The sequence below is a fragment of the Strigops habroptila genome, chromosome 3, assembly GCF_004027225.2.
Source record: "Strigops habroptila isolate Jane chromosome 3, bStrHab1.2.pri, whole genome shotgun sequence".
Lineage (NCBI taxonomy): Eukaryota > Metazoa > Chordata > Aves > Psittaciformes > Psittacidae > Strigops > Strigops habroptila.
In genome coordinates this window covers 88,389,230-88,461,318 of record NC_044279.2, presented here as the reverse complement: position 1 = coordinate 88,461,318, position 72,089 = coordinate 88,389,230, and the positions used below count along the sequence as shown (strand labels likewise).

At 37.0% G+C, this 72,089-nt stretch overlaps 3 long non-coding RNA genes across 3 annotated transcripts; all 3 read left to right on the top strand.

Annotated features, from left to right (window-relative positions):
• The first annotated feature begins 23,563 nt into the window (after positions 1 to 23,563).
• LOC115605778 lies at positions 23,564 to 34,733 on the top strand. Its single transcript, XR_003990719.1, has 3 exons — positions 23,564 to 23,690; positions 31,838 to 31,911; positions 34,613 to 34,733. It is a non-coding gene; the product is annotated as an uncharacterized LOC115605778 (long non-coding RNA).
• Positions 34,734 to 34,884: 151 nt separating this feature from the next.
• Positions 34,885 to 54,048, top strand: LOC115605777. Its single transcript, XR_003990718.1, has 3 exons — positions 34,885 to 34,971; positions 35,151 to 35,264; positions 53,908 to 54,048. It is a non-coding gene; the product is annotated as an uncharacterized LOC115605777 (long non-coding RNA).
• A 1,262-nt stretch (positions 54,049 to 55,310) lies between these two features.
• LOC115605776 lies at positions 55,311 to 60,751 on the top strand. Its single transcript, XR_003990717.1, has 3 exons — positions 55,311 to 56,185; positions 58,090 to 58,158; positions 59,213 to 60,751. It is a non-coding gene; the product is annotated as an uncharacterized LOC115605776 (long non-coding RNA).
• The last annotated feature ends 11,338 nt before the right edge of the window (positions 60,752 to 72,089 follow it).

Here is a 72,089-nt window from a genome sequence, read left to right as displayed (position 1 = left end):
GTACTTTAGCATTTACTTTCTTTTCAGTTGTTGCATACCTTCAAAGTTTAGTGACTAATGGCTGCTCATATAGGCTAGTCCCAAACTGGAGCAGACAAAAACCACATCAGGGTATTCGTGCTATTTTTTCCCATTTAACTTTAAAGATGGAGTTCTCTTAGGCAGCTGCTCTTTAGAAGAGTACGTATTGACAAATGACACTCTCTTAATGCTTTCTGACAATAACAGTGCTTTTTGCCAATTTCTGCTGCCAATAATAATGACTGTCTGTTCAAGCAAACAATTAATGAGTGTTTCCAAGTGACCTTTTAGCAACTACTGTCAGCATTAACTACTCTACAGCGTTTTCACCTTCCCATGGAATTGCCAGTGCTTAATTTTGAGTGTATAAAGGTAACTGACATAAGCGGCAACTATATATATGGTAATTTGAATGACATTGCTACTACAACAGCTCTAGTTCTGCAACTTGTGACAAACACTTAGGGTTATATTGATAGAGGACTTCCAGGGACAGGGAAAGTGCTTGCCTTTGTGCAAATTTCTCACATAAAAGGCAACTGAAAAGCACAGAAGTATTGTTCTTCGTGGCTTCATATTAGTAGAAATGCTCCTGCAGTGCCTGGTGGCATCATTAGTTTCTAAGGAAGACAAAGAACAAGTGTGAGCAGTTATGGCTGCTCTGAGCTTCATTCAAGATTTAATCAGTCTGCATCTCATTCTTGAATTAAAAATTTCTTTTAAAATCCTTTAGACTTTATCCAGCGTTTCTTAAGATGAAAAAGGGCAAGTCAGAGTCAGTGCTGTTTCTTAACATGAATAGGAGAGAAAAAGAAATTTCTTGTCGTGTCCTAAATTCCTAACTGACCAATCAATGTTAACTGTGTTTGAGCATTAGGGAATGAACTTTATAGACTATGGGATCACGTGATAATCATGTTGTTCAGGATTCATTGAAACAATATACATTGAATATATACCACAAGTATACACCTTCCTAGAAAATACAAGGGAAAAATAAGCTAAAGGGACTAAAGCAAGAATCGGGAAGTTACAGACTTTCTGTAGGGCCGGTTAACCCTTTGTAAAACACCACTCTGTAACATAACTGCTACTTCTTTATCACATTAGTTTTCTGTCCTGTGTACAGTGTGACCCTGCTTTACTCCCAAGCACTTATATATAGCTTCCAGTGCAAAATGAAAATGCGGTATGAACATTGGAAGTAAAACAGTAAGTTCCCTCAGATTTGAAGGAAAGCAGACATCTCGTCCTATTGTTTAGAGATCCTGCTCTCTTGAGGCTGTTGTCAGAAGCCCACCCTTCTTACTACTCTCCATGTTAATTAAGACTTCATAGATTTCAAAAAGGGTGGTTAGATAATGAAAACTTAGTGAACAAATGAAATGCAGGTAACGGAGATGTTGCAAAATAGGATGCTCTATATGAAAATATGGCATTGAGAATTTGAAAATATATTTCATTGCTGGAGTATAAATATTTGCATACAAATAATTCTTATAAACTAATTTTTCTTAAGTATTTTAATTATAAACAGGTGCTTCTTGTTAAATATTTCAAACTATAGGTTCTTTTTACATGGCAAATTAAGTAATGATGTGTAAGTCTTCTTTAAATATTCTGTCATTTGAAATGTATTCTCTACTACTAATATATAACCTTGATTTGGTTTCAGCAGACAGTGTCACAACTGTCTCTGGTGCATTTGATTAGCAGTGTTTCAATAATATTTAAAATCAAAACTTGAGACAAAAAGAAGCCACAAGAAAAGTGTGTTAATTTTATGGTTACTTGAAAATACTTGTCTTCCTGTACCAAGGAAGACACCTTATCCTTTACCACAAGCACAAATGACCATGTAATTTGGAAGACTTGCTACAGCTGTAACTCTGGTTCCATGGTATGGAAATAGACCTGGAAAGGTCTATCAGCTCAAATGCAGTTTTACATGACTGTACAGAACAGATGTGGCATGACTGTTGAGAGTTTGAGTAGAATTTGAAAAAGCGTTTTGTGTCTTTGTAAATTTTGTAGCACAGGCTGCTCTGGACATCAGCTCTAGAAAGGTAATTTTCTCACAAAGCCAAGAAGTTATGGCAGTTTTTTGACAGGAAGAGGAAAATATAGCAGTGCCAGTGGACAGAGAAGGTTGAGTCTGCAGTGACAGAAGCAAAATTCAGGGAGCACAGGTTAATATCTTGGCTTTTTATGCTAGCCTCATAACATGTCGGCACTGGATCCTTCAAATCCACAGCACAGGTCTTCACTAATTCCCAAACATATAATAGACCCAATTTGTTATCCTATGTAGGGAACAGATAGTATAATTGAATCCTTAGAAGTACTGCTTGGTTTGTGGAAATTGTTCAAACACTTTTGCTGTAGTAATGTAAGGCAGCTGTTGGGCATGGAAATTAAACTACGGTATTTTCAATGGTAAATTTCAGGTTAGTCTTATTACTGGACTAATATAAACTAAAAAATTGTCCCCTCCCTTTACCCCCAGGCCCCTAATGGGGAACTGAAAACCTTTGATATAATTTCTCTCCATAACATAAAAAGAAAATTCCCGAGTAAAATGGCTTTTAGTGTTATGGTGCACAATATAAGAAAGCACAATGTAAAGGAATTATTCTCTGCAGACTATAGTATTATGAGACATGGATAAACTTTGACCTTCAGTACATCCATTTGCATAATACAGCACAGAGTACCGTCCCATTGTGTATTTTTTCATCATCAACATGTAGTTCTACTGATACTAACACGTGTTCTCTTAAAATACTTCATTGTGTGAGTTTTAATTGCAAACATATTCCTTATTTATTTGTTGAACTAAAGTAGTACTGACTACAATCTGTCTTTTAATACCCACTGGGTTTTGACACTTGAAAGACAATTAAGAGTAGAGTCAGATATTGAGCACTAGATGTTGGTAATAAAAAGTCCATTATGTTAAACTGTCACAGAGTTTACAGAGGCCAAAATTAATCACTAGAAGTAATGTATGCAAAACCTCTCCAAAATCTGAATATTACCTGTTAGGTTGACTATGCAATACATATTCAGTCATAATTTTCAAAAGATCGGGAAATTCCAAATGGTGGCTAGTGTCTATAGGGTATTTTATTTAGTCTCAAAAATATTTCTTTAGATAATCCTTTCCTTTTTCTGCCTGTGTATTTAAAAGTCTAGTTCATCAAACGCTTAAATAGAGGAATTCCTGCAGAATAAAAAGGTAACATTAATTTTCAATTTAAAGTGCTCTTTCTTCTCCAAATCCATGAGAGAAACAGTTATACTTGCAGGTTCTAATCTGCTTGTTATCTACATGATTGACCGAAGCAGAGGTGAGGTACTCCATGAAGTTTTTATTTGGTATGTGCAAACGGAATATAAACCGTTAAGAAATATTGTTTATTAATAGGATATTTTAAATACAGATAGTAAAATGGTATGCTAGACCAGCTTCTTGGCAAATTACATGAAATGGACAGGTGGTTTTTCATTATCTGTTGTACAGAAATATAAGGCTTGCAACAGTGTGTTTTGTATTGATGCTTATTCATCTCTGAGAGAGTAATTTTCAGGCTGCTTGTCCAGAAAACATTCTGAATCTTTGCATCTGCAGAACATCTGCTTAAACTAGGATTGTCAATGTCAATATTTTATGGCTAGTAAGCTAGAGGCTTTCCTAATGTCCTACCAAACCACAGAAATGAGTATATAATAGGATTTCAGGGCCGGGATCCAGGATTTAGTGTTTAGATGCATTCTTCACCTTGTATGCAGTATAAAATGTTACTGAATATCCATTCTACTCCTGGTAACATATTGTCTCAACAATCAGCACAGAAAAAAGCAATTTCTCCTTGCAACAGTTTACAAATGGTGGGGAAAAGATACATTTAGTTTAGATATTTATGTAACCAATGTGTTTGATGGCAAGAGAAACAATCAAACAATAAACAGTAGAAGGCCACATTATAAACATCTTAGTAGCATGCATGCCTCAGTTAATTATTCTAAAGAGAGAGGCAGAGGATTTCACATCTAGAAGATGATTGAAAATTTTTGAAGCTATAAATTACTAACTATGGAAATTGCAGTAGGCAACAAGGGGCATTTTTCAGCTCCTTTAGGTACTCAATATTTCATTAATTCTTTATATGCCAATATTCTTGTTGTTTTCCTCCAATTATCCTATCTGTTGTTGTTGACTTCAACTCTGTCTGATGGCTAGTGGAAGAGTAAGCCAATATAATAAGTTTTGAGGGCAGATACAAAACAGCAGATGAGCACTGTCTGTAACATAGCAGGTTTCAATGAACTGAGAGTACTGGATGGGTTTTGTAGTTTTTTTCTCATGCCTCGTTGAGTCTATTGCTGCTGGACATATTCCTGCTGGCTTGTTGAGATCTGAAAACTTACTACCAGAGAGCAGTCATTCTCATTCACAGGCAGTACCAAACACATTTTGGCATAAAATGTCATCCATCTTGCTTTCATTTAGGTAAATTACAGAGCATTCAAACAGGGGCAGTGTATGTGAAGTCTCAAAACAGTTTTGTACAGCATGTGCAATGTATGTGTCATGGTTTAAGCCCAGCCAGTAACTCAAACCACACAGCCGCTTGCTCACTCTTCCCCACTGCCTTCCCCGCCTTCTTTCCCCCCGCTCCCGCAGGAATGGGGAGGAGAATTGCAAGGATGTAAATCCCACAGGTTGAGATAAAAACAGTCCAGTAACTAAGGTATAATACAAAACTATTACTGCTACCACCAATAATAATAATGGTAAGGGAAATAACTAGGGGAGAGAATATAAAAAAAAAGGGGGGAAAAGAAAAAAAAACAAACACAAGTGATGCACAATACAATTGCTCACCACCTGCCCACCAATAACCAGCCCAACCCGAGCAGTGATCTGGACCTTCTGGGTAACTTCCCCCAGTTTATATACTGGGCATGACGTGCTGTGGTATGGAATACCCCTTTGGCTAGTTTGGGTCAGGTGTCCTGTCTCTGCTTCCTCCTGGCTTCCCGTGCCCCTCCTCCCTGGCAGAGCATGAGACTGAAAAGTCCTTGATTGGTGTAAACATTACTAAGCAACAACTAAAAACATCGGTGTGTTATCAGCACTGTTCTTAGACTGAAGTCGAAAACACAGCACTGCACGAGCTACTAAGAAGGAGAAGAATAACTGTTAACAGCTGATCCCAGGACAGTGTGCACAAAGCTTACACTTAAGTACACAGTGTTTTGATAGGACTCTCATTAGATTTTGGTAAAATGCAAATTTGGTGTCTCACAAAGCTTTTGGAATGGAAAAATGTTCCAATTCTCTAAATTCTGATAAAGGAAGATGCTGAATAAATGCCTGGAGTTATTGACATGTAAATGTAGTGCTCAAGTGCTCAAATGTAAATGTAGTGCTTCAGATTCACTCTCTGAAGGACACTATTCTGTTTTACTTACCCAAATCTGGGAAATGAATTCAGCTCTTTTAAACCCTAAATGAGAATCCTAGCCATCAGATATGGGATCAGTATTTGAGGCCAGTAGCCATAGCCAGATTTGATACCAAAGTTTTTAAAATTACTGAAGAGGCAAGTTTGTGAGAGCTTCGCCAGTGGTTGCCTAATGTTTATAGTATTTACAGTGGCTGTAGAAAACTCAGGGTAAGTCTCTAAATTAGACACAGGTATCCCATACGTATGTGAGGATACCAGTTATTACACAGTATTTTTAACTTCGGTCATTTCATCCTGTCATTTCTACTGTGAGAGATACTGAAGATTATTGGAAATGTTAACTGTACCATGCTGTAATGTGAATGTAGTTTGTCCATATGTTTTAGCATGTCACTGAATATAGCTGTATTCTATTTCCTATAAAAAGGGAAATACTTCTGCAGCATGATTACTTCACCTACTCAGTTCTTTTGGATTTGAATCATTTCAGTGAGAGGTTAATCTTGATCTAAAAGTTGCTCTAATATAGTGTTTTTTCAGATGCAAGTGTGTAAATCACAAAGCCACTATAATAATTTCTACCCTAGATTAGATTCAAAACTGATGTGAAACCTTTCCCTGTGCTCTTGAGCCATCCGGGTCCCAAAATAATTTCCATTAATGTAGTTCTTTGAGTGTGTCCGGTTCTTTTATCTACACTGAAACGTTTCCTCCAATGTTCTAGACCTGAGTAAACTTCATTGCCTTTATTTTAAAGTTTAAGATAAAACATCCAGAAAGTGCTTTTTATTTCTTTCTATAAATTTTACACACTTGTCTTCTGTTCTTTTTTTTTCTCATTTTGGTGCATAGGTTAAGTATAAATTTATTTCCTGACATGTATTACTGAGACATACCTGATTACATTGCTTGCCTTTGATACTCCTTATTTTGTGTAAGCATTGGCATTCAGGTCTAATGTGAGGAAATGTATTATAGGTATTGATTGCAGTTGTGAAGCTGTTCTGATTGAGTGATGGATTCCCTAATGCGGTTTTCACTGTTCACTTCGCTACTTGGAGATGGAAAAGCAGATGAGTACAAAAATAGCTGGTTTAGTCAGTGGTTCTTTCAGGTGAATACAGTATTCTAGCTCACACATGCAAGTGCAAGGCCACAAATACAAAAGATGTGTTTCTGGATTTGTGTTTTAACATCCTGAAGAAAGGTCTGAATATACTTTCAGGATATATTTCAGAGGTACTCTGTGTTTCATTACTCTGGCCTTGATCCACTTAAAAAGAATCTATTTCAAGAATATATTTCTTGGATTCCTTTTCAAAGGAAAACATTTTCACCAGTGATATTTCCTAAGAATGTAAACTGAGAATTCTGCAAATGCTTGACGCTGTGACTGCCATAGCTGGTGAAAGCTTCTTGAACCCACTTCACCTTGAGCCCAGCATTGCTCTGTGGTTACATAGAAAGGTGACTTTTCATTTAGGAGACACAAAAAAGATGACTTCCCTTTTTTGGTTGCAGACACTGTGTACATTTTTGAAACTGATGCACAATTACTGTCTTTACTCTTAAAGAACAAGGAAAGGTTCATCACCTGTCCATGAAAATTTGAGGATCATCATACAGACAGGTATATTAAATGTCGAGAATAGCAGTAGGTATAGTTGGATAATTTGAAAAGAATCTGTATTGTACTTTATCTTTTATGTGTGTTAATTTAAATGAGATATTTTATCTCTTTGAGTTAAGATAGAACATACTGTGAAGAAAAGGGGAAAAGAAACCAACCCTTCATTTTGTTCTTCTCTACTTTCCATTTTGTAAATCTGTAGTTATTCTGTCTAAAATGAGATGAAAAATAAGAGGAAATCATTAGAACAAGAGAGTCAGTCAATCTGCACTAAGTCTAGGATTCATAACTTTGGATACTATTTTCAAAATAATAAATGATAACTGTAGATGATTATGTAATCTAGATCACATAAGGGTTTTTGAATATTGAGGCAGCTTGACCTCACACAGTGTGTTTCAGTGGATATTGCTGTTGAGAAATGGTCAGTATTCTGATCTGAGCTTTTCTATCTCCTGATTAAAATTATCTGTTCTACCTGTCTGAGCTCAGTGTGGATTTCTAATTTCTCCGTGATATTTTCTCCTTTGATAAGGGTTTAGTTATTTAGGTCTTTCCTCTACAAACAACATTCCTTCTACATCTTAATTTTATTAAGCATGCAAGCATGTGGAATGTAACCATTCAACCACCACAGTTTGCATTTTAGCACAAACCAACCTTTTTCTAGGGTGTATTTTCAAAATGCTAGGGAATGTTTTTTCACAATTTCTAGTAGAAGAAAGAGCCAGTAGCACAAAGTAGATTAATGAATGAGTGTGCTACTATATTACTTCACTGAAAACAAACATTAGCTTTCTTTAATAATACTAAATTCTGTGAAAATAGGTCTTTCCTTTTACACACAAAATTATATTAATTTATAGTAGCTGAAATAATTTAATCTGTTATGCACAGTATGTACCTCTGGTTTCATTAATCTTTAGAAAAACAAGTATTGAAAAGGACAGAAATGAACATTTCATGCTATTTGCAAAAAATACACCATTATTCTAGTATTTTGCTCATTCACTTAACTGCAGTAGGGGTATAGACTTTGAGCATTTAAACAGAATTTTCATAGAGGAAATTTTACTTATGAGCTATTTGAGCATATACACAAGGTTTTTTTTGTTTGTAGTCAACAATATGTAAATATTTTCTGGTATTAATGCAGTACTAGTGGGATGATTAACAAGTTATGTTAAGATTATTGGTAAAGTGAATACACTACCTAGTATTTTACCAACCAGTTTTTGAAAGCCTTCAGAAATCTATGTATTTCTTGAATCATACTGAATCAGCCATGCTTTGGGGACAAGCCTGTTGTCCTGGGTTCAGCTGTGACAGTTATTTTTCTCCTTCTTAGTAGCTCGTGCAGTGCTGCGTTTTCGACTTCAGCCTAAAACAACAGTGCTGATAACACACCGATGTTTACAGTTGTTGCTTAGTAATGTTTACACCAATCAAGGACTTTTCAGTCTCATGCTCTGCCGGGGAGGAGGGGCACGGGAAGCCAGGAGGAAGCAGAGACAGGACACCTCACCCAGACTGGCCAAAGGGGTATTCCATACCACAGCACGTCATGCCCAGTATGTAAACTGGGGAGAGTTACCCGGAAGGCGCAGATCGCTGCTGCTGGTTATTGGTCGGCAGGTGGTGAGCAATTGTATTGTGCATCACTTGTGTTTATTAGGATTTTTTTTCCTTTTCCCTTTTAGTTTTATATTCTCGCCCCTTGTTATTTCCCTTTTCATTATTATTATTGGTGGTAGCAGTAGTAGTTTTGTATTTTACCTTAGTTACTGGACTGTTCTTATCTCAACCTGTGGGATTTACATTCTTGCGATTCTCCTCCCCACCCCTCCGGGGGTGGGGGGGAGTAAGCAAGCGGCTGTGTGGTTCTGAGTTACCAGCTAGGCTTAAACCATGACACCTGTCAACTGTACGTCACTGAAGTGTTCCTAAACCCTTTACTTACCACTTCTTCATGCAAAACAGAAATTGACTGTTACAGCTTGATAGCTCAGAGGCAATGCTGAAATCGTTTTACTTTATCTCAGATTTAGTGTAACTATATTTAAACTTCAAGGAGCAACATGTCATCCATCCCCACTGCGCTTCCAGCGATCCTTTCCAGCCTTCCTTCTTACTGCCTAGTAGTAGCATGGATCTGATTCATACCAACATCCTTGCAACTTCATTTCTGTGTGGCACTGTTAGCAGTGGGATTTTGATGCTAATTTGTGCAGTCCATAGGAATTGTACTAGTACTTTGTAATCTGTTCTGGGTAGTTATGAACAAATAGAGTTGAGGAGCAGAGCAGAAATGATACTGCAGCTAACAACTGTATTTTAATCCTTGTTTCTAGATGCATTTTATTCCTCTTTATCTTGTTGCAATAAGGGTTACATTCTGTGCACAGATCCATAAAGCATTTTGATCAGTCTCGTGATCAAACATAAAATGCTACATAGACAAATATGTAACTGTGTTTCTACAAAGGTTAAGTTTTATAGCCTAAAATCAGCATCTGTTTCTAAAGAGAGTTTAATGTTTTTTTAAGGTCTGAGTCTGGAGCTCAGCAGTGAATTCTGCAGAAGGGTAGCAGATTTGAATTCCAGTAGCTAACAGGATGAACTGACAATTTTCTTTTATCACCTAAAGAATAACAACAAAAAAAAACCTAAACCCAAACATCAAAGAATGGCAACCTTTTGTAAAATGAATATTTAACTTACGCTCTGCCCAGAGGCAGTATTGAGTATTATATTTTCTCCATTGGATTTGTGAAAGTTGCATAGAAAGCTATTTCTATCTATGGATTACAGCATGAGGAGGTCAAATTTGTAGTTGCTGTGTGTGATTTAATATTACTTTAAAATGTCGTGATCCTCAAAAAAGTACGTTGCAGAACTTATCATAAGCTGAACATTAGAGAGACTTTGTAAAAGTGAAGGTGATAGTTACCCAGTGATTTCCTTCTGTGTTAATTGGAATAAACAGCTCATCAAGCCAACCTGAAATTTAAAGGTAATGACATTGCTCCTTATAGATGTTTTCTCAGCATGATGTGTATAGCCTTGTGGTTATTAGTACAGCTGAGGTTTTTTGACACTTATTCCAGCCATTTGCTCTGCTGGAATTTTGCAGATCTGTAATACTGCTGAGCAATATACCACCATGAGAATGTCCTTGACAAACTAGCCCCCTGAGTCTGCATATAAAAGGAAGTCTATCAACTTATTTCATCTTAGTTCTGTAATCTTAAATTTCATGTTACTTGCACCAGATTGTTCTGAACATATAAGGATCTTAAGGCAGTGTTAGATTAAGTGAAAATTAATGAGGGTTTGGGTTTTTTTTTAATATGTATCATGTATTTTTATATCTCCCTGTTGTGATGTCTCTGCTTAAATTCAGTTGTGAATATCATGGTCCAGTTTTTGTGAGTTATTTTTTTTTTCCCCCCTCTCGTCTCCTCAGCCCCCTTAAGCTAGCATAAGTTTTGCTTTTTCAAAACGAATTGTGTTGGCTATGGAAAAACTAGTTCAGTGAGATTGCTCGTTTTTTGAAGACCGTATTGTTGAGCTCAATATTCTGTAACTTTTTTCTTACTATGGCACCTTTTGGCTTAAAAACTGTTACATTAAAATTTCACCCATCTTCATTTTTCCTTTAGAAAGTATGGTTCTGCAAGTTTTATGTTTACCAAAAGAGATTCATGAGCCTTTCCAAATAATTTATGAAACATGGAACCACAATATTCTTTACTAAGTAAAAAAACCTTAGTAAACTTCATCGAGTTTGTCCTGTAGGAACCAAAGTCTGTTTACGTATGTTTCTGTCTATGGTGTTTATCCTAACTGGTTTCAATATGTTAGTTGGAAACATTAGACCTGCATTAAGCAGAATTCTGCAACCTTCCCCCAAAAGCTGTCTTTGTAGGCATAGGAGAGATGTTCTGTTGACTGAATGAGTTGCTTCAAGAAGTTGGGTTGTGGACTCCCAAAACCAGCATAAGAGATATTGTTGATTTAAGAAGCTAAACCCAATAGTAATATGGTCTTAAGACATTTTTAAATTATTAGATCTATTTTTCTGCATGTAGCTGCTTTGTAGAATTGTCCACAATGTACATCACAAGCCAGAAATGTACAGGATAATGATGAGGTGATTTTTGTAGTTGTAAATATGTTTTTTGGTTGGTTGGTTTGCACCTGAATCCACTCTCCTGACTAGTTCTATAGCAAGTTTGGTAGATCTGTCCTCGTGTCAAAAATGCTGAATGAAAACAGTAAAATAATAATTTTCAAAAGACAGTGGATTAGATTCTGAAAGCAATTTGTAGATTTCATGAGTCTGCTCTTGAAATTCAAAAAATCTGTTGCAGTATACTGACACAAAACAAAACCCCTCTGAGTTAGAGACAGAGCGTTGAAGGTACTGCTTTATGTGTCCTCCTTACCTACATTTTTGATAGAAGCTGCATTTCTGCCCATCTAACCTTTCTTTAGTCCAGTTCAAGCAAGGTACAAACAGGTTACTGTGGGTCATTAAGGTGAATGGGACTGGCAAATGATGAAGTGCCTTCCTGAATCTGAATCTTTGGTTTCATTGTGCGGTACGTGGAGCTAGCTTCATAACTGTTTAGTGAAAACATGTTTCAAGAAAAACATATGTTTTGCATATTGAAAGGAGACAAGTAATTTCTTCTGTTGAGAACCACTCTTTCTGGTGAAAAATGGACAAAATTGCTCCACTGAACATAGTGTTAGTCATAGTTTTGCCTAGTTGCGAAAGTGGCAATGTTTTAAAATGGACACGTTTAGCTTTACTTGCACAACTTTTTTGACAGTGTAGTGTACATTATGTTTATGCAAGGAAAAATGGTGAACTAGAGAATGTAGAGAAGGAAAAAAAGTGCTCAGTTTCAGAAAGCGTTTTTTTAAACAGCCAGAATCAGGATGTAGGCAATGTTGTATTGTTTGCTGTCCTGCAGGGAAATGCTGCTGTCTTAAATGCACAATGAATTTAATGCAGAATTGTTGTGAATTTGTTGATCTTCACAATGCTTAATTCTTCTTATGATTATCATTAATTATTTATTGTTGGTGGTTATAGTTTACTGTTAATGGTCATGACTTTTTACCTGTCTATAGGAAAACAGCCACAGTTATTTACACTACTGCGTTGGTCTGTTCTACATCTGTAGTCAGTGGAAATAAAAATCGAAATTAACCATTAAACTTCACTTACATATGGGAAAAAATTTACACTTGCTCTTTTACAGCAGTAGTTCTTAGATATGAATTATTACAATTTGGTTTTAAATGTAAATGTGCTTGAGTTTTCTTAATACTAAGTGATAAAACATTGGTTTACATCAGTAGGGTTTTTTTCTAAAAAATGTTGATTTAGAGAAAAAAGAAAGTAAGACAATAGGCACTGTTAGAGCATTTATGTTCTATAATGCTTCTTTAGCAAAGCTTAAGTGTTAATGGAGAGTCTTGAAAAATATTTAGGTTAGTTCTCACATAAGAAATACACAGAGAAAGAAGACAGCTTTTAGTTTAGTAAGTTTTCTGCAACATAACTTTCCATCTATCAGGAGATTATGTTAGTACTGACAAAGCATTTTTGGTGAAAAAGAATACATATGTATTCTGGATGATACGTACAACTGCAAAGAGACCATAAAAGAGGAGGGCCATAGCCTTAAGGACAGTCTTCTGATTGACTGACCATTGTAGTTCAAGTATGGGAATAAGATTCAGACTCACTCTTTGTCACTGAGTTTGATTTTAAAGGAAGCTCTGTTGTAAATGATATTTGTGATATTCTTCTTACTAATTTTTTACAAGGAAGCCAGAAACCCACCAAGGCAGAGTTTTACTAATTGATTCATGACACTTCAGCAAAAACATGGATATAAATGAAATTCCTATCTAGGTATTCACTGCCACTGTATCTGTAAAATCAGTTATCTTTCAGTAAACTAAAATTACTCAAATCTATTTATGAGTTTATTAAACTCTTTCAGTCTTCCCCAAAGCATTGCCTTTTACTTTTTAAAAATGCAAAATCACTGATTTTTTTTATTTTACAATTTTTATTTATTTAATTTTTTAATCTGAAAGCCTAAACTTGTCTTAAAATGCTTTTTGAAAGAACAAACAATGAGGATGTTTATTATTTAACCCAAAATGAAGTTAATGAGGTTCTAAAAGCAGAAAGGGGAAAAAAAAAGCTTAATCAGCATTTTTCTCAAACGTTTCAGGGAGCAAATTTGTTATTCTGACACTATGAGAGTGTTTTCTTGAGACTTTCTGATAAATATAATGACCTTATGAGGTTGGGTACTAAGACAGTTTGAAGTTACTTATTCCTATATCTTATTTGCTGATCTTTTTTACCTGGATAAAATTTGCATAACTCATCAGAGAGAAGTTCACTGCATTTTACAAATGCTTTAAAATACATTTAAAAGTTTCTTCAACAGAAAAAGAATCAAGTCTTGATAGAGCTGATTTTGTATTGTTTTTTCTAGTTATTTTCTTAATGGTTATCGTTCTGTTTGTTTATTTATGTATAAACTGGTACTAAATATTTAAATGTATAAACTAGGATTAAATGTATAAACTGGGACTAAACAACCTCTGCAAGGTACTGGAAAAAATTGAAGACATATTTTGTTTCGAGAACTAACAGTTTCTACAGGGAAAAATAATTTTTTTTTGACAGAGATGTGTAGAAAATAGTGAATGTCTCAAATTTCTTTCCTCCGGTCTGTAGCTTTAACAGCAAAATCTGACTCCCATGTCAAACAATGCTAAAATGTAGGGTTTTCAGTCTACAAACAACAGTTCAGAGCAGGAGTTTTAATCTCGGTGCTTTATGATACGTTGCTTGATACAGAATCCATTTCAGTTAAAAGTAAAATCATATAGTATATTTAAAAGTATAATAAAGTAAAAAATAAGGTTTATTGTTCTCAATATATAAGAATAAATATAGTCATAATGTTAGGAAAGGAGCAAGCCTGAGGCAGAATTTATTCTGAAGTAGTTTTTCTGACTCTGCGTATCTTATTAATTCAGCTGCTATTCCTAGAAAAAGAATTGGAAGAGATTTTAAAGGACCACATGTCTCGTAAGAGCTTTCTGAAGTCTCAGTTTTAATCACCACCTGTTTCTTTTAGTGAGCTTCGTTGTGAAGAGGAGCATCTCAATGTCCTCACACACTCATTGGCTTACAAATTAAGAGTTGCTCTGCAGAAGCAAAAACCACAGGTCAGACACTGTGAGGTATTTGTTTTGTTTTCATATAGGAGCCTGTGCTTATAGTGTCTGTGTTTCTGACTCTGAGAAGTAACTTTTTATGCAGCTCCACATGTCAAAGCAGGGAGTATAACAGAGTTTGTTTTTGGTTTTGTTTGGCCATTTAAAAAGAATGATTAAAAATGGATGATCCCAAAGACAGATTTTATAGCCTTTCCTTTTGCAATTTTAATGTTAATTGACCAGTTTCACTCTGAATGAAAAGTTACTCCTAAAAAAATATGAGATCACATTTTCTGCAAGGAAAACTTTCCCCATCTAGTCTTTCCTGCCTCTGTGGGGATGGGGTAAGCCAAGCTTTCCACACGCTTATCCTCCCCAGTCAGTATCAGGGGTCATAGCCTCCTTCTCCATTTCCTCTCTGCTTCTCTGTTAGTGATGATATTTAATCACATGTTCTCCTCTATGCTCTCCTAAACTAGCTCCTTCTTGGTATCATGTATCAGACAGATCTTGTTTGCTCTTCCTGAGGACTTTTGTGGCTTAGCTCTATTATTAATATGATTCTGTCTCCAGCAGACCTATCATACCACTCTTCATCATCCATTTATTAAAAGAAAAAAAAAAAAAATCATGCTGTTTCTGCCATGATCTTTCTAAATATCTGCAAACTAATGTAATTGCCTTCTTTCAGATCCTTTCCTGCAACTCTTCTCTGGTGTTATATTCAAAAGAAGCCATGCCAGTGCTCCGGGGGCATGTATTTTCAGGCTGCATCCCATCACTGTGATCACTGTTATCCTACTGTTTCCTTGTGGTTTGTAATGCCTGTTGATTTTTTGGGTTTAATTTCAGATTGAAACTGCAGTGGGGACAATTAAAGGGCTCTGAAAGGTCTTCCTCATCATTGTGCTGTTGCTCTGTGTTTGTACTGCTGCATATTTCTTCTTGTTTCCAAACTCATGGATTGCGACTTAATGCTTAAGATGTTTCTGATTGTTGTGCTTTGAGTTTGATGACTGAAGGTAGTAACTGTAGCACTTGGTATGTTAGATCAGAGTTAGAAAACAAAACTGAAGCATGTTATTAGGATATAATTCCTTCCATGTAAGTTCTGGATGAGATTACTGTGATGTAAGCTCCACTGTTACTCTTTCAAAGTCACGAGCTGTGCAGTAAAGAGCATAAAAAAAGCTTCACTTGATCCTGGCTTTGGGTCTTTGGGGAGAGCAAATAACAGGGAATAAAGGAAAGAGTGTGCTGTAAGGATTTGGCAGGCAAATATGTAACAAAATGATTAAGTAACTGTCTCTCATGAAAGAGAAGCAACTGAATGTGTCTTTTTGATTAAAAGACAGAAGAGGTTTTAATGTAATTTTACTGATTGAGACCTAAAAGGTCAGTTCAGTATTCAAGTTTAATGTAAAATGTAGTGTGACTGGAAAGTGATAGTACTTGGGTAAAAAGAATAGGTAAAAATGCTGTTGCATTGGGTCTATTTCTTGTCCCATTACTGCTTACTTTTAGCTTGGTAATTGCTAAAATAGGACTTTATCGTCTTCATCTCAGGCTAAATGCAGTGTAGGCAACCAAGCTTCCCAGTTTTCTGAAGTATTGGAGCTTTTCTGTATGTCTGTGTTTGGAATCCTCTGTTGCCTGCAGAGAGAGATTTCTTAAAGCTCTGAGAAAGACAACATAAAACCCCTGTATACTGCAAAACAGTAAATGCTTCTAAACTGAAAGAACGGCTGTGAATAGACAGTGAGGCAGGAACCTGCACATGAAAGTATTCAGACTAGTTTAAAATATTTGCTATTCCAACATGTTGATAATACAGCATGAAACTGAGCTGTATTTCAGCTGACAAAGCGTCTGGCTGCACTGTCAGGTGGAACAATCATCAAGGGGCTTACTCAGCTGTTATCCTGTGATCTTCAAATAATCTCCTACATTAAAAATACTTGGAATATGCTGATAACTGCTTTGTATTTTAAACACTTCTGATTTTTTACTGTCAATTAATGATGACTTTGAAGTCACTGGAGGTTATGGCAGAACTAGTTATTTTATTGGGCTGTGAAAGTGCAACACAGGAAATGGTTGTCAAAATTATTTATTTTTATTGTTTATTTTTCTCCATCCACCTTCAAGTATGCATCACAGAAGTGCATCACAGCCCCTGTAAGCTATAATGCAAGGGATTCCTCGATATGCTTCTGACAACTGCTGCATTCTAAATTTACCCTTGCCAGTGGATGTACAGCTTAGCGTATATTGCAGTTTAGTAACTATGTATCTTTTAATGAATGACAGTGTTGTCACTGCAGTGTAGTGCAACGAAGTTACTGTGGGTACTCCTTCAAGTTTGTAAATGAATATTCTTAGTCTGAGTTTATATGCTTATTATCTTTAAATAACAATCTGATAGGTATTACATACAGTTTTGAAGCAAGCTACTAAACCCCTGATTCTATGAGCTTCACTTATTTAATCAAGAAACAGATTTTACCCTGTAATCTATGTGTCCTTTTAACATTAAAGAAATTCAGTTTTGGAATATGAGACATTCAAAACAAGTCACTTCTGTGCAACATGCAGAAGAAAATGAGTTAGGAATTTTTGCCACAGGATTTGTGGCAGCTAATTCTGAAAGCTGTTTTGATGTTGTGAGCTGTTTATAAGCAGTCCACAGTCTTGAAAGTGTCACAGGGCTCATGTATCCATCATAATATCTTCATCTGTGTATAACTGCTGTAAACTTTGTGTCTACATCTGTGTAAAATCGATACCTGAGAATCACTCAGATCCTCAAGGAGATTCCCCCATCCCACCCCTCTGCTGGGATGCTCTGTGGGCATCCACAGTGCAACTCATCAGTATGTCTGTAGACCACCAAGGATGGTAAACGCTAATTTCATTATGTACTGTAAAAGATGTCTTTGAGCCCTGTTCCACAGATCCTTCCTCTCTGGTATGTTGTTCTGCCCGCTCTTTTCTCTCCATTATCTCTCTGCTGAGAAATTCTCTCTCTACTGATTCTGCAAGCTCAGCCCAGAGCTGGAAAAACTCACCAGACGACAAAACATGGTCTATTCAAGGAGGATTTTTTGGTTTTATTTTATTTTATTTTTTTCCCCTCAGATTTTAATGAATATAAATACAATTAATATATTTCTCCAGACTAGAATGTTGAGAGGCCACAGAGATGTGGCACAGACTTTGCTTTCCACTTTGCTCTGGCAGAAACCCACTTTCCTCTTATTTCACACTGTTGTGGACAAAGACAAGCCCTTCATGAGTGGTAGGTACAGGGCAGTGAATCTTTAATCAGCCAAGGCCTATGAAAGTCAAATTACTTGTCAAGAAGTTTAACAGCCTGTCTTTCGTTCCATACTGATGTTTTGAAACTGCCACTTAATAGACCACAAGTAGTGTCAGAGAAACTCCCAAAGTAGCTATGGTGAGAGCATTTTGTCCTCAGCTGTGTAACACTGCACTAAGAAAACATTCCTACATCCTAGTCGGTCCTTCCAAATCAAGAAACATGTCCGCTTCCCCTGAGTACTTATAGAGCTGACCTGGATAGAAGTAACATAAGGTATCCAGTGTTTTAACAGAAAATCCCTAGATAAGAGAGCACACAAAACCACCACAAAGCCTACTCGTATGTCTAGAAGGTGTCTGGTTTCTGTTCTTGCCTCCAGCTCCCAGGTTAGTGAGCTCTCTTTGGAATAAGACCTGCCCTTAGTCTTGCAGTGTAGCCACGCTGTCTTTGAGTGTAGGAATGAGGTGGGTACTACCTCCACTGTTGAACACCTCTTTAGTCCCTGCTTTGCAACCCACAGTGGGAGATGTCCTCTGAGGTGTAAGAGGCCCCTGTCCTGATAGGTACCTTACAGTGCGACACAGACTGGGAGGCTAGGGAGTGAGGTCAGGGGGCTGTTAGTGGGGGTAAATAACAGCCATAAAGGAATAGCCTTTAGGACCTCTGTAGCAGATAATAGAGACAAGATAGTCTGCCTTCACTGATTCAGATCCAGATTGTAATGATAAAGAGAATTGGTGTTTTCTATATGACATTGTGAGTTGTTGAGGTGATGGATTGGTTTTGTTGTTTCTGTTTTCCTCTGAATTTTACCTAGACATTGTTTGAGTGTTGGGAGAAATCGTGTAAAAGAACAGTCTTCATGATCAATTATGAATACTGAAGCAATCCACGTAGCGCTGAAGATTATGGTAATGTGGGTGAGATTTGATTTGCACAACCAACTGAAATACAAGGGTTAATTGTCTGTGGAACTGTGACATGTGGGTTAATTTGAACAGATTAGATTACCATGAGTAGTGGTGCTTGGGGAACAGCATAAAATGATTCAATTTAAAATGAAATCATTTAAACTGGTTTACTGCTGCTGGAATGAAAATAACCTATGTAGAAGAATCAAATTATCATTGCTGAGGAAAGAGAATGTGAGTGTAAAGTTTGAGGTGTGGGTATGTGGTTCTCTCGTACGTTTAATTCTACCCAACTAAAACAACTTGCAGATTTGTTCTGAACTCAGAAAAAATACCTGAAAAATAACCTTGAGATGTTGCTCAGACCTGAACTATTTGGAATGTTACAATTTAAAATGAGAGATTTAAAATGTTCAAGATACTTTACTTTTTTCTAGAAATATGAAATATGCCAAAATAAGATGGACATAATTTAAAATTAATAACAATAATAGCAATTATGCAGAAACATAATGTAAGGCTTATTTTTGCCATATATTCTTCTGAAACTCTAAGTAGAAATGGAAGTAGATGTCTAAAAAGCCAGGACTATTTCCAGTCTGTGATTTCAAACAGAGCTATGGTCATTCAAACAAGATGTATAGTAGAATTTCCCACAATTTTCAATTTTTATCTCAAGTTAATTTATTGAAATTTACTGTCTGTAGTATGAACACATGTTAACTACAGGCATATATTTGTATGTGTATGCTGTGTATCTTCCTACTTGTCAGTGATAAATTTCTACCTTTCAAACCTAACACTCGCCGTTAATTTTAGCTCTTAGTCATGCCATTGGGTATTTTCTTAGACAAAAATTTAATCAGACAAATGATTTTGTGTTATTTAGAAGGTAATACTTGGATATTACAATTAGATAAACTCTCTGAACCCCTAACACTTGTAATTGCTGTACATATATCTTACTGTTAATGTGATTATATAAATTAATTGTTAATCATAAAACTTCATAGGTCTCAGTATTTATTAGTGTAATTTCTTAAAATAATGGCTCTAGAAATTATGTTTTCCATTTTAGATTTTATGTTGCTCCTAATAAAATCTATTTGTTAAAATTTGGGCTATGTATATTTTATAATTAGTAGTTCCCAGTGATATTAATTATCAATTAGGATTCACTTAATGTTGAACAAATAACCTAATAAATCTTGTGTAGCCAGTTGTTCAATGCTTAGAGCAAAACACTGGGGAATAGGCTATAGCTTATATGTATTTGGTACTTAGCTATACCATACAGTGATAAGAGTGAATTTAGTTCATAATTTGATCTGAATATGCATGTAAAACAATCAAGCACTGGAGTCTGTAAGGCTGAGTGACTTATTCACAAAAAATGAAGTAAAATTCATCTAGAGAGTGTGTATGGTGCTGCTTGGAGTTTGACTAGATGTGAAATGAGCCAAAGCTATATGCTTGACCAGGAAAACCTGTGGGGAGCAGGAGAGGTCTGGGTTCAGTTGCCGCCAGCAGTTAATTGTGGGACGTAGTAACTGGCAGACCCCACAGAAGCAAGGAGCATGATCTGTAAAGTGACTTTTTCTGCTCGTCCCATTTGTTCAGAACAACAGACGTGTGGTGTCTGTCTGAAGCCACTCTCTAACATGTCTTTCTGTCCTGTGGCTTCACATTGAGGCAGCCTGTGAGGTTATAAATTAACCCACACTAATCTCAGGGTTTTTTGATGAAGGTATATAGTGGTGGTTTCCTACTACTTTGAATGGTTCATTTTCTTGCTTAAATATATACAAAGTAAGTTGGTGGTAAGTGGCTTATAATTCTAACAAAATCCCATGTGAAAAAACTTTTTTTATTAATACTGAATATGTCAAAACCTTGAGGTCATTCAAATAATAAAAGGAATGTTCGTTGTCTCCCTGATCTTTTTATGAGTTGGAGTTACTTACAAGATTTAGACATACAGTAATACTTCTAAACATTTTTATAAATCTAAGTATGCTGAAATAGTGAAAGATGATGAAAAAAGACTTTTTCACAAGATATTTCTTCCTGAAATGCTTTATGTTGCTTTTTGTTTGTTCTCAACACTATTTTGAGTAATTCTGAACTTCTAAGATATGCTCAAGAGAATTTAATATTTGTGCTCCCAAAACTGAATTTTTAAAGAACATTTTCTGTTTACAGGAATGAGGTTTGCTTTGGCTTTGCAGCTTGTCTTGCAAGTTACATGACACATCTTTTCTTCATTGGAAGAAAAATATGTATTTATGTGTTTGCAAAGACTGCTCTACTGGAAAAGCAATAGGCAATTATTAGATCACCTCTGCTAAAATTTCAGTGTGTAAATCACAACTCTACCAGCAATACTTTGTTGAATTTCATCTTTTGTCTTAGCTCTTCCCTTGAGCTAAGAAGTGATCCTGAACAGAGAGTAATCTTTAATTATGCCTTTATAGCTCATGAAACCACATTAACCTCACCTTCATTTTAGAACATGTACGTTCTTTGGACAAACACTAAATTGTAGACTCACTGACACCAGCTAAAACAAACTTCATCAGTTATCCCAGAATGGTAGCTCTAATAGGCTTTGAGATTGTGAAGATCCTGAATTGCCTTTCCAACTGGCTTGTAATATATTTCCCCTGCAAATCAATTAATGTATCATAGAGCTCAATTAACTGTCCTTAAAATACGATACATAAAAATAACAGGATTGAGGGAGAAATAAGCCTTGCAGTACTCTTCCTTTCAAACACAACATTGCCAGCTACCACTGGTAGTGAAAATGTTGGTTTGTATTTGTAAAAAACCAAACTGCAATCATTTAGATAGATTTACAAGTATTAATTTCCGTAAGTCAGTTCCTCTAGGAATTCTTCATTAGGAAGAGGCCTGTTCCAAATCTATTAAGTCTTCATATATAAAATCAGTCTGCATTTCACTTTTCCCAGGCTTTTTTTTTTGGGGGGGGGGATTTCTTTGTAGTCTGAAGGATGAGTCAAGCAACTGTAGTAGTGCCATCAGCCAGGCAAGATGTAATCATTTGAATATTCTTAATTAGTGTTCTAATTTTAATCGGCTTGCAGCATAGTGGAGAAAATTAGATGTTTGTAGGTACTAAGGGAGGGAAGAAATAATTAGAAAGGCTCTAAAAACTGACATCACAGTAAACTTTTCTGTCAGTTATCTCTTCAGGGACTAATTTAAATCCAAAAATGTTAAAAGGCGATCACTGCACAAACAGAAGTTCAAACCAAATGAAACCAGAAGTAGGGGATGTGGCAAATTCCCTGATCAAAGGAAAGGGAGAAAGGTGAAGTTATTTCAGTGGGGCTCTGAATTATCATTTCAGAAATGCTATCATTCTTTAATTATAGGGCAAAGGTTGGGATTTTGGTTTTCTGTAGTGTTTTTTATTTTTTTGTGCATATGTGTGTTTGTTTTTGTTTTACAAGAATATATTCAAACGTGTAATAGTTAATATGTGAGTAAAATCTTGTCATAAAAACATGCATACAGTTTAAAAAATACCGTTAAGTCTATTACCCACCTCACTGGAGAGTAATTGTCCTGTGTTTCATGAAGAAACATTGCTCATAGAATGTTCTTTTGTGTGATTCATACTCTACCTTGTTAAGATGCAAGAGACTTTCTTATTTTAAGTTAGTACTGTTTTAAAAAGCAAACTCCCACCATTTCTATGGAATTTTCTATGCTTTCTCAGCTGTTTGGATCTCCAGTCAGAAATGGTAGGGCAAAGAAAAATGGTGGTGGAATCAAATTTTTATTGTAAAAACTAGGATGTTTCATTTCTTAAACAAATACATAAACTTCCAATGCTTTCACAAGTCAGAAAAGATGAAATTTTAACAAATATGCAATTTGTACTGAAAATTACATCAATTTCTCACTTTTTTTTTCTGAAGAAGACTCAAATTCTTCAGAAGCGGTTTAAATATTTCTAGGTTATTCTGGAACACCTTCAAAATCTAAGGAAGCCATAGCTAACCAGGTGTTAGGATAATCCCTTGGATATGTCAAACAGTATGAAATTCTTCTTATAGTCGAGTATAGTTAATTATGTTATAAATTGTTAAATTATAGTTGAGTCAGCACCTGGCTGTAAATAATTTTAACACTCTTCCACAATCCAAGTCCATCTCAAGTAATTGAGGAATTATAGTAACTTCGTTGCATACTCATTGAAATTCTACTTTCTGTGTTCACAGAGTTTGGACATTGCCCTCCAGAACAGTTCTCACTATCATCAGACAATTCTTTCTGTCTTCTTGCAGCAGTTTGAGTGGCTGGACACTGAACTTTAAAGAAGTGAGTAGTAAGATATGTTCCTGACCTGGAGAAGTCTGCAAGTATGTTTTACCAAGGGATAAAGGTGATTGATAGACAAAACTAACAATGCAGGTTATTAGAGAGTGAAGAATACTATAGAAATGAGCTGAGGTTGTCTTTGCTGTCACTTCAGTACTACACTTTTAAAATGTCTTTCCATACCACAATGGGATTAGGATCTTAGTGGTCATATGTCAATTTTGGCTGCCCTGGTGGGGATGTTGAGAAATAATCCAGGAATCGTTATATGTATGAGAAAAGTACTATAAAGTTCAAGTAACAGTTGATGAATTCTCTTGTTCAGCTTGTTACCCCTTCAGAAAACTTCGGGCAAGATTCTCAGACATGGACAATACTTAGCTGTTCAGGAATGCAAAATTAAAACAGCTTGACATTTTCATTCCATCTGTATTTCTTGGCTAGATGGTGTTAGGTACAATACAGAATTGCCTTAGATGATGATGCCTCCTGAAATGGCAGTTAGTCTTAGCTGCTTACAATCTCTATAGCAGAATATTTCATTCAGTATAACTGCTGTTTCTTCTGGTCTTTTTCTTCTTATAAGCAAGTTGTTCTGCAGCTGTCTCATTTGCGCATTGGAAGGGGTTTTCTTCAGCCAAAACCAATGCTTGCAGGGTTTTCCAGCCCTTTATGGAGAATTTGATTCCCTCTTGGAGCAGCATGGACTTCAGATTAAGGTGAGCTTCCTGCTGGAAGAAGGATTTGTGTGTAATTGATCATAATTTGGGTGGAAAGTTAACCTGTAGCAAATTGGGAATTTTCCAGTTTTTAATTGAAAAATGCCAGCAAGACCCTAGCATTTCTGATGTAGATACCTGAATAATTCAGCTACACAGCTAGGATGATATGGTAATACAAACCAGATATCAAAAGAATTTTTTGGCTGTGGCAGATTCAAGCTGAAGTTCTGTATATATTCAGCCTACTTCCATGTCCCGCATCACGTAAGTCTTTCCTGTTGAAACAATTCCATTTTACGTAAACACTTAAGTGTTCGGTAAAGTAGAGGAAGGCAGGTAGTAATTAGAGTGTCTAGGAGTTAAACCCCTCAAATTTGGTGTTACTCTAATGTAGATGTTAGAGGACGATTTTAAAAAAGCTTCTTCCTTATAGTATCTGTCAAAGGATTCACTACACCTTTCACTGTGTTTTTATTTTTATTCTCCATATATTTTCCTTGGTGTAATTTTTTTGGATTGAAAATGGTTTATTATGCTAGCCTCTTCCATTGCAACACAGTAAGAATCCATCATTACAAATTCATATTTTTCTGTAATGTGAAGGCAATGGGAGATGACACACTAATTTTACTTACTTGTCTTACACTTGAGACACCTTTGAAAATTTCATATATTCCTTCTAGAAAGGATTAGAGAATTCAGAAGTAGAAGCTTGCTGCAGAGTAGCTAGTAACCTGCTTGCCAGGACAACCTGCTACAACTGGATGACTGATAGTCAGATTTGAATTTGATAGCAGACAGACTCAAATGTTAGTAGTGACAGCCTACGCGAATGCCTTTTTATCTGATCTATGAGCTATATTGAAAAAAAACTTTTCTCTATTACAGAAAATCTAGGTCATCTTCCTAGGTAAACCTAGAAATAACTCTTCTTTGTGGTCTTCGGTAATGTTCTTCTCAAAAGCCTCAAAACACAACTAATTTTAGTGAGGCAGGTAAGAGAGCCACTTCCATCTTCTCTTACAGTCTAGCAGTGATTGAGTAGTTCACATGGCAGTATAATAATTTGGGCAGGAAAATAAGAATTTAAACTGTAGGATGAATTTGGTTTAATAATCTCAGTCAAGGCTACTCATTCACACATAAAATGCACGCGGTATTTAATCAGCATAGATGATCAGGCCAAACGTTTTGCATTTTTCATTTTCTTGCAGTGCAGGGGTTGCACGTCTTTATAGTATTTTCCAAATGCCTCTTCCTGTGGCATTTTGTACATCTTGGAGGACTCTCAACCAAATGATGATGTAACTTAACACAGTTCAGTGCTTTGACAGTATAACCAATTTGCTAAAACAAAATTGGCAGTAGCAGTAATCATGGGAAATTGCAATGCTGGTGCTTATTATGAATAATTTTAAACCACAAATAAATAAAACTGTTAACAAAAGCCTAAATTCCTGAGTTAACTTCCAAGATTGCAGTATTTAAGGGCTCGAAATATTCCAAGTTCTGAGAAATCTAGGGATTAATTTCTGCTTTAGTTTTGTGTCAGAAAGTCACACACAGTGGAACTGTTTTTGCACTGAGGGAAATATCTCTCCTTTGTGGGTTTTTTTGAGCTCAAGGTCTTCAAACAGTAATAGTGAGAACAGTAGCAGCTTTAAAAGCTTCCTAATCTTAAAGAAAGCATAAGAAATATGTTGCTTTAAGAAGGTGCTTTTGAAAGAGCTTTGGCAAAGTGATTAGCCTTTTTTCAGTGTTGTAGTTTGATTTTGGCTTGAACTGAATTGTTTTAGCATTGGAGTAGTTTAGAATATTCAACACCTACATATATAGTTTACCGGAGGAAGCAAGAATAACATTTCCAAAGGTTTGTTCTTAGTGTTCAGTGTAATGTGAGTTATGGCTAAAGCCTTAGAAATCTTGGAAAATGTTAAATCTAAGGAGTCAAGGATTAGGTTTTGAGCTGGTTCTATTATGCTGGTACAGGCTAGAATGACTCATGTGCAAATGCTGTGCATATGTTAGATGACATCTGGAATAAGTGAGTCCCAGAAGATTTTAAGATTGATTTTGACACTGTTTCAATCTTGAATATAATCCCAAAATGAATTTTATCCAGCCCCTGTAGATTGAAGCATCTTTGAGACTAATTACATTATATATTAAGGATTAGAAGAAATAGGGAAAGTATGTGAGAATTGTGCAGAAAAAATTATTGACTGTCAGTAAAACAACTACCAATCCAGATCTTGTCACACATTATGAATGATAAGCTCGTTTTTGCTGGAATTCCTTTGGTATATTCAACTCATTTCTGGCTGGTAAAATTAGCTGTTGAAGTACTAGACTCTCTTAGCTAGATTTGTACCAGAAGATGGAGCTGGAGAGCCTGTATTCAGATTCTCGGCAGCACAACTAGTTTACTTTGCGTAGTGTTGGCTTGAGTTTTGAAATCTCCATGGATGAGATCAAACAAGGAAAATTGTAATTGCAGCTATTTCACTATTTTACAGCCTTGTAGCCTTTAAGACATAGTAAAACTGAGAACAAAAACAAAGTCTAAGTAAAGTCAACCAGAACAAATTACACATTTCAATGAGAAACATTCATAAGATAATACCTAGGGGTTCTTTGGTGGTGTTTTTTCTTTCTTTTTTCTTTTTCTTTTTTCCTAAGAAAAAAATTTTCTAAGACTAATTTTCCAGTGGGAGAAGTCTCAAAGGTTAAGATGAATGGAGTTACATGTACATAACATTATTCATACCTAATTCTTTGCAAAATCAGAATTTAGGATTTTTTTTTTTTTTTTTGTGTTTGTTTTACTAAATTTGAAAAGTAAAGGATGTGATTCTGCAACTTTTTCACAGGCAGGCCTCACATGGAATCTGGTGGGAATGTGCTGAGGAATTTGGTGTTAGGCATCTAACTTAAAATTAGTATCAAGAGCTAATGCACATTTGGATACTTGCATGGCCCTGGTGGTTAGTATTTTGCAAGCTATTTTATACCTTATGGAGCTATGGTCATAGAACACATGCACATGGATGCCATTCTCAGAGTTTCTAAGCAAATTAAAAATATGTACATTTTATTACACAGATGACAGCATTTTTAAAAAGAATCTTAAGTCATTCGCGATCATAGCAACTTCCCCCTCTCCCTCCCACTGATATTTCAGTCACTAAAGATCTAGCTAACCCTGCAAAAATAATCCTACAAAAAGGTTAAAATAAAATTTTTAAATTTCCTTTTTTTTTAATAGCAGCCATCTCCAGTGTGTACAGAATGTTGCTGCCACTTTATCTGCTTATTGTAAATATCACATAGAGAACAATCAGCTTTTTGCTTTCCTATTTTCAAAACAAATCTTAAATATTTGAAAAGCACTTTGAAGATAAGTACTGGTTTGATATTTAATTTTAAAACCAGTCTGTTCTGTCCTTTATTTCTGTGCAAAATCCCCATTGATTTATTAAGAACTCGGGGAGTTTCGCATATCGGGCGTTAATTCCTTGGGGGGTGGCACCATGTGGCTAAAATTCTTCGCTGTTTGAAATGCCCTTGCTGTCTTTTAATCCATTTATGCAGTGGAAAGAGAAGTCCCTTCTTTCCTGAACCTTCTACCCAGTCTCTGAGCTTCTGTGCTTAACATCAGGTCCTTCTGCTTGTAATTATTATGTAAATCCTGCTGTATCATTCTCTGGCAAATGGTAAGCCACTTCGATTATCTCGAGGATTGGTGTGAGGGATTGCTGCCCATTATCCCAAGAATTGTTGCAGACATGTGCAGTTGAAGAGCTGACTGGTTCAGCGAAACTGGTCCAACAGGAACGTGTAATACGTAATGTTAAGAACAGAGGTATTCCTTCCAGCTCATTGTAAAAGGGGAAAAAGGTAATCGCCAGGGAGGACACCTCCGTGAGGACACTCTCCACCGATGACTACTACGGACTCTGAGGGACACCCTCCATGAGACATCGCCAGAAGGGCAACTCCATCAGGACACCTCCAAGGGTACCTTCAAGGGGACGACTCCAGAAGGACACCACCACAAGGACACCCACCTCCGACGGCTGCTACGGACTCTTGGGGGACTCTGCTTAGATACCGACTATGAACCCTGAAGGACTCCCACCACCTACGACGACGACGACGGATCCCTGCGACGCCGCTGGACCCGCGGTAGTGACTCTTCTCTCTCCCTGCACCCCGAATCCTTGCTTCATTTCCATTCTTTTTACAATCTGTCCTATCACTATCCATCCCCTTTATTACAATAATTTCCCTTTTTTATAATAATTGTCTTTTTTGTAATAAACCAACTGATCGATTACGGTACTTGACCTCGTTTGCGTCTTAATTTCACTCTTGGGATCACGAACGAAACAGGGTCTGGCACTGGGGTTTTCTCCAGTCGGACCCTGACATTAAATTGGCATCACGGTCAGGATCCCTTGCAGTGAAAAGTACCGTAATGTCACGTAAAGTGTAAGGTATTACGTGTGTACCTCTCAGGGACGTAAGGGGTGCATTTTGTTGAATCAGACGTGCTGCGTCCCTGAGACGACTACCCCAACCTGTTGCTGCATTTCACTTGCTTTGTATTACATGTATGCCTCTGAGGGACTTAAGGGGTGGGTTTTGTTGAAAAAACCCGTGCTGCCTCCCTGAGACGACCACCCGAACCTATTGCTATATTTAACTTGCTTTGTATTGCTTGCGTACGTCTCAGGGACATAAGGGTGGATTTTGTTGAAGCAAAATGTGCTGACTCCTTGAGACGATTTTCCCATTCAGAAATGAATAGCAGTGAAGCTGCCTCTCAGGGCAGAGATGTGTTGTATGGCCTTTTAGAGAAACATAAGACTGGCCCCTCTCTGCTAGGGGTAGAGTGGCCAAAGACAAATTGGCATAATTTGCAAAGTGTAGCAGACCTTGTAAGCGCCCTGCAAAAGGCCCGGAAAGGGTAAATCGATTGTCTGTGCTATACTGGGCGTCAGCTTGGCTGCTGTAGTAAAGGCTAGAGAACAACAACAAACAGCTGAATCTCAGCTCATATAAACTTTACAAGACCTGGTCCGACCCCTGCAGGACCAGGTAGTTAACTGAGAACAATTAGACAAAGAGAAAAATCAGGCTAACTACTTGCAGTTAGCCCTAAAAGAGCAACTCCTGGCAGAGAAAAGCGCCTCTCCACGGTCCGAGAAAATAATTGAATACCCCCACAGTGACCTGGAAGAGGCGAGACTAAGGTTAGAAAAATTAAACGGTCCTGCCGTTTCTCTCCGACCCTTGATAAAAATTCAATATACTTAGGAAGACGGAGAGGACGAATTCCCACAAATTACTACCAAAGAGGTTCCGTATACTGCTACGGAATTAGCTATACTTAAAAAGGGATTCGGTCTTACTCCAGAAGAGTCAGAAATCGAATATGTTTGGAGAGTATCGCTGTCTGGGGGAGATCAAATTTTACTAAGTGAGAAGGAAGCTGAGGGATATTGGGGGCCAGAAGTGTTTTTAACCACCGGTGATCACCGCGCACCCTGGTCTTTAACTCAAAGAGCAGCTTATTGGGCTGGAGGACTTAACCCTTTGGAAAGAAGGCATCCCCTCGCAGTCGCAGGGACAGTCAAGCAGTTGGTAGAAAATGTACAGAAAGCGGCATGTCTGCAAATGATATATGATCGTGAGCTTAAACAGGAGTCCCCGATGATGATACTGGTCGATCCCGAACGTATGACTTCCCACTTTCGGGGTCTTCCCGACTCTCTGAAAGCCGTGGGGATCCAATTGCAGGGAAAGACACAAGCAACATCCCAAAGTGAAAGGGCCGTTGCTGTCCTGGAAGGACTGCTATCGCCTGATCGAAAGACAGAGGAGAAAGTATTGACGTGGGGGGAAGTTGCCCAGGAGTTGATTAATTATAGAAGAAAGTACGGTCCCATCAACATTTCTAGTAAAATTGATACTAAGGGACTAAGGTAGAGGTAAAAACCCCTCCTCACCCTACTAATGGGAAACGCCCGACATACCCTACTTGCCCAGAAGGTAGAAATATTCCTAATAAAAGACAAAGGTTGTGGACATCAGGGTGGCAAAAGGGTTTAATGGATGGACTACCCACTGAAAAATTGGAAAAGGTGGTGTTAGAGTGGCAAAAGATTTAATGGATGGACTACCGACTGAAAAATTGGAAAAGGTGGTGTTAGAGTGGCCCAAAATAAACCCCGTAGACCCTAAAGAAAATGAAAAACCCCCACTAAATGTGGAAGGCCCTAGTGCCCCACCACCTATAGATTTACCAGTATCTACACCCTCTCACTCACGGAGTGGAAAACTAATTCCTCTGCCTCTTGATTGTAAGTGAATGGGTGGAGGGTGGATCGGCAGCTCACTGAAAACAATTAAGGCAAATTAGTTGTTTTGTGGGGCCTGATCTGGTGCCACATTTTTCACTTGGTTTGTATGTTTTTATGACCTTATAGAGAACTCAACTCATAATGCTCTTGCCAATTGTCCCACAAGATTTCACAGGATTTCACAATTTTGTTAGATGGTTTCTTTCTTGGGTGAGAGTGAGTGAATTAGAAAAGATGATTGTAAATATATCTGCAGTAATTACATACATTGAAAGTGAAATTATAGATGCTATACAGGCATGTATAGCCTGTCTCAGGTGACACTGCAAAACTATGGTTCTTGACTTGCTATTAGCTTCCCAAGGAGGCATTTGTACAATTATAAATGAAAGCTGCTGCACATATATGGATCAGAGCAGCAAAATATCTACAGATTTGGCTGAAATTTGGGAATAGACAAATCTTGCACCAAGGTAGAGATGATACCTCATGGGTTTTGAAGTTATGGTACAAATTTACCTCTTGGCTACCAAATTGGACATGGTTAAAGAGTTTTTTGGTAATAATTATCACAATAATAATTTGTACCTTAGCAGGCATGATTCAATGTTGCTGTTTGTAATGCTGTTTCAGAATTAAATATGGGAAAATATGAGATGAGGCTTATAGGATATATGTGTATCCTGTAAGCCTTAAATGGGGAATTATAAACTGAAATGCTAAGATGTAAATTAAAACCACTCTGTTAATTGTAAGCCATAAAGTGGGACCACTCTGTCGAGAGCAAGATGGGGCTGGTTCTTCAAGGTAATGAACAAATCAGAACAAACTGACCTAAACTGTGGACATAGTTGCTCACAAGAGTCTTTTGCACAAGCACAGAGGTTAATCAGCAGACACAGTGAGGAAGACTATGACGACCACCCCTCAAGACCACCAGCCAGCAAGAAAGCACACGCATGATTAAAATGCAAATATTGTAATTCCAGGAAATCTAGTGAATATTTGTAACGAAAATTGAACCCCTGAGTGGTTCAGTCACTTGGGAGGCTTTTGATAAAGTATTGTAACAAATTATAAAGGATTACAGACTGGCTACCTGGAACCCTAACAAATTGGTCAGTGGTGCTTGAAAACCTATTTATAACTTAAATTGCATTAAATTACAAGCGATCCTAGAAATCATTACCAATGAAACAGCCCATGCCCTTGATCTGTTAGCAGATCAGGCCAGCCAAATGCGGAAGGCAGTATTTCAACATTGCGTGGTTCTCGACTACCTGCTAGCCATGGAAGCCATGGGTTAAAAAGTTGTATTTTGTTTGTTATGTAGCTTTTTTTTTTTTTAATTTTTACCTTGTATTCCTTGTCTCATTCAATTAATTTGGAATGTTGTAACAAGCATGCAATTTGAAACTACCACCTCTCCTGACGGAACTAAGCAGATCAGATTAATATGTCCACAGAAACAGTTGTAAAAATAGTTTAAACCACTGCGTTTTTCATTTCTTGGCCTCTTTTGAACTATCTCTTTTCTAAAACCACCTGATCCAGAACAATCTTTGACACACAGGGTAGTGTGAGAGACTAAACTAAAATCAGACTCCAACAGTCCATTGTCTCAAAGATTGGTATGAGAAGCTGAGATGGAATTTAACCTATCTTTTGTCTCAGAAACGGGTGGGAGGAGTTGTTCAATTACTGAAAGCTGGAATCAGCATTACTTCTGCTGTATACAATTCTTGAATAATTTGTGATAATAAAAATTACTTCCTGCAGAGTTATTTTATAAATGGACATACCCAACGAAGGGACTGAAGAAGGAAGGATTCTCCGTGGACAACATTCTGAGAGTAAGTATTGTTCAATAAGATGTGGAAAACTTATCCATAGAACTTTACGTCTTAATGTTTTTTCTGGTAATATTTTGTATATTAGCTATTTCACATTGCATTGAAAGTTCTCCAGGTGCACCATACTAAAGGACAAATCACATTTAAATTGGTCATATTCTGAAAACAGTCATTTTTATGAAAAACAAAAAAACAACAAAAAAACCCCAAACAAAACAACCTAAACAAAAACCCAAAACCAAACCCCTACAGTTTTTGAGTCACTTTGCAAAAATGACTTGAATGACAGACAGTCTATTACATTGTCTCTTTTACTCAATTATTTAATGAGATACCTAAATGTTTCAAGCATTTCTTGAAATGACCATTACATTGCTATTGCATTCATATAAACTGTTTCTATGAATGTTCTATTGCAGTGTTTTTCATGATAAGTAAATACTTCCATAGAAAGATAAAAGCCTCAAGAAGTTCTTTCCAATATGGAGATTAATAAATACATGACAGAGCATGAGAAGGATCTTATATATGTATTTATGTGTTTTGCTTGATGGCCTAGATTTTGTAGGAACTTTTTCTACTCACAATTTCTTTCAGTAACCATTGTTACTTAACTTTTTGGTCATTTCTCTAACCTGCATATTCGAGATTGATGTTCAGCTCCTGGCCCCAGTACCTCTGGCTTCTTTTTAGAAAGACTTGCTGCATTTGGAAAGATTCATCTTAAGCTATATGCAATTGTTTTACATTCTGTTGCTAAGAGCCAAGGTTTAGACCAATGCCTGCTGGATGACTTGCTCCGGAGTAAGTTAGGTGTTCCATTAGTCATGTCATGATCTGGACTGCTCCTGAGCAAGCTGTGATGAGAACAAGTTTCTAGATCTGGCAGCTTAAACCTTGAGAGGAATAATCTCACCTTTCTCATGAACACTCCTGAAGGCTTCACAGGCTCTACAGTTCCCTGCTCTTGAGATCTTGATCTTTTGAGATCTGAGGCAAACTGTCGGTACTGCCTCTGTCCTAGTTGGAGTTAGTTTGGCAAAGAAACTTCTGTATCGTCTTTATACTTGGGCCATTATGATATCAGGTTCTCACCTTCCTGCACACCAGCCATCTCCACAGTTCGATCTCAGATGAAACAGTGACTTTTACCTCTCCATGCCAAGGCAGGATCCATGCACTTCACAGCTCTCACAGATGTGGTTCCAGAAGTATGCCTGCTTCTGACATTCCCTGTGGCATCATGCCACTCTCAGTACGTAAAAGACAAGCTCTCATAAAAGTGCAGGCCCTTTCTTGGTTATTTATATGTATTTATATAAATAATATATATAGATCTGTATATTTTATCCCAACTGTATATGGGATTCTTGCTACATTATTAGAATTCCATATCAAGTCCAGAGTGTGATTATTATCAGATACCAATAGCAAGTTATCACTCATGCTCAACTATAAACCAGTGAAAATTAGAGAAAACATGTTTCTCTTAATTTTCTGAAATGTAATGCTTCAACATACAGTCTTTTTGTGTGGTGAACTCTTAGGAAAGTGAGAAGACCTGGCTCTTAGAAGTGGCAGGGTACTGCAGATTTATCTGATAGGTCTGTAATTTTCATCTGATTCTACTTGACTCCCTGTTCTGTTTAATGCTAATACCATCACGTTCTCCATCTTCCTGCTTACGCTAAAGATGACTAATATACAAAATAGGGGGCCAGAGGTTGCAGCAGTCATCTTTTAGTCTAAAAAACCCAAATACCAAAAGATATATCTGTTTCTTTTTGATGTAGAAAATAATGATTTCAAAATCTTCTATTTTTGCATAAAATTGCTGTGTAATGATGATTTTGCTATTATGCTATTGGTAGAGAGGTCTCAAGTCATTCTTCTCATGGATCTAGTTTCAGAACGTTGTGTGCAGGGAGAAGTAATAATCCATAGCCACATGACTCAATGAGTGACTGCTGTAGCAAAACTTTATGCTGTTTTTCCTTGGGGAAAAAATCATTGTAGTAATGGAATCTGCTTAGACACATTGAAGGGGATTTTTCTCAGAGCATTAATGCCTTTAGTGGGATTGAGGCCCACAGAGGAAATGTTTATACTCACCCTTTATGAAAACTAAGAAAGGTGATAATCTGGTCATAGTTTTCCAGTTTATAGCTTTAGCTGGTGGAACTAATGTTAATTATAAGATATTATATTCCTAAAGCTATTACTCTAAAATTTGAAATAAGAACACAATCAGCTTGTGACCTCATTATACCCAACAGCATTTGCTGTTTTGCATTTTTGTAGTTAAGACTAAATTGAAAGGGGAAAAAAAGCTGATCTCAGAGGTGAATGGATAATAAATCTTGCAGACCATTAATAATCTGCTAAAGCCCACAGTGATTTATCTTACGTACTTTTTGTCAAATGGTTATACTCTCCCAGACATTTTCTAATTAGACTATTTCAATCTCCTTCTATCAGTTCTATCAGTTTCATTTCCCTGTACTACACTTAACATTCACATTTCAAAGCTTGTATTTTTATGCTAAATGCTTCTGCTGCATAATTAATTTGTCTTAAAAGAGAGTATCTATGAATAAAACAGATTAATATTCTTCCCCATCTTTCACAGTCTAAATTTATTTTGGAAAATTGTTAAGAAAGCTATTCTACTCTATTTCTGTCCTTGAATGTAATTCCCTAGGCAGTACTGAATCTTTCTACATAGAGGAGGGCAAAGACTTCAGTTGTTGCTGCAGACTCTCCCAGAACATCTCTATTGATACTGAAGAATTCAGTGTAACCTGGCTTTATGTTTGAAGTATAAAGGCTATTTCTGCAAGGTAAGGGAAAGCACAGAAGTGATTTTAATTTTAAACAATAAAGGCAAAGCCAAATATGCTTATCTCTTCTGTAATTTCCCCTCTACCTCAGTGTCATCCTGTTTTTCCTCTTCTCTGTACAGAATGGAAAAACCATGTAAGTCTTGGTGCAAGGTCCATTGAAGCGAAGCAGAATATTCTAGCTGATTTCAGTGACCCAACCATCCCTTGACATTCACATGTAAGTGCATGAGATCATTGTTCTGAAAGAAGTGGTATAGCTGTTGCTTCTCTACCAGAGTTTGAAATCACAGAATCATTTTCCGTTGTTTTAGTTTGGAGTTGTTAGTTTTTTGAAAATTGCAGCTACTCATATTTTTGTCAGTATCCTATCTCATCATCACATTTCACTATTTGTAGGTGCTAAAGATGACCTTTTTTGCTGAAGTGACTTCAGGTAGCAGTGATTCTTTGGTCTGGACTCAGTAATTCTGTGATTCAACCAAAAGGCTGTAATCGTATGACAGATTAGAAGTAAGTAAATATCAGAATTATGCAATGACTCTTAACACAGGGATTTCAATGTGTTTTGTTGCACTATAGTGTTTTAGCATATTTTATGATACTTGCACAGGCATAAAATGTCTGTAACCCATAAACCAAGGAAAAGGCCTAATTGTTCTATGCATGGATTATTTATAACTAAGTGGTTTATGAAGAAGTAAGAGTCCATAAAAAGAATGCCACTTAGTGTTAAAACCAATCTGTTTGCCTCATTTTAATTGGGATGAGAATATTGGATGAGGTTTCAGTAACATTGCATTACGAATATGATGCCTGCATTTAAATTTTAAAATAGAAAGACCAGAAGTAAATATTGATTAAGAAGCCTTGTGTATCAGGGTATAGTCACTATACGACAGATGAAGCCAATGGGCCTTGTGAGATTTATATTTGTCTCATTTGTTCCAAAGCTTAGATTTACTGATTTACTTGGGAGTGGCAAGAACTCCTCAAGATTTTTTTAACATGGGATTTTCTTCACAGAGTAACAATGTCTGTGTATGGATTCATGCGGGCATAATGAGGCATAACTCGAGTATGCAAAGAGTGTTTATGTCAGCTTACCTCATGCTTTCTTCCCATTTTTTTCATTTATTCTCTCCTGTCTTACTGAACCTGTGGTTCTTGACCTCTTGGGACGCATGATTAAACTTCCTCCTTCTCATTCTCTCCTTGTCTTGAAGATACTAGCATAGGTTATACCAGTGCAGTTTTTGTAGAATAATCTTGGGCCAGAACTTGTTTCAAGTTGGCAAATGGGGATGTCAGGCATACTAAATATATTTAATTTTGTTGAATGTGTAAAATAATTTTCTCCTGGATTCCCTGAAGCACCACAGTTCAGCCCAGAGTCAAGCTTTATATCCAAGTTGTTACAGAAATAGTAATACATCAGTCATATAATGGCTTGAATGGCACTGTTACAGTGCACAATTAAAATCTGTCCCTAAGGTGATACTAAAATCCGTTATTAGCCTTGAAAGCCGCTATGGACACTTGACACTTGCTTAAATTTATACACCAATACGTTAATGCTCACCTTTTGCTAACCTGTTGGTTAGTTAGTCTCATTTACTTCTACCCTTCAGTGAAACTATTGCTACTGGTCTACATGTAATTAATAATTATCTTGACTTATGGTCCAATATGTCTACCTTTTAAAAACTACAATTTGGGAAGCTGGTGATGGGGTTTTGTGTGGGAGAAGTAAGGAACTTGGTGTCAACCATATTGTTCATGGATGCCATCCACAATGGAAAGCAAAACCTCAAAGTCAAAGTTGGTGTACTATATGTCTGATTTACAGTTCGTTTTACCTATGTCTGAAAAGAAAGAAACAAATAAAAATGATAAATGAGTAATACTGAGTAATGGGAAGAGTTGTACATTGTGAAGATTAATGGAGAAAAAAAGGTACTTGCAGTTGAACTAGATATAGCAGCAAATAGCTTGCTATTTACTTCTGACAAAAAGAGGGGAGAACAATATCAGAGGTGGAGAGTAACATTAATACTCGAAGGCCAGGGAGAAATAATGTAAATTTTTTTAACAGCATATTTTGCTTCTAATTTTACTCTGGTAATTTGCAGCATAGCAGAATTCATATGTAGCAGTGACAACAATAAATGTGTGCCTCATTCAGTTTAACAGTTTTACCCATATAATAGGAAAGCAATGCTATTTAATAGGGATAATGGAGGTCTAAATTGTGACTGGAAACACTTTTCCTTAGTAATGTAAGTCTCTTGTTAAAATATCTTAAAAAAAAAAAAAAATAGTGCTTCAGTTGAGTGTTCCAAGAATGATGTAGTTTGCTAAATGTGTATATTCAGATAACTAGTAACTTTGCTAAATGTATATACTTGTGTAGCTAGCAGTGCTCTCTCTGGAGACACCAGGGAAGATAAAGACAATAAGGGGTTAGGAAGAAATAATTTATCTTCAGCAAATTGTCTGCTGATATTGATGGTTTAATGTCATCTCTGAGACCCCTTCCAAGTGTTCAAATAAGGAAAAAAGACTTCCTGACTGCCAGAATCTACCTTTGACTACGTGAAAATATCTTGGGTATAGGTTGTTACGTAAGCTGTCAGAGTGAGAATCCATTCTAGGTCTTCAGCCATAAACACTGATACTGCAGTAGTGATAATTGTCCCTACAAAGGAAAAGATCAGCCACGGGAAGAATGTAAGTACAGTCTTCTGTTCAAAACAGTGCAGATGGAAGGTGGGGCAAAAAGTCAGTGCTTTGGAAGGCTTAGTATGTGTGTGTGTATTTATGTCCCCAGTTTTTTGATGTATTGATTTAGGTCTTCAAAGAAACTAAATAGATATTATATGACTCTTAGGAAACCCAGCCATTAATACTGCATCACAGATACTATGGTAGAACTCAAATGATTAAAAACAAGCCAGACAAACAAAATTTAGTAAACAAAACTCCTATTTCATTTATACTTTGTTGCAATCTTTTTTCTAACCTACAACAGTAGTTTGTTTCAGGTAATAAAGTACACTTAAATTTTTAGAAGTCTTCATGTAAACAACAAATCTTCAGCTGATTGAGTAGTACAGTTTATGATTCATCCTTAGTCACTGGAGCTTAGAGCAGAGAATATATTCTAAAAATGCCATGTTGTCAGTGGTTTGTCAATTCATTTCTGAATTAGCACCTGGCTCTAACCAGACTGTCCTGCTTTCTGCAAGCGTAATAAAAAGATAAGCCCTGAGAAGTATAGTTAAAAAAAAAAATACAGCCAGAAAACCTCATTTGCATTCAGATGAGCTATTCTAATGGCATTTTATTCTAATTTATCTTATAGAAATTGTCATAGATTTGATCAAAAGCAGAAAAAAGAAGCATAAATCCAAAAACAGGTTAACAGCATACAAAAACATCTTTCCACTCAGTAACATCTAGTGTACAGTGAATGTACATTATTAATTAGCAGTGTTGGATATGACACTGATATGTCAAATAACTTCACAACAAGCTGAAATACATAATCTCATCTTAATAACTCTTCTTAAAATGCTTATATAGTCCCTTAAAATTGATGACATTTAGTCTCATTTTGGCCACCATTGCAAATAGCATGCAAAATACTTTATTGCCAAAAACAATATTAAAGGGATATAGGAGTGAGCTCATGATATATACACTATACACAAAATTTTCAACCCCATTATCTGATACACCACTAGAGAGAGTCTATAGGGCAAACTGTTTGTAAATTTACATATATAATCTTCTAATGTAAATTTCCTTACATACATTTAGTACAAAGGAGCAAAGATCCTCAAGTAGTATAAAGTCATTTTGCTCCACTAACCCAAGAACAGTAGATAGTGGTATTTACCAGTGCAAAATTTTGGTAGGATGCACAAATGTAGGCCTCTTGACGCAGACCAGACCCTTTCCTGATGATCCTCTTAACCTGCGCAGTTAAGATTACAGGGAAGAGGTTAAAGTTTGGTGGCAGATAGCAAACACTGCTTTTTCTTCCTCTATGACAGAGTATTCAAGGGGAACTTTGCTTAGAGTAACATTTTTGAACAACTAAATAAAAACAAAATTTAGAAGGTAATACGTTTTCATACCTTTGAGCATGGGTAAACTTAGAACATGGTTTGAAAGGTCAGATTTCTACACAACACAAAACAGACACTGTTTTTTGGGTTTTTTTTTTAATTTATTTCCTTTTTCATGAAGCTTACCTGTGGAGAATAGAAGCTGTTATATCACAATATGTGAGGAAGAAAAACAAATCCAACCAAAAACCAAAAACCAAAAAACAGTAGAAATTACTGCTCCCAAACAGGACAGGAATCTGCTGCACATTACAGCAGTTAGCGAGATTTTGCTGTGGTGGAATTTTGCAGTTTTAGGGAACATAGTTTTTTACATGTGTTCTGAGTGAGCCTATCATAAGCGTGTTGGTATTACACAGAGGCTAAATATATTTGCGTGCTGATACAGTTCTAACTAGTTTAAAATTAAACCGCTTTGATTTGTATAAAGGCAGCCATTCTCCCTATTACTGACTTTATAGAACAGTGTACTTAGGTCCAAGAAAACCATCTCTCTTGGAGAGAGATGACAAAGTGTATAAAAATAATCACAGGGATGGTTAAGAACTTCGTAAAAATACCATCAGCTTCTTCATACCATCAGATTGGAGATCAATATGCAGACCTGCAGTTGTGGTTTAATTTTACTCCATTATCATCTATAGTAAACCCTTTAATATTTAAAAAATTAAGTATTAAAAAGTTGAAAAATAGTAAAGCAAAGTCTGCAGGAATTGTGTTTTCTAAACTTTCTTGTTTACAGAAGGATGTGAGAGGCTTTGCCTCTTATAAAAGTAGTTTTTAAACTTCTGGGCAATACTGATCTATGAAATACAAATAGATGGCTACATGGTCTTGCTTCCAACAGCTACATTGCATCAAAGTGAGTAAAAATACATTGTTTAAACTTCTATGGAAATAAAGCTTATAATTGCCAGAAAGAAGTGGTGTAACAGCAGAGTGTATGTTGTATGCAATCAGTCCACAGTATGAAGGTTTTGAAAATAGCAGTCATACCCAAATGATAGGTCCATATATGTAATTGAAAATCAGTTCTTTGCACCCTCTGTGCTAATCTACTCTGTATCAGCTTGGTGGCTAGGTAGGTGGATCTATTAGGTTAAAATACTTAAATCCAAAGCAAAGTAGTTGCTGTATTTTAAATCAGGAAGATAAATCCATGAAGCAATATTTCCCCCCCCCCCTTTGGCTTGTAGTAATAATGTAAAGCATTGCTAACATGTTTTTAGTATATTTATCACTATGTACATGTCACTATATTTTATAAATGTAATTTATTTACATATGCAATTCCACATTCAAATGGCCACAGGAAATTTGAGAGGTTTTGGTTTTTGTTGCTGCTGTTTATTAATTCTTAAAGGTGTTGCTCTGTATTTGTACACAGATGCCATGGCATTGGAACTAAAATGTTCTAAAAATAAGAGTGGAAAAAAGTGTGGCTTTTTTGTACACAGCAGCTAGTCTTTGCAGCAGATACAACATTTGATACTAATTGTTCTTGCAAAGCATCTTTACTGAGAGGCAGATGTTAGTAATGCAAACTTCAGAGCATATCTGCCTGCTCAGTACCTTGAGGCTTGATTTAGAAAAAGCAGTGTTAAAGAGAAGACAGCCAAGTGTTTTTTATCAACTTCATAAGCCATCCAGAACGTCAGGGGCAACATTACTAATATATGTCAGGATAAGTCAAGAATCAGGCCAATCTGCTAATAATAGAAATAAAAGTTACAGCTTCAGCAGCCAAATAATATGCAAATAAATGGCTTATATATATTGTTGAGTATTGAGCATGAAGTTTCTGGTTTATATAGTTGTTTGAAAGTGACAGGGAATTCTGGAGTTCACTGTTTGAATTACAACTTTAATTTCCTCATTTTCTGTTATTTAGACTTACAATGTTCTGAAGCAGTAATGAGGAAAAAAAATTGAAATAAAATGTTATTTGACAAGGACCATGGTGGGGCTTTTTTTCCACAGACTTGAAATGATTTTAATAGATTAAAATCCCCAGGAGACAGGAAGACTGTAGCCTTTCCTCTCTTTTAAAGCCAGATTTTCAAAGCAGTATCTAAAATTGCATTTGAAAGTTGGGGTGGTTTTTTTTCCCCTTTCATGTGCAGTTTAAGAGCTGCAGTTATACAGGCCTATGTTACATTTGGTCTGTAAAAATCAGTCCTTTGCTTTGTATTTTGGGAACTTCTTAATCTTGGGAATTTCTTAATCTCCTTAGGCCATTGAAGGTCAATCAAATGCTGCAGGTTTCATTCTTCCTTTAATATGATTTATCTATTGGGGTTTGATATTCAGTCAAAGAGAAAGATATTTTCTATTAGCAGTCTAGCAGTTGTAACATGAAACTCTGTGCAGGTTAATTTACTCTAGAAAGGTGGGTAAATTACCTTCTGTGAAGATGTGCACTACCTGGCCCTGATGCTTCTGCATCATGATACAGCATACTTAAGGTCAGTTTGGCTGTCTCTGTCCAAGGTCTTCAGTGTTCACTTGCACTCTTCAGTTTGTGCTTTTTAAGGTAAAATACACAGTGTAGGCATGGAAAATGAGCTCTCTTTGGAATAATAACTTAATCTTTGCAAGCCTGTAATTTATTATTCTGAAGGTAAATTAACCACACTTCTATGGAATCAAGTTCTTCCCTATATAATAATAAAAAGCAATTTATTCCCTGCAAAATGAAACAATTTCAGCAACAGAAGTGCTGAAGTCACAAAATGTGATAACCTCTTAACTGGTTCAGTATGACATCTCAAATAATGCCTTGCAATCTTCCGTTCAACAGCAGGGTATTCACAGCTTCACCAAAGCTAGTTGATAACTGGATTGGGTGTCTGTGTTGAGGTTTTGATAGTGGGGGAGCTGCAGGTCTGGCCTTTGCAGGAGGAGGTCAGGGGCTCCGCCACGCTGGACAGAGTTGGCTCCAGCTGGCTTCTCACCAGACCTGCTGCAGGACACAGCTGAGCCCATCAGTTAAGTGAAAACGTTTCGAAGAAAGGACAAAAAATGTGTCGTGGTTTGAGCCCAGCCGGTAACTCAGAACCACACAGCCGCTCGCTCACTCCCCCCCCCGCCCCTTCTTCCTCCCCCCGCTCCCGGAGGGATGGGGAGGAGAATGGGAAGAATGTAACTCCCACGGGTTGAGATAAGAGCAGTCCCGCAACTAAGGTATAACACAAAACCACTACTACTACCACCAATGATAATAACGATTAGTGAAATAACAAGGGGAGAGGATACAATTGCTCACCACCCGCCGACCGATACCCAGCCCGACCCGAGCAGTGATCTGGGCCTTCCGGGTAACTCCCCCCGGTTTATATACTGGGCATGACGTGCTGTGGTATGGAATACCCCTTTGGCTAGTTTGGGTCAGGTGTCCTGTCTCTGCTTCCTCCCGGCTTCCCCTCTTCCCTGGCAAAGCATGAGACTGAGAAAGTCCTTGGTTGGAATAAACATTACTAAGCAACAACTAAAAACATCGGTGTTATCAGCGTTGTTCCCAGGCTGAAAGTTAAAAAACACAGCACTGCACCAGCTACTAAGCAGGAGAAAAATGACTGCTATAGCTGAACCCAGGACAAAATGCCAAAGAGGTAGAAGAGGAGGGGACAAAAAGAGTGAGGAACAACAGAGGGAACACCATGTTCAGAGGAGGAGGTGCTCCATAGCAGAGCAGACAGTCCCTATGAAGGGGCTGTGGGTAAACCCATGTCAGAAGAGGTGTATCCCTGAAGGGACTGCAGTCTGTGGATGCAGCCACACCACAACAGGTACACGCCCAAAGGGATTGCAGCCAGATCTTGGGAAAAATAAGAAACAGAGAGCGGTAGAAAGAAACCCTTTTGTCCTGACCACCCTGACCAGCACTGCTCATTGCCTCACTGAAGGGACTGAGTATAACCTGCGGCCATAACAAAGTGGGAGGAGAGGTGTCTGGGATGAAGTTGAGCATGGAAGTGATGTTGAGCCGGGGAAAAGAAGAAAGGTGTTTTCCCTAAGTGTAGAAATGTTTGGTTTTTTTATTTTGTTTTTGTTTCCCAGTACCAGAATCAGTAATTAAATATTATTTAATTGACAATTATTTTTTTCTAAGTCTGTTTCATCAGTGGCGGAACTTGGTAAGTGATCTCTTCATTAGGGACTGTAGTGATAGGACAAGGGGTAATGGGTTCAAACTTAAACAGGGGAAGTTTAGGTTAGGTATAAGGAAGAAATTCTTTACTGTGAGGGTGGTGAGGCACAGGCACAGGTACAGGTTGCCCAAGGCAGTTGTGAATGCTCCAAACTGGCAGTGTTCAAGGCCAGGTTGGACAGAGTGTTGGGTGACATGGTTTAGTGTGTGGTGTTCCTGCCCATGGCAGGAGGGTTGGAACTAGATGATCTTAAGGTCCTTTCCAACCCAAACCATTCTATGATCTCCCTATTTCTCCTATTTTCTCCCTTGTCTCCCTGAGGCGGGGTGTGAGCAGATGGCTGAATGGGAGCTTGGCTGCTAGCAAAGGCCAAACCACCACGATAACCACATGTCTTGACCTTAGAGATTTGATAAAGAATCTACTGTTTGTTACTAGGCATTATTTGTCATGAAATGTGGCATGGTAAGTGGTAGATGATAAATCCATGCTCACACCCAACAGCCACTTTTTTTGGCTCATTTGTTCTCAGGATGCTTGTGTGGCCTCCGGACTTGTCTGATATCATACTGTCGAGATAAGTGATCATCATCAGATAGATGATTTCTTCATTGCCAGTCCTCATGTTTCATTTGGCTTTCCCCTCCTTAAGAAACTGCCAGATCGGTTACAGACCAGCCAGGGTAATATCTTGGTTGCTCTTTCCAGACGAGCAATGTGAGAAGCTAGGCTGTAGTTGTAGCCCCATACTGACAGTTACTGATGCGTGCTCTGCGTCATAAGAGGTGCCTTGATAACACTGAATGATGCTATGGAGAAAAAGTTGAGAGAATTTGAATGTCTGTCTGCTCCTCATCTCAGGGGAATTTGGGGCTAATAAAATGTTATTGTGGAAGATATTAGGAATTAAAGGTCTCTGAATACTTTATCCGTTGATTTATTGCACCAAAGAGGAAACCTTTTATCCCCATCTACTCATCCTAGACATCCAGACATAAAATTAAATCGCACCGTCTGCTCCACATTTGAAAGAAAGCATGTACACACCATTCTGGGGTAGGTTTGCCTGGATTTGACTCTCTGTAGTTGGTTCAGGGGATCAGAACATGCATTGGTTGTCATGCAAGGCAAAGATGGACTTGCCTGTAGTCTGGAACTACTCTTTCCACTCACCCTCGCTTCAGCCGTTTGGATATGAGAAGTTGTCACTGATTTGTGAAATTATCTTTGAGGTGATTGCGGACTTCAGAATTATCAAAGAGTAGTTCTTAAAATAGATTTAACACAAAGAGTGACAGTGCTGCCCTCACTGTGTTTTAACAGATAAATTATTATTTATTAAATTATAATAATAATAATAAGCCCATGATACCTAACTCTACAGTGGAAAATATTTATTAACTTTATTGACAATTTAATGTATTTTATCAAGTTTTGTTTATGAGTTGCTTTTGATCCTGAGACATGGGATTACTTTTGTTTTCTAAGTGAATGAATGTGCAAACACAATCTGGTTTTGGGGAGACCGGTGCATATGGTTTTGCAATTTACTCCTCAACAGCATCATAATGAGGAATATTTAAGACTTTGTTTTTTAAATTCTGGATAGATTAAATGAGGCTTTGGGGTAAAGCATGAGCTGGATTTTATACTGAGAATCTCCAATTCTTCTCTCTTTTCTCTTTCTGCTAGAATTTATCATGTCCAAGTATAATGTATAATTTTGTAATTATTTTCTTTCAAATGAAAACATTCCTGCTTGGTGTTCATATATTTAGGGGAAGGAGGGAATGCAGAAAAAAAATACCCATTTTTGTGATTACATTTTAAATTTCATGTTGCTGAAGTGACTGAGTACTGGATCAAGTTAAAACCAAGTGAATAACTCAAGTCACTCGAGTAACAAACACATTTCATTCCCTGTGTTACAAGTTTTCAGTGGCCCACAAGAAAGTGAAAAAAACAGTTTCACTGAAAGTCCAGAAAAATGGCTTGTAAAATTTCCTATGTTATTTTTAGTGTATTCCTCTTTCTGGAGATGTCTTACCAACTGTAGAACACCTGAAAAACTTTGAACTACATCTGCTTTATGGGCTGTACTGAACATCAGCTGTTCTTGCCACTGCTGTAATTTTCTTGTGTCTATATACTGAATTTATCCAAGGAGTTCTGGTATCAGTAGTGACAGTAGTAACATCATTGTGAGAGTTGAGTGAGACAAAAGTAGTTATTTGCAAAATTAAACAAATGTCTGCCTTGTTTCTCTGACAAAGCTGTGCCTTCCTGATTAATAATACATTTTTCATGAAACAAAGGATGTATTTCCCTAGGTGTTTCATCATCTAATGAATATAGAATTGTTTTAAATGACGCAAATACCAAGCAGATTTAAAGCAAAACAGTGCTGGTTAATGTGTTTTGATTATATGCTATGTACAAGTAAATATACATTTATTTTACAATTTCAGGTACCTTTACCTCATACCCTCTGCATATTGAAATTCAGATTGATGAATACAAAATCAAAAGCAGGCATAAAATAGATCCTTTAAATTCTCCCAATTCAGAGGAAAACTATTTTTATAGCACTTTTTCTTTTTATTCCCCCCCCCCCCCCCCCGCTCAGGAAATGGCAAATATTTATTTATCCAGCTACCTCCACATTTTCCACCATCATTATTCACAATGATGCCCACAGTGATAAGTGGTCAATGACCCTGGTGCAGGGTGAACTACAGCAGTCCTGCTGAGCTGCCTGTTATTCATCGCAGTGGTAGAACAATTGCAACAGCACAGTGACATTTTGCTAAAAGCTCTCATTTTTCTAGTAGCGTATTATACTTGTGGAATAAAATGCTTTCTGAAAGACCAACCACATCTTTTCTCTGCCTGAAAGGTCACTTTTGTTTGTTCTTTCTTATTTTGGTGAATTATAAAATAGAGAGGAAACTCAGACAGTAGAGGAAACGCCAGAACTACCAAATGGTAATAATTCTGTACAAATGTCTCCATTTACACACTCGAACTTGCGCTTAGAGAACTTAGAACTAGATTTAACACTGTTTGCTAGGTGGTGTCAGCTGCTGATTATCTAAGTGAAATGTAGGTTACTTCTTCCAGTTGTTTTCTGTGCTGGTTTGGTATCACTTCTGAATGTTGCCATTAGGGAAATTGTTGTGTGGCAGTTGAGGGAGGAGTACCTTTTACATCTTTTATTGTTTTGAAGTTGATTTGTAATCTTTTTGCTATTGGATTTGCATGAGTGGGTAACGTTTTGGACGGAGCACTGAGAAGTTAGTTACAAGTCTTTTCAGGGAAATTCCTTTCCCACATATACACACCTTTAAGTGGGGCTGAAGTTAATATATTTTAATAAGATACAACATAGTTCCTGTGCTGCATTTAGGGTTCATTGTGTCCTCTCCTCTTGCTGTGCACATTCTATAAGAAGCTGGCTCTCCTCTCTCTTCCCTCCTGTGCTGAGGAAGGAATGTTACTCCAAGGTCCGCTTGGATGGGTTTCTGAGCAACCTGATCTAGTGGAAGATGTCCCTGCTCACTGTGCAGAGAGCAGGGTGGACTAGATGACCTTTAAAGGTCTCTTCCAACTCAAACCTATTCCATGATTTCTCTCAACCTGCTGGGTGCACTCTTGCTAATTCAGTGAAGGATTGCCACCAGGGTACATTGCCTATTCATGTTCAATTCTCTGCTGACTGGCACTCCCGACCAATTTTCTGCAAAACTGCTCTGTAGTCTGTTGGCCATGTAGTGATGCATGGGGTTATTCTGTCCTAGATACAGCACTATACATCTGCTTTTGTTGAACTTTGAGGGTTTTGGGAATTTGTTTCTCCAGCCTGTTACAATCATTCTCAATTGCCTTATTCTCTGGAGTGTTGGTGACTACCCCCTGCCCTTTTGGTATCATCTGCCAACTTGCTGAGGGTGTGCTCTGCCTCATTGTACAGGCCATTAATAGTGATTTTACATGGTATTTGTGCCAGTATTGATCTCTGAGGGATGCCGTTACTAGCTGGCTGCCAGCTGGCACTCATATTGGTGATCACAGTCCTTGGAGTCCAGCTGTCCAGACATTTTTCTGCACACCTTATAGTCTGCGTATCGACGTGGTGATTAACTGGTGGTGGTGTAAAGGAGCAATATGCAGAATGTGTCACGGAGAAGTCGTTTAAACAGGGAGTACACATGATTAGTTCTTAAAACTGAAAGAAATTGTTATTTGCTTTGAAAGAAAAAGATTCCTAATACAATTTTGAGTATTACAACTGAATAGATAAAAAGAAATCAGTGTATTGTTTGTGACCACTTGTCAAGGTCTGACTGGAGAAAACCCAGTGTCGGAAATATTTTGTTCATGATCCCCAAAGTGAAATTAAGATGCAAATAAGGTCAAGTACTGCAATCGGTCAATTTGTTTATTATTATTATTATTTGAAACAGATAGGGCAGAGTGACAGTCACCACCACAGGTCCAGCAAGGTCCCCAGGGTCAGTATTCTACGTCTGCAGTGGTGGGTGATTATCTTTGTCCCCTTTTATTATGTGTTGGAGGGAAGTACCTCTGTCCTAAATGTAACGTACTGCACATTCCTGGTTGATCATGAGCATTGAGCTGGTCTTGCAGCCAGCTCTCCAACTGCACATGTCTGTTAGCAATCCTTGAGACAATGGACAGTGGAGTGTCATCTATCTTTCACACCTACCTTTCACACTCATCTTTCACACCCATTTCTTTCACACCCATCTTTGAGAAAATGGTGGAATGTGATTTCAGTTCAGTCTCTCACACCACTATGGAAAGGAACATTTGTGCATGTTGTCATCTCTTTCAGTGTAACCCCCTCCCCCCCCCCCGCTGATTTTCATTAGTTTGGCAGCTGTCCTAGTGAAAGCAAGTCTGTTTCAGTAAGTATTTGAAAGACAATTAAGCACAGAACCATCTCAGTAAAACTCTGTTGGTTTAGTTTTATTGAGGTCTGGGGATGACTTGCAAAACCTGTCTCATTGGGGAGCTGGTAATTTGACAACTTAGATTCTAGTGAGATTCAGCACTCAGTGTGGAGGGCCTAATGCAGCTTTCAGGACCAGAAATTCTAATCATATAGTTGGTTGTCCTTGAAACAAAAGTATTTTAAAGCTCTTCTGTGGACAGGAGTTGTCTCTGTGTTATTTCACATAACCCATTAAAATTTCATGCCTGGGGAAAACTTATAGTGCTGTGCTATTTCCTTGATATAGCTCTTTGGAATAGCTTTTCCACCATTTTATGAAGTTGCCCAGAGAAATGTAATAGATGTGAAAAGTTCTCAAAGGCAAATCAGTGTACATCTCTACCTCCTGTATAGCGGTCTGCGGTGAGCTATTAGTCAAGTAGCTGATTATACATGATGTTGAAACCAGAAAATTAACTGCTCTGCAGCTGAATGTATTTAGAGAATCAAAGCATAGCATGCCTTAAACTAGTAAATGAATTAACATTCTTGTCTAGAATGTGTTTGTTAAATTGTTATGCTAATACTCTGATTATAATTATTACGGCCAAAATAGCTGACTACTGAACTGACACCTGATTTTTATCTGTTTTTATCTGTTTTTTTATCTGTTTTCTTTTATCTTTAATGTCGTAAACAGATTTTTGAAAACTATGCTTTCTCTCACAGCTGAAGAATATGTGGTTCATGCTGACAGGATGATTCTTTTTACTGCATTGGTTTTCTAGAAAAACAGTTTCACCTCAAGATGATTTTCCTTACTCACATTTTCATTTGTATTTTATGTATTACTGCCTGACAGGTTGACCTTTTCACATTGCATGCTGTGAAATGTTGCTACTAAGGATAGTTGATAGCAAAACAGGTTCTTTCCTAGCTCTTCTTAAAAATGCTGAAAGTTTAACGATTTCTAATTAAGCTACAGAACTGTGTATTATTAGAAACTTGTACTTAAAGAAGAGATACTTCTTCCCTTCCTGTACCTAGAAAGACAGTTAGTGCCCATTGAACTTCTGAGATAATATGTAGAGCTCATGAGCGGTCACCACAAATGGTATTTGAAAAAAGATTTTAAAAACTTCAGCTTTGTTAGCAATCATTTTGCTTTAATAATACAAGTTTATAGCCCATACTGGGAAAATAAGGTATGTCCTTGCACATCTGCATTTGGTTATATTTACCATGGGATTAAGTTTCCCAGTTTTTTAGCCTGGCTGCTTCAAACATCAAAGTTTTATATACTTGCTGTCTTGTTATTTATCTTTTTAAATGGTATAGCCATGTAACTTGGTGTAATTGTGAACTGTGAAAACTATTTTTTTTTAATGTCTTCATTTGATTAACTGATTCTGTGAAAGGACAGGGAGGTTTTTGTGTTTTAAGGTATGAAATAAGGTGAAAGGAAATGTGCAGAGACCAGTTATACTTTTTTAATGTTTTCCAACTGTATAGCTGTTATTCTTAATAACCAATGTTGTCCTGAGGTGAGGAAAGCCACCTCTTAATTTGCAGTCAAAAAGTGGGGCTGATCAAGTTATATTTTCCCTTAAAGTTATATAGAATGCTTGCAACTAAGCTTGAAGGACCTAAACCCAAGACATGGACAACAACTCAATATCCTTTCCTCTATGATATCCTCCTAGAAAAGAGGTAAACACACCTATTCCTTCTTTCTAATGGTTAAAAACTGACTGTACATGCAAGGAAGTTCTAGGAGGAAGCTATCTGTACCAAAGGAACAAAAGAAAAGATCATCTTTACAGATAATTTTTAGTACATTTAACTCTTAGCTGTTAGTTTATGTAGAAACTCCGCTGATCCTCTGAAGGAAATTACTATTAGTGGTTTAAAGTTTCTCATCGTTTTAAGTATATATATGCCAGGTATTACTCTAATACATGCTACTGTTTTATTTCTGTCCATCTGAAATGCATAAGATATTAGAAGCAATTTTAGTTTGTATGTATGAGAGTCTAACTCCGCCCCATTAATAGACAACAGCTAGCATAAATTAGGAAATTATTCTTATGGGAGAAAAAGAGCCTTTATATTTCTTGTTCTGTTTTCATCTTGTTTGTGGTAAATCTTCAGAGATTAAAATTTCTCTCCTAGTATTCAGTAATAAAAAAATGATATCTTTCTTTTTTTGAGTCAGCTCCAAGTCTTTCATCAGCTTTAATAATAATATGAAGGTGGTTTTGTCTCTCCCCATTTTCCTAGAAGATGTAAATCTATTAAGGCTGGCAGATTTATCAGCAGTAATTTTTATTTGTAATTATCCAAAACCACAAATTATCTTGGCCATATTTTTTTAGCATCTGACCAGTTGTACTTTATAAAGAACAACTGTAGAGACATTGCATCAATTCTCAGTAGTTGAAAAATATATTATATATTCTGAATATATTATAACCATATATTTATGGTTATGATTTAGTTTGGATCTTTGTGACAGAAGCTTTATACCTGCCTTGAGTACATAATGTAACATGACAGAGAAGATAAAATCTGGTTTAAATAGATAACAGCGCTGTGATTACAGCCTGGCAAGAAACTGAATAGTGCACACCAGTGTTCTTCCCCAGCTCTTGTCTGATACCAATTTTTAGGGGTCACTGAAGTCAGGCTTCCTTCTTGGCACTTGGTCGCAGTCTGCCTGCAGTCTCTGGCACGGGACATGTAAGGTGAGCTGATACTGCACAGCATTAGAAACTGAAAACCTCAAACTTCTATCCAGCTTTAGGAGGGTATCTTCTAATGTCATAATTAATAGGAGAATGGGCTCTCTTATGGAGGAAGTACCCACACAGAAAACCCCACTGACACCGAGAAAAGAAAATAATGTACGCATTTGCAGTAAAGGTTTATTTTCTTCCTTTCTAACTCCAAAGGGAAGAAGGGTGACAAATATGGTGATGAAAAGGCAAAGCACACCTGTCCTCACTTGCACCTTGTATAGGCTTCTTTTTCCCTTTTGAGTTTTCTCAGCAGTTTCTTATCCACATGTGGAGGCCTCCTGGCCTTCCTGCCCCATTTCCTTCTTGTCGGGATGCAATGCTCCTGAGCTTGGAGCAGGTGATCCTTGAATATCAATCAGCAGTCATGCACACCCCTGCCCTTTATGACTGTATTCCATGGAACCTTACTGAGCAGGTTCCTGAAGAGACTGAAGTCTACTTTCTTGAAGTCCGGGGCAGTGAGCTTGCTGTGTGCCCTTCTTACTGCCCTGAGGATCTTGAACTCCACCATCTCATGAAGAGCTCTAGCTTGCTATCTACATTGATGTAATTAATTATATGCATACTTCCTGATTACTGATTATACTGTTGCATAAGTGACAGATTATACTTTGAAGTGCAATAACAGGTAAATCCTACATGAACTGTCCTAGTAGAAGTAGATCCATTTCAACATTTTAAAGCAGTCCTTATGAAGAAATACATACAGGAGACGTGTGTCACAGTTCAAAAGTAATGCACTTCAGTGCAGTAACCTCTCTTCTAGCATATGAGTTTTCAAAAGGAGAAATGAAGCTGTGCTTTTTGACAAATTTCATTATCTGAGGTAGATCTGCAAAACATCCCTTCTTCTGAACTAGGCATGTATTGCACTGGGCAAATGATTTTTTTAGCCACAGTTTTCTTTGCAAAAGAATGCCATGTAGGTTGTATTAACACATTTTTGTGATTCTGATGGGAAGTAGCAGACAGCTAAAGTCTTTAAATAAAAAGTACCTGAATGTGTGAAGGGCAACACATGAAAAAGTAGACAGCCTTTGAAAGAGACCAGCATTTTTGTGTGTATAAATAGACTTCAGTGGCAACTTGAGCATCTTCTAAAGAGCAGTGCTCACTTTGCTTAGCCAATAAGTAGGATTTGATGCCATGAAAAAAAAAATTCCAGCACTGAGACAAACAGTTGATACAAAACTGACTGCTGTATGAGCATCACAGGGAATCTGTTTTGCTTTTCTCTGAAATACTAGCACAAATAAGATAGCAGACTGTTTGCACCAGTGATCTGATAGGGTATAGCACATCTCATCTTCTTTTGAATGTTTTCTGCATGCATAGCTATCTGAATGAAGAGATTTTATAGAGCTATGGGTGCTAGGGGTTTTATCTCTTATCCTTATTTCAGCTCTCTAATGTTGAGGTAAATTATTTTCAAGAAAATAGATTCCATATGTAAAGTTGAGCATGTGTTTAACATGTTCTCTTAGATCTAAATCACTGTTAGAAGACAGGAAGATAGGGTGAGTCAGAAAGTCAGTTTTGTGTGGAATTTAAAGCCAACATGAGTACGTCTCTATGCTTGATCCTAAACAAGCTATTGCCATCAGATCAGAATAACTGGCTTCCACAGACAGTGAGAGGCGAAGAAATAGAATGAAGTGAAAACTGGGACAGCTACAGAAAAAATGTGTGAAGTCTTAGACATTACTGGGCAGAAAAGAATGTCCAAATGCTTCCTGTGCGGAGAAGTAGGGCTTGTTACCGCGTAGTCTATAATCACAGGAAGAGAAAGAGGAAGGCAGATTGGTGTTTTTTGCTGTTGCTACCATGTCCTTGGAAGAATGGCTTGCCGTTTGCACAGATGCTTATTAGAAGCAGCCTAGAAAGAATAACTCAATCACGAAATCTACATGTTTCCCTACTCTGCCTTAATTTCTAAGTCTGTATTACGGAGATAATAGCATAGGAAATGTTTTGAGCAAGTTATTACAAATAAGACTGATACAAATTATAACAAAACTATTAACCCGACATTTCACCCCAAGCCGCCTAGTTTAGCAGCCTTGGCAGGTAAGTGTGCCGGTTTAAGAGACTAATACCAAAACATCTGTGCTTCAGCAAGAATATACGCTTTTCTAGTTCACAAGTCTGGAGTGTTCTGTTTTGTCAGCCTGTGAACTCATATTCTATACAGTATCATTTGTCAGAAGTCCATTTCACTTTTACAGTCCCTCTGTTTTCCTACTTCTGAATTATGGTTTTCTGCATGCCTTGGTGACAAAAATAATACATGGTACATAATGTCTTATGTTTCTGATTGGATTTTTTTTTCCCCCTAGTTTTTAAATAATTACCTTTTGTTTCCATTCTATGGAGAAATGATTTTACGGCTTCAGCATTTTTTTTTCCTGTTTCTAATCCTACTCAGGCACTAAACTAGGAAAAAAATCCTGAAATAAAACAGGGAAAACAGTCTGTGTTCTTACTTGCCCTTAAACTAATTAAAATATGGTTATATTGCTATCTGTTTAGTTTCTTAATTTAATTTTGTGGGGAATGGAAATCACTTAATGTGAAATAGGCAGTTAGGACTGCCTGCTTTCCTGTGTTTTAAGTGCTGGGTGAGGACAGCAGCTTAGTTTAGAGATTTGCCTTCAAACAATTCTTATTCCTTAAAAAATCTCTCGTTTGTGCTTTCATTAGAACATAAATAGGAAGGGGAACATTCTGGAAAATTTCTCATTTGAATTGTTTTTATAACCTGGAGTTCAACAGTGAATGTCCTTTATTTTTCAAAAGGCATGAAGGACATTGGGAACTCCTCAGACACTCTTATTTTGTGGGAGAAGTAATTTGTTTGGCTTCGTGAAATGCTTAGCACAGTAGAGTTGGAGCTCTGAAGTGCAGGGACATTGCAGGACAGTGAAAATAAATGATTGTTGTAACTTGAACTGTTTCAAACCCAACGTAGCATGGAGCTTAATATTAGAAACAAGTTTATCCCTAATTCTAAGTAGAATGGCACACTTATAAAGTTTTTCTTTCTAGAGCTCCAGTCTAAGATGTGTAAGGGTTTAGGTGGAAGGAAAGCAGTTTGTGACACTTGTCCTTATCTTGGGACAGGAGTGTTATGAGGTACCCCAGCATCTAGAGAAAGAGCACTCCACTACTGAACTTGAAAAAAACATCCCCTCCTTCTGAGAAAGTACCACCTGAGACTGTTTGCCTGCACAGCGCCTGTCCATCTTGCTTGACAGTTTCCAGCACACTCTGTGGGTAACACAAATGTGGTGAGTATACAAGGTACCTCATGTTCTCAGGCAAAAAGACACTGTCAAAGACTAAATTTGCAAAAGAAAAATTGTTAAAACTTGTTGATAAGTAAAATAGCAACAGGCACAACGACCAGATGGTGCTCACAGAAAACTTGAAGGAATTAATCATTTTGTTCTCAAGTCTGGTAGCAAAAATGTGTTTGCTATATTTAGATGATGATAGGTTACTAAAGAGTTTCAGAGTAATTGGAATTTTGTAAAACTCTTTGACAAAATGGTAATGGAAGAACTGTAGGCTAGGTGATTCAGAACCAGATAGTTTGGTTCAAGCACTAAGTGGTGCTATTTTGAGAGCCAGTTTGAACAGAGGTAGAGGAGAACCCCAGCTTAGTTGAGAAAACAGTCACTGACAGCCCCATGGTGTTTTAGACAGTTGCTTGTTTAGTCCAAACCTTCCTCTCTTACTTGTCTTTCCCTTTTAGCCCTTGTGACATTAGCTAATGAAGTGTTTGATAGAAGACTTCAAGTATGAAAGAAAAGAAATAAACTAGACCATGCAATATGTTGGAAACTAAAATATTTTAGTTTTGATGTGGGGTTTTTTTGTGGTTTTGGTTTTTGTTTTGTTTTGTTTTGTTTTGTTTTGTTTTGTTTTGTTTTAAGGGGGAGTGGAACCAAAATGAGAATATTGTGTTTGCACAGTCCGACTAAATGACCTGGTACATCTTTCCTTCTTGGCAGTGCTGTTGCTTAGTCACTACCAGCAAAGGAGACACTAGACATAAATACTTATTTTAGGGTTTTATCACAGAGGAATTACTATTACTTTCAGTTTCTGTTTTATTTTTCAAACCCTTGTATTTCTGGTCCCTGTTTGGTGGAGAAATGTGTATTCTTATATTAGAAAATTAAAATGAATTGATGCTGTTCCTGAGCACAGGACTAGAAATGCTCCAGTGGTCTCCTGGATTTTCCTAATTATGTCTGGATGAGCTTTGCCTAGAACATGTCAGGATAACGTGGTACTTCTGCTTGCTGTGAACTTTCTGTTCACAACTGTGATCCTATGATTCTCCAGTTGTAAATCAATCTTTTTCAGTATTCTGTTGCCTGCTAGAGCTGAAGCAAACAAAAGGTAAGGTTTTCTACCATTATGGACAGGCGGCTCTCTTCATTTTCTTCTGTCTTTAAATACAGTTCTATAAAGCTTTTTCAGAGAGATCATTTTGTAGATATATAAACGTAATTACATAAATACAGTTTTTCTCCTAAGGAAATAAAGCACTACAAGCTGTGTGACTTGGGTACTTAGAGGATTATTTTCATCTTGCAATGCATGTGAGAGTCATTCATTTTATCAATATTTTAAGAAGAAATATTTTAAAAGAGTTTATTAAAAAAGAAAGGTGTTAACAAAAGGTTTTGGGACTGCTTTCCTCTAGCCCAGGTAACATTTTTGAAGATGTTTTGGGTAATGAAGCCCCTCATGCTTGGCAATACTAGTAGGATTTTTAATGAGTATTCAGTCCCTAAAGGTAATTTGGTCTGTCCATTTTTTAATCATGGGAACAAAATTATTTCAACCCTTATCTATCATCTGTTGTGTATTTAGGAAGCAATGTGTGCCTTATGGTCCCTGTTCTTCAATGTCAGCAGTGTAGTATTAAAGGCAGTAGAGAGTAAACCCCAATTGAGAGCAAAGAGAACAAACATAGAGTGATAGTGTGTCATTTGTCTGTTTGATTACAGTTATATTGGAGTATAAATTTACATTACCAGTAAGATACCAGCATAAAACTAGGCCAAAAGAATCAGCTTAAGGAGAAAGAGAAAGTTTTTTTTCTTTATACTTAGACTTTGTGGCACTTCCAGTTTCTCCTTCTGTGCCTCATGTGCTATTGCCACATTTCCCTCTTCTTTTATTTTTTTCTTCATTCTTCCATTGTCACATTTTCCACGGCAATCAGTGAACTCCACAATGTAATTGAAGATCCTATTACATCTCCATTAAAGAAAAACCCCAGCAACCAACTTCAGCCATGTCACACTTATCTTCCTTTCAGTAATGAACATGTGCTTCTCTACTTCACTCTTGCACAACGTGGGGAAAAAGAGGAAAAGAAAAGGTATTGGTTGATCTTTCTTCTTTCTTCCTTTTCCTCAAAGGAGAGGACAACAGTGTTTTTGATAGATTTACCCTTGCAAGACAAATGAGAACATCCAAAACTTTATGGATTGGAAATCAATGTGCATAAAGGATGAAAAATGGGCAATGTTATCAAGTGAATAATTTGCACAGCCAGTGAACTCCAGAAAAAATAGGCTATTTTCCTATCCCTGGTTAAACTGGCAAACTCCAGCATAATCAATTCCCACTGTGTTTCCTAACCTTCCTTATAAAGCATTCCCCTCTCTGCCACAACACACAGTGTTTGTGCTTCACAGTGTTTGTACTTGCCTTACAATGGTCCCAACTGTGTACTGATAGAAGTTTAGTGCGGTTTTGGAACTATTTAATTATATTTTTAAAAGGGTGGTCAGCAGTAATATTTTTCCCCTGTATTTGAAGTGGTTGCCCACATTTTGTGTGCCAAATTAGTAATCTTTCTTTTAAAATCTTACCCTGATATTCCCTCACTTTGCTACACTGAAGTTCCATATTGGAAACTGTATTAGGGAGAATATTTGTAGCTAAGTGCATGCAGCTAAATCTGGTAGAGCTCTTTGCTGATGAATAAAACCTACAACCAATTTAAGAACAGAGCATTAACTGCTCTTTTGCATCAGGGAACATGACTTTTGCATCAGTAAGGCTTTGTACCAATTGATTGTGCTTTTAAAGTATGAAAATGGCTGTTCTACTTCTTAACTATTCTGTCCTGGCATTTTTCATGGGTAGAATATAATTAGGTTTATTTGGAGGACTCTGCAGAATGTCTGTTAAGTGAAAACGTGTAGGTGGAATCTTTGCCCTGTTAAAATAGATGAAACATTTCCATTGCCTGGAATGAAGTTAAAGTTTCTAACTGTGGTTTTGTACAAAATGAGCTAAGAAGAAGCAGGCAAAGTTCATCAGTTGTGGATATTCCTTATCTCAGATGTAACTTGTCATAAGAAACCTAAGCCTACACTGCTCAGTTTCCATGACTTAACACCTTCTGACCCTTACATCATCAATTCTCAAAGTAGCAAAAGAGATGCCATTTGGGTCAATGAAAAATCAGGGTAGTTGTAGAAAGAATCAAGTGTACATCTTTAGAAAATATTCAAACAGCTGGATTTCTTGTCACTGGAACTCTCATTCTGTATTGGAAAATGTATTTATTTATGAGAGCTAAGAATTTAATGAAAATAACTGCCATGGATCAGAGTGTTCAGGATTCTCTGTGCTGAGTCCAGGAATTGGGAGGTAGTGGTATGCCATTAAGCAAGGTCATTCATGTCTCCCGAGATGGTTAAACCAGAAGTGACCTAACTTTTGTAGCTTTCTATGACTCAGTGAGAACAGAATTGCATCAAAACAAGCACATTCTTTAACGAGCCTGAGGGTCTAGCATGTCACTTGTTTCTTCATATTTGCTTCTTTGGTCAGTTTGTGTCTTTAGTTGCAGTAGTATCTATCTCAAGATGGAAACAATCAATAGAGATGAATAATGCAAAGATGGCCATTATACCAGACACATTGTAACAGAGCTTATAGACAACATACAGGAATGAATAAGAAGTTAAGTAATGATGAGGAGAGAACTAAATAATGGAGAAAAATGTTTTCCCAAACTAGTACAGACAGCTCAAATACGGGTATGCATCAAGGAGGAAAGTAAATCTTTGGACATTTTCCAGCTGTTGCTGTTCTAATTTCAGAGATGCATTTGATTCTCATCACCCACTGTCTATATGAAAATACTCTACCTATCTAGCACTAGAAGCCATTTTCCTTGCTTATGTTAAACACTTGTTAAAATAGCCTGTATTTTATCTCGATTGTCTTGTGGCAATTTTTTATAATTATATTCCTGTTTTCATTAAGGGGGAAGAGTAAGGTGTTAATGAGTAATCAGACCAGACTACTACCACCATCACTAAGAAAGAAATCAATGTAAGTTCAATTTAGTGGTAAAGGAACCTAACAACATTAGTTTCTCTGATAATGGAATAATTATGTAAAGGGATCAATGTATTCACAGGAAAGGCTGTTGGAATCATCTTATTGTACTAGTATTTTGCTTTGTTGCTGATGACTTTTTCTCTGCTCTTCTCACTGGCTTTACAAATTCTAGTGAAAACCAAATAATTTTTTTTCATGGATAAAAGTATTTTTTATACTATTAATTAAACCAAGAGAAATAAAATTACTTTCATGTCTTGCATTATTTTTAGCTTTATTTTCTCTTCATAGTGCATGTGTTATTGCAGGAGCTAAGTGGAATTAGCTTTTTAAAATGAGCAATATTGTTGATTATTATTATTTTTGGTAATTTCAATAAGAAGCATCTAGTGCTTGTGCAAATGCAGAAGAAAGCTTAATTTAAAATCCTAATTTAAATCTTCTGTTGAAGAACAGTATCTAGCCTAAATACTGTTGTCAATGCTGCAAGGGTAGAGCTAAATATTGTCTTGTGGGTATTTCAGGTACTTATGGTGCAGTTAATCGTAGCGGAAACTATGTCTATCCTTTATTCCTAAATAAAATGGTTTGAAAATGCAAAGAATTTAGGATTGTTCTAGATAAAATAGCCTAGAGTTTGTTGGTTTATTTGCAAATGTCGCTTTGAACTATGACTTTGTATTAATGAGCCTCAGGTCTGTGTGTTCTTGCGCGTGGCCTCACCTCATTGTTCTCTGTGACTGGATGTTAGCTTTGAGAAATTATTTGTCTTTGCATATGGAAAGAAGGGTACGTGCCATGTTCAGGATGACTTTCATCGAATTTGCTCTACCGTACGGATTGTCTTAAAACAACATATATTAGCAAGTGAAAAAAGTAACAATATAACTTTTAACTGCTTGCAGTGACTTATCTTAGTTGCAGACAAAACAAAACAGATCTTGCAACTTCAGGAATTGTTCCCTTCTGATATCTTATTATCAGGATACTAATTCTCTTTTATCTATAAAACACTTCTCTTACATGATCTATTTTCTGCTTGTAGGTATAACTTTAACTGTCAAAAGAAGTTTGCAAAGAGCTGTTGCAATAACCAAGGATTCATGATATTCAACCACTGAGATGTGTTCATAGAAAGAGACTTTCCACTTGGAGGATTTTCTCTCTGGAGACAGACTTGCCAAAGATACCCTATAGAAACCTCGGGGGCTTGTCAACAATGGGGGAATTTTTATGATATAATGGCTGGTGACTGGGAAAGGCTTTTATTGATTTCTGTATCTGTTTGTAAAGGAAAAAATGGCAAGTGAGTTTATGACAGTAGATAATAAAATATTACTAGATAGATAGGAGAAAGAGCAACATGGAAACAGCACCTCCTATTAGTGATGAGAATGGTAGTCAGGTAAGTAACAATGGGAGTGGAAAACAGGTAGTGCTAGTCCCAACAGTGTCAGCAGGAACAAGAGACTGCTTTTTAATTCAGGGAACCTATGGGACAAAATGGAGGCATTTAGTGAATTCATTCAGAATATATAGTATTATACTACTGTAAAAAACCCCAGCGTAGTGGAATAATGTTTGTGACAGATGTGTTGAAGGTTTTGCATAGTTCAGGGAAGAAAAATGGGAGAGAGAAAAGTATGCAAAATCCAGAATAGATATGAGTTGATGATTGATTCTAAGTGAGAAGAATTCTAGGCAAAAGCACAGCTGTAATTGAGGTTGTCAGTTTTAATAGGACATATTTTGATACATAGGAGGATATGAATGGGGAGGCACTGGGATTTCTTTGAGTCAGAAGAGGAAAATCTATTAAAATGTATATATAAAGTGTGGGAAAGGGGAGGGAAACTTTTCAAAGACCTCTAAAAATAATGAGAAAAAGATCATTTCTAGAAGAATGCAGGATTTAAGAAAAAGAGCCTCCAAAGAGTAGAACAAATGGATTGATGAAGAAAATTATCATATTTTGGAGATCAAGAAATACAGGGGTGAAATCAGATTTGACAAAAGTTAAACAAAGTTAGGTTCTACAAAGCTTATAAAAAAAAATCAGGTATATTATAATCTATATGAATAAAAAGAATAATAAAATCAGGGGCATGGTCAATCAAATTGAAAATTGGAATATTATACAGAGAGAACCGGATTATCTTCAAAACTCAAATTTATAAAACTATACAATATATTCCTGGTGACAGGTAACCACAACTTTCATTAAAAACTGGATGGATGATCTGGAAGAAATGACAGAGAAGGACCTGCTATACATCTGAGAACGGCTGTGAGAGACCAACCAGACACAAGAGTGAAGAAAAGTCAGATGTGATTGTAGAAAGTCCAGCAAGGTATTTTCAATGGAAGAATATTCATACTATTGCAGAACATTGAGATCTCACTTGGGAAGCCATGTACGATGTGAGTCACCCATTCAAGAAAGATGGGGGATGGAGAGATGCAGAGGGCCTAGAAGGGAATGGCAAATATGTACTAGAAGAAGAAAAGTGCTTGACAGGCTTAAACAAAAGAGAGACTGACAATAATATATATATGTATTAAAAATGTGTCAGAAGTGTGAATACTAGAGAGTTAGAAGACATATACATGTATAACATGGTAAAGTTTGCAACAGTTTTCAATAAAAGAGCTGTAAAATAATTGCAAAAATTGTGCAAGTGTAATGTTACACAGCACCTGGAAGGTTTTATATTTTGCTACATAATTGTCATTTTCTTGATTCAGGGTTTCTTACTATATATATTTAACCTCTGATGAGCAATGACTTAAAAATCAAGCTTTTCACGTTTTGAGATTCATTTTCAGGCCCTGCAGACAGGCAGATTCGTTCGAGTCTGTGATGCATTAGAGCTACTTTTCTGCTCTTGGATAGTACAAATACAAACATTCAGGATCCAGTTGTTTAGAGTGTCAGCACTGAATAGACATACATGAATTACCAGATGGTTACTTTGTTTTAGGTATGACAGATCTATGGCATGGTATTCCTGGTTTATTATCTGTTTATTTTAAAGCACCTAACTTAGGGCTGGGGGAGTAGAATCTTCAGAAGAAATAAACATCTGCTGCTATTGTTAGTCTGAGAATTTTCACTCCATGATGTTCTTATCCTGTCTGACAATAGAAGGAAAAACAAGGGAGCATCGTGTAAGTGCCAGTGTATGGGGAGAGGGCAATGTGCATACAGCGTTATGTAAGAGTTTCTTTTTGTCGGATCTGAAAACATCTTTTCTGTGGTAGTTCACATATAAATGGTATGAAAATAAGAATTTAAATGATAGTCTAATATCAAAAAATGGATTTCAAAATGGATATATTAGTTTTGTATCCATCTATTTCTAAAAAAATAAAAAACAACCACCCAAAAAAAACCCAAAACCAAAAAAACTCCCCCAAACCCACTAGTGAATATTGCTACCTTTGTTTTTAAACCTGAAGCTAGATTTTCACTTGGTCTAGACAACTTTCTTTCAGCATTTCAGTTTTAAAAGATTGTGAATGTTTATATTTACCTCAGGTAATTGGTATCCCATAGATATAAAAGGTGGATGGTGGACTTGATTGTGCTTCTTATTGTCACAGTGCTCTATCACTTTTTACTGTAAGACTGTATTTTCAGATACTTTTATAGCCTTAAAATGCATGTGACCTTCCCTCCTTCCCCCACACATACAGAGTGTCTCTTTTTAGATATCTTTTGCCTGCTATTTCATCTGAAATAGCTCAGCTGTCTGAAACTGAATTAAGGAAAAAATTCTTGTTACCCATGCTTTTAAAATCATCTAACCATTTAATCTAAATGATCTCATATGATGGTGCAGAGGCTTAAGATCACGCCTATCTTTTGCCTGAGATTAGTTTTTTCCATCTTTATGAAATTTGCCGATCAAGCCACTAGTCTCTGAAAAATCTCATTTTACAGACATTTACTAGAAACATATGAAGTTTGTTAGCGGAAGTGTCTTAAAATGCCCTTGGCTGTTATCACTCCTCCCTGCTGCAATTAATTTTCCTGCAGGGACTCAGCCCATGGAGACCTCACAGCCTGAATTCCTCATTAGCTCTCTAAATAGCATCTGCAAATGGTACCTGTGGTACCAGCAGAGGAAAGCCCATTCCATCTTGACCTTGCTTGTTCATGCTATTATGCATTGTTGACTACAGGACATGCTGAGACAGTGAAACATGGAGTGCTTATAGGACACTGCCCTAATGGAGAAAACTGAAGGGTCCTCTTGAACATTGACTACACAGAACACAACAGAGTTGCACTGGACTAATTTGCTATATAATGTTTAATTAAATTCAAGATTTCAAGTCCATGCACTCAGACGTACTTTTCTGACTTTAGGAAAACTGAATCTAAGAAGGCTTTCCAGATGGGTGGCTGGCATAAGGAAACATTCAGGGTCTAAATTACTAGCATTGGGCTGCTTTTTATTTGTTCATTTATTCATTTGTTTTTCTTCTTCCCTAGAACGTTTCTGGGGAAAGGAGGGAGGAAAAGGAAAGAAAGTGCTCTGGCCTATTTATTTTTTGAAGGAAATTGATTTTCAGTAAGATTTTAATCATAATATTGAACATTATACAAGAACTTGGAAGTACTAGAAGAGAAACGTTACCCCTTCAGGAAATGAAAGGCCTTTTACTCAGCACTGTGTTTAAATATATAGTGAGGGTAGGTAATTAAACAGTGAATAGGTGCTCACTTACCAACCATAGAACATACAAATCTAACCCGAGCATACACATGAAAATACTCATGCATTCAGGTTGCCTTTAGTACATACCTCTTCACATTCTATAGTTATGACATCTTTATATGATGTTGTGTCATAACGAATGGGAAGATAATCTCGCTTCTCTGCTGTTCCTTTTCCTTCACTCAAAGTATTAAACAGAAAGTGATAAACACAGCAATTTTAATGTTGGAGGAAACTGCCATATTTTTTTTTTTTTACTCCATTTTTCTTTTAGGTTTATTTCTCAAGCTCCATTTTCTTTACACATATCAAAAGAATGCAAAGCATAAACCCTTCTGAATCATATTTTCGAAGCTATTTTTGTTATCATCTGCATTGTTCTTATCTGCTTGCTTTTCAATTTGTCCTTTTAGAATGTCATGTCCCAGACTGAATGCAATCAGTCTTGCTGTGGAAGCTTGAACATTGCTGAGCAGAACAGGATTATTGTACTGGTTTGACACATGCTGTTACTGTTCCTGTAATCAAGTGTAGCATTGGTCCTTTTTCAGTATAAGCATCTTATATACGATTCTCAAGCAGTTTATGATTTAACATATAATAACCATATCTGTCTTTGTAGGAATGTTCCATGGCCCACATTTTGCATAAATGTTTGCTTTTGGTTCAATATTCAGTACCATTGCAATTTTTTTCTTTACCAAAAAAATATTTGTTAAAATATAAATACAAAATCATTAGACAATGGAAAATTAAGGCAAAATGAGTCTCTGTGGCAGGGAAAAATGCAGAGAATATGTTACAGATTAAAAAAAAATTTAAAAAAAAGGTAAATAAAATACACTCAGAATGGCTTCATCTAGGTGTGATTTAAAGGTCCCCACCAGAGAGACTTGTTTATCCAAAGTACCAGAAGCAGTTTGGAATTACAAGGTGGTTATAAGTAGGTGCAGAAAACTGAAGAGCAGAGGGTCTGAATGGAAACTCTAGAAAAAAAAGGTGCAACCTGATTAGGTCATGTAGTAGGCAAGTTGCAAGATAGTTAAGTTCAGATGAAAAGATGCTCCATAGAACTAAGCTTAGCAAGTGCTCTTGCTTGAAGAGAGCACTCTGCCCAGGAAACCTGTGGCCTGGCATTAGGGAACTTGCTGGGCAAATTCAGGAATGCAAATAACTGGATGGTTTCTTGATTTTGGTTGCTTTTAACTGCTTCGACCATCTCTGCAATATCTACTTGTAAATGCTGAAATTAAGTATTGTCATTCCTTAAAAAAAGAAACAGCCTTACTTTTAGGCAACTGGGATTTGAACTGGATTATCTTTACTTGTTTGAATAGCCCCCTTGGCATCCTTTTACCATTTCTGGGGGTAAAGTGAATGGTGTTTGAGTTTGGCCATAAAAGGCACTGAGCAGCCCCAGTTCCCATTGTATGCAAAAATCTTATGCTTGTTTTTCAGAATAATCCAGAAAAGCAATTCTGCAGTAGCTCCCCTATGAGAACTCTAATTCCACTCCAGGAGTACTTTTGCATGGACTAAAAGTGGCCATGTTGTCAGCTAGTGGAGAACAGGTATTAGACTTGAAATTCACTCCCTAGTTTATCTCATAATAGCTTCCATCTGCAAACAAGCTCAGATCATTCCTTATTCCTCATTTATGCAAACTCCTGCAACAGAAGTGGAGAGAAGTTTGCTTGAATAAGAGCAGGTTAAAATCTCAGAATGTAGATGATTTCTCTGAGAGTTGTGGGCACTTAGCACCTTGAAGGTTTGGGCCTGTAGGCACTTATCTTCTTCTTTACATTCAGACAAGTTCCTGAATGAGACTGAATACCATATAAAAATGAATGCTTAGTGTTTCTGTTGCTGTAATTCTATTAGAGAAAGTGGCTGGCTTATGAGGAAAGCCAAATGTTATATTAACGCATTAACTAGTCCTAACACTATCAAGCTTCCCTTACTTTTCATTATAAAAGTAGTGAAGTCAGCTTTTTATGGCAGTTATCAGCATTATGAAATGCAGGATAAGACATTTACTAAATTTTCTATTGGACCATTTTTTCTATGTGAGATTTAGGATAAGTATTTCAGCAGAAATCTCCTCATAGCAGTGTATTCAGTTTGATTTTAGTGGGGAAGAAAGTGCATGTAGGCTAGGAAAATGGGCAAGTGCAGGGTATTTGAGAGCTGTCTTTTGTTCTGTTGTACACTGACATGTAGGACAGTGGAGTTTTGATCCCTGAGGTGGCTTTCACTGCAATGCTACGGACAGTAAAGGCACCGAAAGTACTGGATTGTAAAAATGCTTATTTCATGAAAAGGTGATACTTTCATGGGGAAAGACCCTCCCCATGGTGCTTCGATGGTTTTGTTTCTCTCCAGGATCTTTCTTTGTATCCTTTACCCTGAAGAAGACCAAAGGAGAGCGAAGGTACCCCCACTCTTTGCCCTTCTATCTTCACTAAGCTTCTCATCTTACCACCAAGCATATTGAGGTGCCGTTCTTTAGACTGGCATTGTATGTTGTGGTATTCCATTTATTTAATGGCATTTGCCAAGGTGTGCTGTCTGAGTCTGTGTGTTTCTCTGAGTCAGTGCTTCCATGTGCTAAGAACCACGCAAATGAAGTGCAGTTTGCCTCTTACTGAATTATTCACAGATCTGGAGAAAAGCAAGTTCATCCCATAATCCTAATCAAAATACATATTTCTGTCTCATCTTGCTCTGTGGAAAATCTTTTTGAGAAAAGGCTTAACAGTGAGCCAAGGCTCCTTCACCTCCTATGCTGCAAGCTGGGGATTTGCACATGAAGGGATCCATATCGTAAAAAGATTCCAGGATAACAGTCAAGTACTCTGTTATGGTAAGAGAAACCTGGAGAAACCATGTAAACTCAGATGAATTATTCTGATGTGTATGCAAAAAAATTTATTGGCAGAACTTAACAAAAAACCCAGGCAAATCTATGCTGTGTGCCCAGCTGCTGGATTACACATGGCAATGTCTATGGTCACTAATGAGGGGGTAAGCATTGTGGTGGGTGAAGGAGTAATAAATTTCCATCTGAACTGATTACAGTGCTATAGTATACAAAAGCCCAAATCAAGTTTTTTATAATTTTAGGTTTTGTATGCCCAATCAAAATTCTGCCTTGTGATTACAGTGAAGGATATAATTTCGTGGTAAAGACCAAAAGTGAGAAATCTATGTGAATCTATTTTGGTAAGAATGCAGATATATTGATTTTGGTTACGCTAACCATTTAAACCTCCAGATTTTGATGGTAATGTATGTAAAGTTAAAAAAACTCCAAAGTTTAAACACCTCGGTGGTGGTTGGTTAGGAGGTTAAAAATCATGCTGAACCTGGACATACTGTCCAGTTGCTCTGGACTATTGCTTCGTATAATTCAAAATAAAGAATAAAGAAACTGGTTGCATTTTGGCACTGTGAATTACCTGACTAAATCGGGTACAGGCTAAATGTAGTCTAACTCCCCAATGCAAGCTGGAAACTGAACCTAACCTGCATTTTGCTCTCACAGTGAAGAGCTGATACATTCATGTGTACTCTTAGAAATATATATGTCGTTGTGAGATCTATTTTAAGTTCCACTAATATTGGACATTATTATATGTCTTTACCTGCAGAATACTCCCTGCACACATTTTAAATGAGGTTATAAAGAAATACAGTATAAAAAAAATATATATTATTTCTTCCAGTAAAGCTGAAGTTGCATATAGTGTCCATTTGGGTTACAAACTAGGGGCTGAAATGTTTTTTAGATTGTGATCTAAATAAATCTTTCACCATTAAATCCAGGGTACTTTGAGGAGGTGTTATAAAGAAATGGGAGAAAGTTGTAAGATAGAAGTTGATAAAAGACTTATTTGGTGTTTGGGAGTTCTGTGCGAGCAGCTAAAAAGTCTTTGGAACAGAACCAATCTTTCTGTAAAAGCTTTATTGATTATACAGGGAAACATCTATTTTAAACACTTCCGTAGCACTGTGTTGCCTGAAGAAGCAAAATCTATTACACTTTGATTATGAACTTTTTGTTTATGAACTCAGCTGTCTTAGCGGACAGCTGGAAGAAACTAGCATTATTATTTCTTCTGTCTATAAGGCAGAGTTATTAAAAACTCGTATTTTTCCCATGCATGTACTGCTGCTGTTTTCAATACAATCGGTAGCATGAAGTGCTTTGCCATGTGCTCCAGCTGGACCCAGTGCATACTGCTGGCTCCCGGAATGCGATTTCAGGACAAATAGCTTCCCAGGTCCAGACCCTTGGGGCAATGTGTGTACCATACACCTCTAGTGAATAAGATCTGGGCTGTAGTCCCTGATTTGTACTTTTGTAATTACTCAAGTTGCTTTAGGCATTTAGCTAGCTGTAGGTGATTTAGTTGTGTTAAGAGAATGACTCAAATATATCTGTGGTTAAATAGGCTGTGAAATAAGCTACCGATACAACCGTCACTCATCAGTATGAATGCTGCTTTATACAAATTTCCACTTCTTTTTGACCGAAGGAAAGGTCTGAGCTAGAAAGATGAGGGAGAAGACAGTGAGTCCTTTTTTTTTCTGTTATTTAATATGGTTGAATGTTAAGCTGCAGTTCAAGATAGACTGAATTTGGCAAGTGCTTTCCCTTGCAAGGGAAGGCTGCAATAAATCTCCACCTCATGGCAAGAATAATAGATAATGGTGCTGATGAGGGTTAGGAAAGAGTGGGTAAGAGCATAGTGAGGCTCAGAAGGAGAGCAGTATCTCATCTTTAACCAGCAGCGGTTGTGAAACCGGTGGGAAGTGCAGGTCATCTCTGCATGTGGTGTTTGAGATTGGAGCCATTGGGACTGAACCAGGTCTTTGAGACCAGAAAAGGTGAATTGTGTGTATACTGTGTGTTCACATATTTCTTCTCCACTGTCTCCAGTGATGGGTCTGACATTTGACATCTCATTGAGGGTGAAATGATCTGACTGCTTGTTCTAGCACTGGGTCTTTTTTCAATTTGTGCTCATGATCAATCCAGCTGAAGTTGGTACCTCTATGTTCTTTAACTCCCAGGAAGCATGCAGTTGATTAAGTTGACTCAGAAATAGCATCTTCAAGCACCTTTTTTTCTTTTTTCCCCCCGTCTTTCTCCCCGAAAGCTCAAAGCATGTAGAGAAAAGGGTGAAAATGGTAAAAAAGCCTTACTTTCATCTAAATCTTTCTTTGGAGCTCACAGTTCTTTTCACTCCAACTGACCCTCATTTTTGACTGCAAGAAACAGACTCTGCTGTGCACAGCATGTTTTCTTGTTCTTCTTGTAATACCTTGCCAACCTGACAAGTTTTAATGCCTCCTTGCAAATGTTTTTAGCAACAAAATAGAAAAGGATGTGGAAAAGATTTCTTGCCTGTAATATTAAAAGTTAGAGTATGTTCATTTGTATGACAGCACTGGATAGTTACTCTTTCACCAAAGACTTGAATCTCTTACAAGTTGTGGACAAATACATAGAAAGAGCCTCAGAACACTCATAGTTCTCATCTAGTCTATTTTACTCAGTCGTTCTTACTCTGAATGGTGGCTTTAGCAGTAGAAATCTGGTAGGTTATCAGGCATTTAAACAGATTAAAGTTCCTTCTTTGGAAGCTTGGGCTTTTTTTGTTTTGGTTTTTTTATTTTCTGAAGCAGAACAAGACTGTAGGAAAGATTTACCGAGGACTTAATAATGCAATGAAACAATAAAAGAGTTACAAAATTAACAAACTCCCTACCTTTAAGATGTATGCATATCAGCTTTCATGAGATTCTTATTTGCTGTGAAATTGCATTTTCTATTATAGTCTTAGAGAAGTGTGTGTAAAATAGCAAGCATTTAAAACATTCCAAAAATAGCATGTTAGGATTACCTAGTGCTTTTCTCTGTACAGGTATTAGTCTAATCCAAATGTTTTGCTCAATATGAACAAGAGGGATTTGTAAAGATTGCTGCAAGTATAGCAAACTGTATAATTGGATGAGTGGAAAGTGGGTTTTTTCCTCAAAATGGCTTTATTTAGATGAGTTTCTTCCCAGCAGAAGTTCAGTAATGAATGTGCTATCACCTTAAAACGCCAGCCACACTTAAATGTTCAGGAGAATTTCCAGAACCTCTATAATGGGCAATACGGGAATCATTGATTTTAGGGAAAGATTACTCCCGATTTCAATTAACTAGCATCTTGAATGATTAGAAAAGTAGAATTCTGTCTCACCAAATGGACTGTGATTGCTTTCTGGTGTAAGTCTAGTTGGTGAAACTGTTAATTTTATGAATTGCTATGGCACAGAACCTGCAGCTCACAGGAGTGGGCTGACTTGGGTAGTTTGGAGCTATTTTTGCACCCTTCTGGTATTGGTTTGCTGCTAGTTGTGAAGTTCCCCTCACTTTAATTGAGGTAGCTACCTTGACACAGGCACTATTGGATCAGTGTGATATGAGCAACAGAGGGAAGCACTTCAGATAGACTCCTTAGAAAATGTTTCCATATGAGAGAGCTCCTCAAGACTGACTATCTTCTTTCCCCAGGAGAGTAATTCTCAAGTATGTTTTACTACTTTGAAAGAAAAAACTGAAATGTAATAGATAATATTATTCTTGAGTCCCTTTTGGAATCTAGCGCAACTGCTAGACTGCGAGATAATGATCACAATGGGCTTCACAGCTTGGAAAAAGAAATTAGATGAACCCCCTCTCTTTCCGTTGATATCTCATTGCTTTTACAGCATTATAGAAACCAAACAAAGGCCTCAGATTCACTTTTTAATAGAGCTTTTAACAGAACTTTTAGGTTCATTTCTCTTATGGGTTCTTTTTTCATTTTTCTGAAAGACCACTGAAGTGATATTCTACTTTTGATCTAAAGGCCACTGAAGTTCATGGAAAAGTACTCTCTGCCTTTGGGTTTTGATTTGCACCCATTATATTAAGCCATGTCTGAAAACATTCTCAGCAGTGCTAGCTGGTAATCTGCGAGCAGTTAGGAATAGGAATAGTCAGTTCAGTTTGGAAATATCTGAGGACTCATATGTTCTGAGCATTGCCATTTCTGTAACTTCAATTCTGAATAGAAAATACTGCAATGTCACATTTCTGAGGCCCAACTATAAACTGCTTTTACTGCTTTTTTACCATTAACTACACCAGCTTCTACTACCTCATGCCATTTTACAAAGCAGTCTAAGCTTCAGGAAATGCATGGGTTTTTTAAAGGTGTTTTACCTCAATTTAGAACTTTATATCTGCTGAAACAGTGCTGTGTGAGTAGATATGGACCTCTAAATAAATGTTTGTGATCTTTAAGAAATTTACCTGAATTCAAGGTTTCTGACTGACAACACCTCCTGATCTATCCATGTTGTCTAAAACTCCACTACACGCAAGGATGAATGGTATTGACAAGCTTTAAATTGGGCTTTTTTAGTTTTACTGATATTAATTAAAAAAGAATTGAAGTTTGTTCTCTACAGTAGTCACAAGGAAGGAAGATTATATTAGTGAAAAAACATGTGGGTAACTTACAAATACACCTACAGTACCAGCCAGACATTTTCAATGCAAACTGGACTCTTCATGCTACATTAGTCAAATTTAACTTCATTGACCTTCATCTGCATTTTGGGATAATGTTAATCCTCTTTTTAGGCTTTAACAGACTTCAACTGCCAGACCAGAATATATATGTTTCTGCACATAGCTATATGAACAGTTGCTATAGGCTAGCTACAACTTTGAAAATGAGACGTGCTGATAGGAGACGATGGCTCAAATTCCTCTTTTGAGCCTTTCCTGCTTCCTCTGTGCTTACAGAGATAAATCATGTAGTTTTTTAAAGGAAGCATCCCACCTCCTCCCCAGTGCTTGGGATGTAGGAAATGAGCAAAAGGAGTTTCACTCATTGCCATCTAGATTCTACACCATGTAACTCAGGCATTTAAACAGATTAAAGTTCCTTCTTTGGAAGCATGGGCTTTTTTTGTTTTGGTTCATTCACAGAACTGCATGCACGAATCACATGTTCTTGTTCCCAAAATATGGGAAGATAATGTGGCATCCCCTACAGCCACTCTGTGCAGCAGAACTGATTCAGCTTTATATTCTATGCAGATGTGAGCCTCAAACTTCAGTGATCTAGGAGCCAGTGTCTCCATGTGTTTCCATGTCTTCCCTACATCAATTTTTATCAAGAAATGATAAAAGGTGAGAGTTTAGTTTAGTACTTCTAAGTAAGCAATGGTATGCATGCTGTGATTAAAAAATCCAAACAGATTCAAGAGATAAAGAGATGTGGTGTAAATAGTAAGGAAAAAGAAAAAAATGGGGTTTGGCTTCACTCTGAAAAAAAACCTCAGCTTTTTGTCTGGGCACTCTTTTTGTAGATTGTAAGCATTCAATTGCAAAAATAAAACTTACTTTTATTTGCATTTATTACTATCAATGTTGTGTTAAAAACTTGCTTGCCCCCTTCACCTACTATATCACCACATTAAATTTTTTTCAACAGATAGCAGCCTCGGTCTTCCAACTGAGTATAAATTTTATGTAGCCATGCCAATTTATGCAAACTTTTAAAAAATAATTTCATGCCTTGTTAGTCTGGTTTGCAGGAAATGGAGAATTAGCAATTATAAATAGAATGCTTTAAACGCAGCTTAATTAATTCCATGTGTGAATGCACTAGCTAAATACAGTTCTGCTGTTATAAAAATCATAATTTAGATAAGCTAAATGTTTCAGCTTCCCTTTTAAATCAGCATCTCTTTATCTCTGATATCTTTGAGGCTGGCCTTCTCTTGGCATATGTAGGATGTAAAATGAGAATACCCTCAGGGCTGTTTAGGTTATCTTTGAACCTGAAGGAAAGATCAGCTATACTTGTCATTTCTGTCAGATGTTTCTCTAACCTGTTCTTAATGATCTCTAGTGTTGGATGCTTCATGACTGTCCCGGTACTGTGCTACTGTAGTATTCCTTGCTGTTACTGGAAGCCATTGCATCATGTTTATGGACATGAAAACAGACTTTTCTTCCTCTTTACAGCAGACTTTTATGCATTTGAAAACTGTTACTAAGTCTTCCTCAGGCTTCTCTAGACTGAGGCATCTCATGAAGTTCATTTTTCAAAGCAGATCATACTCTAGACTTCTTTTTCTCAATGA